The sequence below is a fragment of the Hevea brasiliensis genome, chromosome 3, assembly GCF_030052815.1.
Source record: "Hevea brasiliensis isolate MT/VB/25A 57/8 chromosome 3, ASM3005281v1, whole genome shotgun sequence".
Classification (NCBI taxonomy): domain Eukaryota; kingdom Viridiplantae; phylum Streptophyta; class Magnoliopsida; order Malpighiales; family Euphorbiaceae; genus Hevea; species Hevea brasiliensis.
The window spans coordinates 3,100,754-3,172,842 of record NC_079495.1 but is presented as its reverse complement, the minus strand read 5'-3'; the positions used below and the strand labels follow the sequence as shown (position 1 = coordinate 3,172,842).

Here is a 72,089-nt window from a genome sequence, read left to right as displayed (position 1 = left end):
AGATGATTTGTTAGACAAAATTCAATCAAAGTTCAGTTTATCCTTTCAGCCTCGAACTTCTTCGGATTGGTTGTGGAGCACCCATTTTCAGCTTTTTGGGCTTGACAGGTTTGTCACTCAAAGTTTGAAGAATTGCGTGACCAATTCGATTCGGGTGTCAAAGGAACAATAGGCCCGGTGCTAACTCGGTAGTGCGGACTCATTTGCGGACTTTTTGCGATTTTAGTCTTTTTGCCAGTGGGTTTACCAGTTTCCTCTTTCTGTTTGCGTCTTTGTTCTTGTTGAGCTGTTTTGCCCTTTCCTTTTGCAGGAGCAGCAGGAGCAGGTGTCTCAGGTTCTGCCTCAGACTCTGAGTCACTCATGTCTTTCCCACTACCATCTTTGCTGCCTCCATTACCATTCTTATCATCAGATTCATCTTCATCTTTTTCTGCTTCAGCTTCTTCCTCTTCTTCCTTTTCTTCCTCTTTCTCTTCTTCTTCTTCAGTTTCTTTCTCTTCCTCTTCTTCTGTTTCTTCTTCCTCTTCCTCTTCTGTTTCTTCTTCTTCTTCTGTTTCTTTCTCTTTCTCCTTTTCTTTCACTTTCTCGGCTAGAGGAACAGAACCAGTAGCAACCTTACTGGTTTCTCCAGCCTCAGTGGTTGAGATACCCAAATGGACTTTGATTTTAAACAACTCTTCAACAATCTTGTACATCAACATCAAAGATCCATCAACTTTAGAGTCTAGAGCATTCATAAGAATAGTTTGAAAACTTCTAAATTTTTGTAGCTCTCCAAGTTCCATCTCAACAAATTCTCTCAAATTGTTTACTTCCTCCAAAATACCTTCAACATTGAAAGTACCACTTGCACTATCTTTGGAGCTAGCACCTTGCTCAAATCTAAGCTTTCTACCATCATCATCTTTTTGCAAGCTAGTGATTGGGATCATATTGGTCCTAAGTTTCTCAGTTTCCAAAGGTATCCCAAAGTCTCTAAATAGACCATTTAGAAGATGAGCATAGGGTAGCTTATAGGGTGGCTTCCATTTCATGATTTGTTTGACATAAAATAGGCAAGATTAAACTCAATTTGGTTCACTATATGCCAAATTATGCAGAGGTCAAGGGTACTCAAATAGTTGGGATTCTAGGTTCTAGGATTCAACACATAAATGATAAAACTATGAAGAATTTTAATGTGTTGATGAGCATGGGTAATGCTAGTTTTATCCTTCACTTCTCCTTTAAACACTTCACCCTCAAAATCCCTTTTGTTAAATCCACCAACAGCAAAAACATCTTTGTGGGAGCAGATTTTGTTCCCACTGTTTGGAATTCCTAGGGCTTTAGCTAATCTAGCTACTGTCACTTCATAAATTGTCCCTTTCATTTTTACCTTAAAAGACTCATCTTTGTCAGAATCATCAACCCTCAAATTTTTATAGAATTCTTGCACTAAGTCCACATACACTCCTTGATGTCGAACACGATTTATCCCATTTTTGATACTCAAACAAAGATTGCAAAGGAACGGAAACTTCAACAAAAGCAGGCCAGTGAATGTACCTTAGCTCATGAATAGCCCTTTCCATATGCACAACTGGAGCTTTTGAAATCTTTTTCTTTTTGGTTCCCTTTTCTTGGACTGGCTCGCTTGTTCTTTTCTTGGTTGTTTCTTTTGGTTTACCAATTATCAGAGGAGCATCCTTTTGTGGAGGTGGTGACGCAGGGATACTTGCGTCAGTTGAGTTTGATGATGAGTATGTGGTGATTTTGGCTTTCCCTTTTCCTTTGTCTCGTGCCATAACCAATCTTAGAAATAAATTAGGCGAAATGACAGAGAGAACTGAGATTATAAATTCAGTGATGTGAGCAGCCAATATATATATATTTATATATATAATCAATTTAAGCATATCAACATCCATTTTTCACAACAGAGCGCAATAATAAAAAAAAATTAGAACAGACAGCAAGAAAAAAATATTCGAGTTCCTACGAATCCATGGCAGTCGATTTATTATTATATACCACATTTTACGAAATGTTAATGCCCAAAAAAATTAACAACGAGCGCTAAAACAGAACAAGCAGTAGAGCAAATCAAGTAGAAAAAATTATCGACATATTACGAAAACATAACAAAGCGGGCATAGAAGAATATGAAACACGATTCCATTAAAGGTTTAGACTTTATACGAAATATCTTGAAAGCGAGTGTGCGAATCGACAAAGAAAAATAACCAACAGCAAATGATTTCTTTCGGCAGATTCAGTGAAATAAAGGAAACGAAAAATTTCGGGGATTTTCTTTCTGCAAACAATCGATTTAATCGATTCACTATCAAAGGGTTTCGGAAGTATTTGAGAACGATGAAGGGAGGCAGCGGCTTGGAATGGTGCGGCCGAAATGGGTTTGCAAGTGGAGAGAAATGCACGTTCGGGTTACGAGATCTGAAGCAGCGGAAGAGGAGTTTTGAATTTTAAAAGCGAAAAGACACAAGCTGTAGGTTTTGCGGGGAATAGGTAGCGTGTAGCGGAGGAGGCGAGAAGAGGCGATGGTTCAGAAGAAAAAATTAAATCCCACGCAAATCAAAGTGTTAAAAAGTCCATTTTGCCCTTAAATACATAATGATGCAATACTTTAAGTAGAGGGGTATTTAAGTCATATGGGCTTTAAGCATGCAGAATAGGCGCTTAGAAAAAAAAAAATAATTTTAGAGTTTTAGAGCAATCAGACCTGACTTCCAGTTTGCCAACGAAAAAGTAGGAGCAGTGGTAAAGCGTTTAGCAAACAAGAAAATTAGCAAACGGATTAGTATGCCACTGAGAGCAAATTCTGCAGATTACTGTTCATATCTGATATAATCCAGAATTTTTCAAATTGCACCAAAAATATCAGAATGCATTTTCAACACTGCAAATCAACATATATCACTTCATTTTCATATGGAAACATGAGAATACATCAAAACTTAATCAAAAGCATCAATCATACCAAGTTCTCTTCTTATTTTGCAAAAAATTTCCTCACTAAGTGGCTTTGTGAAAATGTCAGCAAGCTGTTTTTCAGAAGGGACAAATTCGATTTGAATATCACCATTTTGAACATGATCCCTAATAAAATGATGTCTAATTTCAATATGCTTGCTTCTAGAGTGTTGAACAGGATTTTTTGATAGGTTTATAGCACTAGTATTGTCACATCTTATGGGAATGTGATCAAATTTGATTTCAAAGTCTTCAAATTTGTTGTTTCATCCACAAAATCATGCAACACAACTTCCAGTGCAATATATTCAACCTGTGATGAAAGTGCAACAGAGGTTTGCTTTTTACTGTGCCATGAAACTAATGCATGACCTAGAAATTGACAAGTTCCAGAAGTGCTTTTTCTGTCTAATCTACTACCAGCAAAATCTGAATCACTATAACCAATAAGATCAAATGATTCACATTTTGGATACCACAAGCCAATATTGTGAGTGCCAATGAGGTATTTAAAAATTCTCTTAACTGCTACAAGATGAGATTCTTTTGGACATGACTGAAATCTTGCACATAAACATACACTAAAATGAATATCTGGTCTAGATGCTGTTAAGTAGAGTAAAGAACCAATCAAACCTCTATAAAATTTGTTATCTACCTCTTTACCTTTTTCATCTTTCTCCAATTTAATTGTTGAGCTCATGGGAGTTCCAATACTCTTCATATCCTCCATTTTGAACTTCTTTAACATATCCTTTATGTACTTGGACTGATTTATAAAAATTCCATCTTTCATTTGCTTAATTTGCAATCCAAGGAAGAAAGTAAGTTCACCCATCATACTCATTTCAAATTCACTTTTCATCATGTTGGAAAATTTCTTACAAAGAGAATGGTTAGTAGCACCAAAAATAATATCATCTACATAAATTTGCACAATAAGCATGTCTTTTCCAATTTTCTTAATGAAAAGAGTAGTATCCACTTTTCCTCTTTTAAAATCATTTTGAAGCAAGAATTTACTAAGTCTCTCATACCATGCTCTAGGAGCTTGCTTTAAACCATAGAGAGCTTTAGTAAGCTTGTAAACATGATTTGGAAAGTGAGGGTCTTCAAAACCAGGAGGTTGAGCTACATAAACTTCTTCATCAATGTATCCATTTAAAAATGCACTTTTAACATCCATTTGATAAAGCATGAAATTCTTAAAACATACAAATGCACACAACATTCTAATAGCTTCAATTCTAGCAACCGGAGCAAAGGTTTCATCAAAATCAATACCTTCCTCTTGGTTGTATCCTTGAGCTACTAGTCTAGCTTTATTTCTAACTACATGTCCTTTTTCATCCATCTTATTCCTAAATACCCATTTAGTTCCAATAACAGTGTGCTTTTTAGGTTTAGGAACAAGTTTCCAAACTTTGTTTCTTTCAAACTGATTTAATTCCTCTTGCATAGCAAAAAGCCAATTTTCATCATTTTGAGCATCATCATATGTTTTGGGTTCAAATTGAGAAACAAAAGCAACATTACCAAAATATCTTCTAAGTTGAGCTCTTGTCATCATTCTTTGTGATGGACTATCAAGAATGTCATCTTTGGAATGATTTCTATGGTACCTCCATTCTTGTGGAATATCTTGATGTTGAGGTTCCTCAATTTGTAGTTCTTCCACATTTGGTTGGGAGTCTTCTTGAATTTCAATATTTGTGGAGCAAGGGAGTTCTTCTTCTTTATCATTTTGATCATCCTCCACTTGTTCTTTTGATTCAAGCTCATCATTGTTCGAACTCTTTGAGTTTAGAATCTGCTCAATTTCATCATCACAAGAATCTTTCCTTTGCAAGGAAGTGTTAGCATCATCAAAAAGTATATGCATTGATTCTTCCATGGTCAATGTTTTTCTATTGAAGATCCTATATGCTTTGCTATTTGTTGAATACCCTAGAAATATTCCTTCACAAGATTTAGCATCAAATTTCTTGAGATTGCTGTCTTTGTTATTCAAAATGTAACATTTGCAACCAAAGACATGAAAATATGCAATATTGGGTTTTCTTCCTTTTCAAAGTTCATAAGGAGTTTTCTTTAAAATAGCTCTAATGGAAACTCTGTTTAAAATGTAGCATCTTTGTATTCTGACGCCCAAAAATATTTTGGTAAACTATTTTCATTGACATTGTTCTTGCCATTTCTTGCAAAGATCTATTTTTCCTTTCAACAACTCCATTTTGTTGTGGAGTTCTAGGAGCTGAAAATGTATGATAAATACCATTTTGAGAGCAGAAATTTTCAAACAAATTATTTTCAAATTCTTTTCCATGATCACTCCTCAAAGATGTAATGCAATACCCTTTTTCATTTTGAGTTCTTTTGCAAAAAGCTTCAAATATATCAAAGGTTTCATCTTTATGAGCAAGAAAGAAAGTCCATGTGAATCTTGAAAAATCATCAACAATTACAAATGCATATGCCTTGCCTCCTAGACTTCTAGGTGTGATTGGACCAAAAAGATCAAGATGCAACAATTCCAATGGTCTAGACGTAGTTACAACATTTTTTGATTTAAAAGATGATTTTGTATGCTTACCAAGTGCACAAGCTTTGCATTGAAATTCTTTTTCAAATCTTAGCTTTGGAAGTCCTCTAACAAGGTTCTTTCTAGAAAGTTTAGCAAGTGTACTCATGCTAGCATGTCCTAATTTTCTATGCCATAACCATGCACTATCATCTGAAGTCATAAAACATGTTTCACAATTTTCTTCAAGACTTGTTAAATCAAGTAGGTAAATATTATCTATTCTAGCACCAGCAAACATAACATTATTTCCATGAATTTCACAATGTGTAGAAGTAAAAATCACTTTAAAACCATTATCACACAATTGACTAACACTTAAAAGATTATACTTTAATCCTTGAACTAATGCAACATTCTCAATGCAAGGATTTTTACCAATAGTTCCACATCCAACAATTTTAGCTTTGCTTTTATCACCAAATTTCACATAACCTTCTTCTTTCAAAGTAAGAGAGGAAAACTTGCCTTTATTTCCTGTCATGTGCCTAGAGCAGCCACTATCAATGTACCAATGTTCTGTTTCCAGATACTCCTTAGCGGACACTGAAATCAGTTAACTGTTCTTAGGTACCCAAGCAACTTTGGGTCCTTGAATGTTAGTAACATTAGGTAAAGTTCCTTTAGGCATCCATACTTTCTTTGCCTTAAAGGTTCCTTTCCTAATAGGACAAGCATTAATCATATGACCATTGTGATTGCAATAAAAGCATGTAATACTTGGTTGAGAAAAGGATGTAGCTTTAACAAAAAATTGTTTGTATTTTCCATACTTCATAAATCCATCATATCCAATTCCAGATTTTTCATTTGTAAATCTTTGATTCCCAAGAAGTATATCAAGTGTTTCTTTTCCTTTTGTAAATTTAGATAAATCTCTTGTCAAAGATTCAACTTTTTCCTCAAGAATTCTGTTTTTCTCAAGAAGTTGTTCACATACTTCTTTTGATCTTTGAAGCTCATCATTAACTTCCTTAAATAATTTCATTTGAGATTTATAAAATTCATTTTCCTTTGAAACCAAACTCAATGAAATATTTTCTGATCTTAAAGCACAATTTTCATGAACTAAAATTTTGCATTTCTTTTTAAAAGTTCTATATTTATCATATGTCTTCACAAATGCAAGTTCTAATTCATCAACATTAGAAAGTTCAAGATTTACCTCATTTTCACTATCTTCGATGTGTGAGCTTTCACCTTTTTCTTCAATTGCCATCATACAAGTGTTTGCAGCCTCTTTGTCACTTGTTTCATCATTTGATGAAGAATCACTGTCACTCAAGTTCTTTGCCATTGCCTTTTTGCTTTTGTCCTTTCTAAACTTGTTTTCTTCTTCAATGTAGGACATTTTGGCTTAATGTGGCCTGGTTTGTTACACTCATAACAAACTATTTCACTTGAATGATTTGGAGTCTTTGGAGCATATTTCTTTGTGAACTTCTTGTATTTGCTTCCACCTTTTCTAAATGCTCTTTTGAATCTTTTGACTATCATAGCCATATCTTCATCATCATCACTTGAAGCACTTGAATCATCACTTGAACCAGCTTTAAGAGCAACATTTTTCTTTTTCTCATCTACTTTTTCGGATATGAAAGCTATGCCTTTCTTTTTCTTTTGATCACCTTCATTCTCATCTTTCTTATAAATCATCTCATGTGCAATGAGAGAACCAATCAGCTCATCATAGGTGTATTTTCTGAAATCCTTGGTGTCTTGAATAACAGTAGTTTTTGCTTCCCACGTCTTTGGAAGAGACCTCAGAATTTTCTTTACAAGTTCTTGTTCTTCAAATCTCTTTCCAAGAGCTTTAAGTAGATTTACAAGGTCTGTAAATCTGGTACTCATCTCAGCAATAGTTTCACCAGGTTTCATCTCAAATAATTCATAATCACGGATGAGGAGGTTTGCCTTTGACTCTTTTACCACATCAGTTCCTTCATATGTGACTTCTAGTTTGTCCCATATCTCTTTTGCAGTTTGACATCCTGAAACATGATTATACTCATTAATATCAAGAGCACAATGAAGAATGTTAATAGCCTTGGCATTTGTAGAAATTTTCTTCCAATCATTATCATCAAATTCAACTTCTGCTTTAGGAATTTGTACAGTTCCTTCACTGGTTTTATAAGGAATATAAGGACCATCTTTAACTATTCTCCAAGCATCAATGTCAGCAGTTGTATAAAGTTTCTCATTCTAGTTTTCCAAAAGGAGTAATTTGTGCCATTAAAAGTGGTGGTCTAGTGATGGAATAACCTTGACTAAGAGGCGGTATACAGTGAATTTCTAGATGAACTAGCCATGTGTGTGGATCACTCTAAGGGGTTTAATCCTTAAGCAAGAGAGACAGGCTCTGATACCAAATTGATGTCCCAAAATATGTCCAAGAGGGGGGTGAATTGGACTTTAAAAACAATTTTCGATTCTTGCTTAAAACCTTTGAAAATTGCAGCTAGGTTCAACTAAATTAACTAATGTGAAAAATTAACAATATAGCTCTATTGACAAGTTGACTCAAGGTTAAGCTGTATGCAATCAGTATACTGATATAACAGACTATATAAGCATTCAGTAAATATATCGATGTCTGAATACGTTTTTAACACAAAGAATCGAAGCGATATACGGAAATCCTATCGGACGGCTGAGATAACTAGCAGAATATATCAGATATCAACAAGTTAGCGATGGCGATTTAGCGATGAAACTATTTTTCTCGATCGAAGAAGATCAACAGCATATGATATCAATTTTCATATCAGCAAAAATATATCAATCATAAAGCTAAATTGCAAAAATGTAAAGAGCAAGGGTTGAGAAAATGAACACTGGAATTTTTATAGTGGTTCGGCTTTAACTAGCCTACATCCACTCTCTCAAAGATCCCACTTTGAGTCTTCACTCCACTATTCTTCTCTTTTCAAGGCAAGAGACAAAGCCCTTTACAAATCTTCTCAACAAAGCTTTTACAAGTAGCTTCACACTTCTACCAAGTGTTATCCCAAACACTTATCACAACCAAGCTTCAATAGGTGCTTGAATGACCTCTCACAAATGATAATATTGTGTTTAAAAAACTCACTCTCACTCAATTACAACAGAATCTATAAAGAAGAGTTGAGTAAATAAGCCAATGATGAGCAATAAATCACTTTGAGCACTTTGAATGAAAGCTTTAAAGATTTTGAACAGTAGAGGGACTTTCATTAAGTGCAAAATGGCCAAAGGAAGGTGTATTTATAGCTTTGGAACGTTTTTTACCGTTGCAGAACTCATTTGAAGCGTTCTGAATCAATTTCAAGAAAATAGCCGTTATTTTGTCGTTTTTTGCGATGTTGTGCAGAGTTGAAACAGTTAGCGTACTTGAGAAAATAGCAAACCAGTTAGCGTACTAAAATAAGTAGCAAACCAGTTAGCATACCAAGAAAACTTTTCTGCATAACTTTCAAAACTATAAAACTTCACACCAAATCATAGTCAAACACTTTTTAGGCCAATAATAATGATGTTTCAAAGAAAAAATCATTTGAGGGATTGAAAATAAGGATCATTGACTTTTACTCCTCAATTCTTTTCACAAGTAATCCTAAGAAGTAAAACTAATTCTAATACTATATGTACCTTCAATTCTGATTTCCAATACAGCCTTGGAAGGTAACCTTTTCTTCTTTTATCTCTTTTGCTTCGTCTTGTGTTATCCTTAGAATGTCATCCTTTCTTCATAAGCACGAATCCATCATGAAATCCTTTTGTCCTTTTTCTTTGAGATACACAACACTTAAAACAATGTTAGTTTGATTCTAGTTGAGTTTTGGTATCATCAAAATCTATGCTCCTTTGAGCTTGTGGGGTCAACAGGAATCTTTTCACCTTCATAGTCTCTGTAGATACTGCTGTAGGGGCATATCTGCTCAATTCGTAAATTGCAGAGCATATTCATCTACTGGACACGCCATTCTGTCTTAAGGCCTCAAAGGCCCACCGCTTCGATCTCTGAATCTTTCGCACAAACCGATTGATAAAAGTTCATAAAGCCAGGCCCATGTCAAGCCCTCCATCCGGGGTAACACGTAGTCATTCATCCATTGTCTAGGCATAAGCCCCATGACATGCTGCATACACTCTATCAGTCTTCTATCAGTCAACTGTAATTCTGTTCCTGCCTGTCTGCAGGAATCCAAAAACCGATATGCATTGTCTGACACATCATAAGTACCAGGCACCAACTTCTTGAAATTTATGATCTGTTTGTAAGATTCCTCTCTGGGTGCGGTGGACTGCTGCTGCTGTGGAGGGTGGACCATATACTGCGCCATCATATCAATGGTCCTCTGCAACCCAGCTAGAGTAACTGCCATGGGGTCCATGGGACCCTGTGCCATAAAGGACTGATCCTGTACTGGGGGTGGCTGCTCCTCTACTTGAGCAGCTCTAGGCCTCCTACCCCGCCTCCTCGGGGCAGGCGCCTCATCCTGTGCCGACACCTCGTCGGGCACATCCCAGTTACAGTGCAATGGCGGCTCTCACCTTCTACGCATTTTCCTGAAATTCAGCAGCATTAGCCCACAAAAATTCAAAACTGCTCATTACACAGCTCTATAGACTCATATTTATACATAACATATGGACCAGAAACTAGAAGCAAAGATGACAATACAAGACGAATGTGGACCCTATATTTCCGCATGTGACTCCTAGTAGACTCTTCCCAACACTTTAGACAACATTCCCTAAGAATCTGGAGCCTAAGCTCTGATACCACATTTGTCACGACCCAACCTATGGGCCGGACCGGCACTAGGTCCTGGGCCAGCCTAAAGCTCCCGAGGCCCGTAGTAAGCCTAACTGTTCATTAACCCAACTCTAAGGCCCATTTGGGCCCAAATTCAAGAAAACAAACGGACAGAGTCCGGCCATAAAATGGACTTTCCAACGGGGAGTTTTCGACTCACCCGACCTGTAAACACAATAAATACTCAATTGGGGAGCTCAGCTCACCCTCCACATACTCACCAACATAAAAATAAATGGGAGCTCAGCTCCCTCATCCAATCCATCAAACATGCATAGAATATTAAGTTTATAGGTCCAAAATAATAATTTAGGTTACAGACCCAAATCAAATAAATATTTCTAACACATGCGGAAATTCTAAGATTTAACCAGTTATACAAACATTAGTAATCGACTTGCGAGGGAGAAAGCAGGTTAACCTCAAAAATATCCTCCTGTGGCCTGTAAAAATTTTTGAACAGGAGTGAGCATTCGACTCAGAGAGTAAAATATCAATTTTAACCATAATCTCTATAACTATCTGAAACTAATGCACCATGTAGAGTGAAATGCAACATACACAACATTTTCACATCATAACATCAAAAAGGTAATTTGGAGCACTCACGCACCCTGTAACATCAATCATAATATATGGGAGCTGATCCCCTATACAACTCTCTTAAATCCAACCTGGTGCCAGCGAAGAACTCAGCTCAGACTTTCACTTAATAACCAAATCGAGGGTCCCAGCGAAGAACTCAAGCCGTGACTACCCCTCGAAGGATCGGGTCCCAGCGAAGAACTCAAGCCGTGACTACCCGTCCTATCCATAGTCCACACCACATCACACGCACGCCAACGCACGCACACTGCTCCAAATTACCGCAACAACATTCATGGCACTTTATGATTATCAATGCAACATAAATCGTGCCTAGAGTTTAACTACATAAATATATGCATATAAGTGATGCATGGGCATGCTGAACATATAATAATATCGAAATTACAATTAAAATTAATATTTTACTCACAGACTTGACGACAATCACTGTGGCGGCTGAGCGGAGGAAGAAGGCTGTCCCGGCTCACCTGACAATTTTATTACAATCATTTAATAAATTTGACTCAATACAAACAAAGAAAAAAACCAATACGTCCTAAGTCGTGCCGAAAATCCGGCAGAGTCTCCCCTATACCTAGGACCTACCCAACCTGCAAAAGGGCTCAAAACACACTTCTATATTCACAATCCATATGTCTACAACTCAATCACATCACACAGCCCCTCCTGGGCCCACCAATTCAATCATCCATCAGAACATGTAAAATTTCAATTTAGTCCCTATAATTGACTATTTTTGCAAAATCTGCCCAAATAAGCTCTAAAAATTCTAAAACTTTGCCCCGCGGTCCTTAGCAATATTATTAAGCTATTGCAAAAAGAATCATAATTTTCTAAGCTACCACGAATATTTTATGGATTTTTAATTCTATTTAAGCATTAGAAAATTACGAAAAAGCAAGGTTCGAGTTTACCTTTGCCAATTCCGACTTCGGGAACGCGCTCGGGACGTCTGACAATGGGGGGCTAGCCAAAACCTCGGTCCAATTCGGAGACTTTTCCGTTAGCAGTGCTGGCGGAATTTCGCAACCGGTCAATCGCCAATTTCCACGAATCGAGGATACCTACACGAAGCCCATAACACGGGGGTTAGTACATAAATTTTTCAGAATTTTCTAAACTCATTAAAGGCTCGAAAAAACACTGCGAAGTTCCGTGGGACCCACCGAAAAACGGTGTCGGAAAAATTTGAAATTTATGTCGCCGCGAAGCTCTCGACGAGTGGAGCGTGCTGGTACCATTGGTTTTCTGGTGGGATTCACGATTTTCGAGAAATCTAGCCCAAAAATCGAAATGGGCTAAAAACTTCCCGAGCAAAAATTGGACAAACCGCTAGATGGATTTCGGCGTTCTTGGTGTCTATGGAAAGCTCTCGCCGAGTAGATGATTTTAGACACAAGACCCGGTCCAATTGGTGGCCGGATCGACCGGATTTTGGCCAGAGAAGTCCAACAGTCGCGCGCGCGTTGCGCGTCTGTTCTAAGGCCGTTTTCCGGCTTTCCAGGAGGCGGCCGGCCGTGGGGAAGGGCCGAGGTGGGGCGCCGGCGAGGTGGGGACGCAGGGGAGGCGGCGGCGAGGCAAGGGGAGGAGGGAGGAGAGAGAAAAGAGAGAGAGAAGAGGAGAAGGTCGGCGCGAGAGGAGAAGAAAAAGAGAAGAAGCCAGGTCCGATTCGACCGGTCCGATCCGATCGGTTCGATTCGGCGGTTTGATTCGAATATAAAATTTTGAATTTTTACTGCCTCGGGCAAAACGAGGTCCAAAATTTCAAAAATTTGAAAACTTCGAGAAAAATACGTAGACTCCAAATATATTTTTAGTTTTGCCACGTGGTCTTTAAATAAATTTTTAAAATTCATCAAAGTTTATATTTTCGAAAAATCGAACCCGATTTTTAAAATCCGAAAAATCTCAAAAAAATTCCTAAAATTTAAATAAAATTAAAATACCAAAAATGCTCATAAAATTTAAAATTTTGGGGTGTTACATCCTTAGACAGTATTTTCTAGACATGCACTTCATACAATCCTAATAGAATCAAACCACTGGTAAGTACCGTCTTCCCATAACACTACTACGGTACTAAGGATTTATGCTATGAAGGCATAGATAGATAGGAGTAGCCACCCGGGTAATAACCGAGATATATTCAGTGTTTTTTCTGAGAGTCATAGATGGCAACTTACTCCTTTCAAAGTTTCCACAACCGTCATTACCATAGCCCAATGTCTAGGTTCGGGATAGTGGGTACGTAAGGGGAAGGTGTTAGGCACCTCTTACGCCTGGTCTAATCTTATTAATTCGAGTGTCAGTCCTCTACTGATGTTTCTAAAAGTCTTGTTTATTAATTTTTTATTAAACTTTATCCTAAAAAATACAATTCTAATCTTACACACGCAAGTAATTTATAAAAGGGTTATTGTTTACACACAATTTTCATGCACAAGTAATTCCTATATATGGGGTTGCTAATTATTTAAATGATATTTATCAAATTACTAAAATTAATTTATTATTGAGAATTTAATTTATAAACAAATTCAATTTCAAATAACCCTATGTTTCTATTTAACTTAATTAATTAATTTTCACCAAGTTACCCTAAGGATAATTGAACTAAGTTAATTATGTACATATGTAATTTATTCTGATATCACATAAGGCCCAAACAATCACAACCTAATAAAGATTTCTAACATTTAAATTTATTTTATAATTACCAAGTATTAAATTAAATTTATTTTACATGCCAATGTTAGTTTAATTCACAAACAAGATTAATTTTAATTTACAAAGTATTTATTTAAATTAATTACATGCAAAAGTCAATTAAATTAAAAACGAAGTTAATTTTAATTTACCAAATAAAAATTCTATTATTACTACAATTTCATGCTAATGGTTATTCGAAGAGTTTAGGGCTACTTACCTGTAGGTAAATACAGTTGCCATTGGGGCAAGCTACCCTTAAAAAAGAGTCTTCTCTTCTAGTATGGCAATGATATCCCTGACTTACTCCTGTTTAGCTCCACATAAGTTCCACGTAAATACCCTATTTGGTACTTATCTTAGGGCTATTTACCAATTTTGTTTGTAATAAAAAATAAAGAAACTAAAGAAAATAAAAGAAATAAAAAAATAAGAAAATATTAATAACAATTTACATTGGATTCTAACTCTAGTCTCATAAAGGGTTAAAATTCCTAATTAGTTACAACTACCTAATTGTCTAATTTTCTAATATAATTCAAACACTTCATAACACTTCTTGAATTAAAAGAACACAGAAAAATAGATCAAATATCAATTAAAACCCAAGAAAATACAAGAACATACATAAACATATAATTTCCAAATTCTGGCAGATTGACAGTAGCAAGAAATTTAATTTTTGAAAAATAGTTAGATAAGCCTAAAAATCATGAAAAAATTACAGAAGATAGCCAAAACATCATACAACACCATAAAATTTATAAACCAAACAAAACCCTAACCGAATGGTCTACACAAATCGTAACTTTTTTCAGTAATAGAATCGCACTACTTTTTTGTAAAATTCATAACTCACCAACCATAATAGATATGAATGCGAAACTAATTGGAAAAGATTTACAAGATTCTAAACTTAATTTTAGACATCGGATTTACATAAAAATATTAAGAAACAAGGGAGATATGGGCTCCATAACTCCGGTATCCTGCAAATCGAATTTTACAGGAATTTTAATTTCAAATAGCCATAACTTACAAAATATTAAAGCTTTTTTAGTGATTCTTAAGCTTAAAATTAATAGAATTTCGTTTAGAATGTGAATATAATTTTTACAAATTTTTTACATATTCAAAAAATAACAAAAAATAATAAAAATACGAGAGACAGAAAATTGAACATGTGCAGAGTTGTGTATCCTCTCAAATTAAACGATTACATGATCTATATGAACGTATAAAATAAATTAAAAATAAGGAACATAGAATTAAATATTATATGGCAAAAATCTTGAAAAAAAAATAAAAGAACTAACTTTTAAGAAATATCGTTAGAAAGAAAGAAGAACTAAAAGAATTTTGGCTATTCCTCTCTTTAATTTTTTTTTCCTTTTTTTTTCCTTTTTTTTTATCAGTAGGGTATTTATAGGGTTTTGGGAGAGAGGTGTGATAGGGTTTGGAGTTCTGGGGTGATAAAGTTCAGATAACTTAAACAACTAGGATTGCAGAATTTGGGTGAGACTGAGATATAGATGAGGTGTTTCAACCAATAGGAAGAGAGGGGAAGGGAAAGGCACCAATAGGGAGTAAGGAAGAGGTGTGGTAGGGTTTGAAGCCCTAGTGTGATAAGGTTTAGATAATTTAAACAAATGGGATTGACAAATTTGGGTGAAACTGGGATATGGGTGAGGTGTTCCAACCAATAGGAAGAGAAGGAAAGGGGGTGGCACCAATAAGGAGTGAGGAAGAGAGTGGAGCCAAATGGGGAGAGAGAATTTGTATAGGAGAGGGATAGAGAAAAAGATATTTTCTTATTTTAATTTTCAAAAAAATAAATTAAATGAATCTTATTTAAAATTCCTAACTAGGCTTTCTTAGGCTTGTGGTGCCTAATTAAACTCAATTAGGTCTATTTAAGAACTACCCATATTAAATTTAAACAAAATAAAACTTTATTTAAATTAAATTAATTTCCTAAAAAACATATTATTTTTTTTTCAAGAACATGCCACGGAATTAATAATTCAGTTCCATGCCTTCAATTATATCTTACAGTCATACAATTTTTCATCATCAGGTTTTCCACGGCCTCAATGCACATACTCATCACAAAATAAGGGTCTACAGTTTGCCCCCCACTTTAGCGAAACTTGAAATCAATGCAAAAGCATTGCTCAAGTTTCATCAAAGTGAAATTCAATCTTCTAATAATTATGAAACATTGGCTATAAGGATCGAGTACATCTTGCTCTGTCGACATACTCTATGTTATGAGACTAGCTACGGTCTCATAACCGTGATAGCTGTGTCACGTGAAAATTGAGTACATCTTGCTCTGTCGATACACTCTACGTTATGAGACTAGCTACGGTCTCATAATAGTGATAACCGTGTCATGTGAAAATCGAATGCATCTTGCTCTATCGATACACTATGCATCATGAGACTAGCCATGGTCTCATGATAATGGCAACTTTGTGATTTAAAATTTTGTGGATTCGTATTTAGGATCTTAATCTTAAACTGCCTATATATCCCCCTCGCTATCCTGAGGAAGAATCAGACCCACTCGCAATTCGACACTCAAAACTGTGGTGATGCATATTCTTCTATGCCTTACACACCTACAGGTGATATATTGATGCGTGTTCTTCTATGCCTGACACAATTATGCCATATGCCCTAAACAACGTTTAAGGACTTACCAAAAAATATTTGTTATGAAATTTTGTGGATTCGTATTTAGGACCGCAGTCGTAAACTACCTACGTATCCCCTTCGCTATCCTGAGGAAGAATCAGACCCCCTCGTAGTTCGACACTTGAAACTGTGGTGATGCATGTTCTTCTATGCCTTACACACTTATAGGTGATATGTTGATGCGTGTTCTTCTACGCCTTACACAACTATGCCATATGCCCTAAACAATGTCTAAGGACTTACAAAAAAATATCTGTCATGAAATGTTGTGGGATCGTATTTAGGACCACAGTCCTAAACTACCTACGTATCTCCTTCGCTATCCCGAAGAAGAATCAGACCCCCTCATAGTTTGACACTTAAAACAGTGGTGATGCATGTTCTTCTATGCCTTACACACCTACAGGTGACATGTTGATTCATGTTCTTCTATGCCTTACACAACTATGTCATTCGCCCTAAACAACGTCTAAGGACTTATCAAAAAAATATCTATTTCATGATTTAAAAAAATTGAGATGACTAGGTTGTCAAAACTCTTTTGTGATTTTTGTGCTTCTTGTATGCTACTTCCTATCATGGGCATGCTGATTTTACTAGAGATTCTAAAAAAAACTTAGTTCTCTGGGAGACATCTTTTTGTAAAATCTTTCTTATAACCTCAAAATTTTTGAGAAAAATTGTTCACCAAAAAAGACTTCCTTAAGGTCACAATACAATTCTTCTCTGATTTTTCTTTTTCCTCTCTTTCCCCATGCTTCATCATTCTAAAGCTACTTCAAAATCTTATTCTGCCTCGACTCATTTCTCTTCTATGAACTCTATTCTTTGTGTCTTAACTTTTGCCTGAAATGTCTTCTTGGGTTTTCATCTCAGCGGGCTTACTCTAACTTTTGCCTAAGCGGCCCTTACGGGTTCTCTACTTAGCGAGCTCTCTTTTTTTTTTTTGAAATTAGACAATTGTCAGGGCATTCATATCAAGCACCTATCTTTTCATACTCAGAAGACATAGATTAAATCAAAATAATACAGTTCAATTACTTAATCATTTGATGTATCCCTCAAGACAAAAACATTCACGATCATAATTAAATAAAATCTATTCCTGGTTAATGTAATAAAAACTTCTTTATTTATTCAGGTACACCATTACTCCCTCTTAAATTTAGTTTTACTAAATTTTCAACATTCCAAAATTAGAAACAAGCTTTATAACCTGCTGAATGGCCTTTTCAGGTTTTCCATCCAGATCTTCTCTCATATCTCCTTTTGCCTAGACCACCTTTTGCAGGTTTTCAACCTAGCATTTTTTTTTTTTTTACCCTTATTTTTTGCCTAAACCTCCTTTTATAGGTTTTCAGCCTAGCGGGCCTGTCTCACACAAAGTACCATTTGAGCTTGTCTAAATTGACTGGTTCTTGAAATTCATTCCCATCCAGGTCTGATATTTTTACAGTAGTAATATCTTTTTAACTATGTATGGACCATTTTAGCTTGGGTTAAACTTTCCTCTTAAATCAAAAGGGACGGGCCGAGCTTATTTCAAAACCATGTCTTCCTCTTTAATCTTTCTTGGCTTCACCTTCTTATTAAAGGCTCTAGCTATCTTCCTCTGATAAGCCTGCATATGATACAAGGCTCAAATCCTCTTTTCATCAATCAAAGCTAGTCCTTCATATCTCTTCTAGGCCCACTCATTTTCTAGGATCTTAGCTTCTAGCATCACTTTTAAGGATCTGACCTCTTGCTTAATCGATAGCATTGCTTTAGTCCCATAAGCTAAAGAGAATGGGGTTGCCCTTGTGAATGTCCTTGTAGTACTATGATAACCTTAAAGAACATAAGGGAGTTTTTCAGGCAAATCCTTATATGTTTCAAGCATTTTTTCGTAACTAGAACCTTTCCATTCATATGGAAACCACACATTCCTGCATGTACTTCTTTCATTATTTGCTCAACCTATTTTTCTATCACATAAGAGTTTGTCGAATTGCCCCCCAGCTAAAGTGAGTTGAGTGGCTAATCTATGAATTATTGCTCTATCTCTTTTATTGGCTTATTGCGAGTATTCTCTCACTTTCAGAGACCTCTTTATGTCTTCATATCATTTTTCTTCTCCCTCTAGTTCACATGTGCTACTATTAATTCTTCATAGCATGAAATTTTACTCCTCATTAGGATAACTAGCTAAGTCAACTTTTGATTACTCTTTTCCTATGGGGACACCAGCGTGGCTTGGGGAATCGGCCATTTGATTTTAAGCTCAAGGTATTTGCTTTTTGGTACTTTGTTAATAAGGCTATAAATTTATCTCTTTCTTCTTGGGTTAAATCTTCAGCTAACTTAATGCCTTTAGGATTATTTGGTGTATCCAAATTAATAGAGATCGATTTTGATGCATTAATAAAAACTGATTCTAAATGATTATGAATGCCATGCATACGCCTATTAGAATAAACATCAAACAAGTAAGTAAAAGGATTGGTCATGTTATTGATCCTTGCCTCACAATCTTTATCAAGTACATCAGAATTGGAAACATCAATATCACTACTGTGAGCATTACAAAAGATAAACTCAAACTTAGGAGTGTAACTTTTGGTTCTTGGCTTCCATGCAATCTTTAGATCAACGGTGCTGATTTTCTGCTCTAATTCTTTCACATGTGGTGACCCTTAATCATATGTCAAGGTAATTGCCCCCTCTTTCAAGAACTCAGGAGGCTTTGGCTCTTCTTCCTCTTTTGTTGGCTCATAGCACAAACTATGACTCATGATCTACCCCTTCATCTCAAGAAAAGTCATTAGACCATCTATACTTTCTCCTAGGCCTATGCTAAGAAAAAACTTCATCCCTTTCTTCATAGTAGCCACTTTTAGATCCATCTAGTTTTTATAGATCCCAACAACTTGAAAATCAGACACTAGTAGAGCTGAACCATCTAGTTGTAATGCAACTATCTCCTCATCAGAATCAGTCCAGACATCCAAAGGACCCTCATCATAGCTAGAATTATCACAAATGTCAACAACCACTATAGACTGAGGTTCATTGGGCTTTTGGATGGGTTGGATAGGCTTATTGGGCTTTTAGATGGGTTGGATAAAGTTAATAATTCTGTTAGGGTTATTTGGGGTGATGGAGATCATGTAGAGACCTGGTGTAGGTGAAAATTTTAGTTAGGCATAGGGCTAGTGTGGTTTATTTTTTTTTGGTTGATTTTTTTTTGGTCAATTATCCTTTTGGCATTAATTAAGTCTTAGATATCAAGCTTAAGTTGGAAGCATTGGTCTGTGTCATGACCATGGGTTTGGTAGAACTGGCAGTATTGGTTGATATCATAGCTAGGTGGAAGTGGATTTGATAGTGGTCTGGGTGCTAAGAATTATAAGAAGTCTTGAGCTTTGAGACGCTCCAAAACTTCGGATAAGGGTTGGCTGAATTGGAAAAATCTCTTAGGGGTAGGAGACATAATTTGAACCTCAATAACTTTAATGCCATTTAACTAGCCTACCTCGGGGTCTCTTTCTAAAGTTGACCACAATTTTCTCTTCTAGCTCAAACATCTTGGTGTTCAATATTTCATCAAGCATGGCCATAGTTTCTTTCATGTTAACTAGTGTAGATGAAATCTTTACTAGTCTCTTCCCTTCCCTAACCCAAGTGACCTTATTGGAAGTCTCTTTAGTGTGTTTTGAGGCTATGTTTGCTCAAAAAAATAGGATTTAAGGGTTAACCTAAGCATGCTATGTACATGAATGTAATGCATGAATGGACATTTTTTTTCTTTTTTTTCTTTTTTTTTGCCTTTACTTTTACAAAACCAAAACTGAACCACACCAATAGAACCAAAACCAGATCATATAAACTGAACTAAAATCGGACCAAAGATTGAATCAAAACCGAAAAAAAAATCTCAAGAACTAAATCTTCGCCCCCTTATACCTTCAACTCTCACGTGTAGAGTAGGAAAAAAAATTCTATCCTAGGCTACGGTACACTAGACGCACCAACAGGGGGTGGTCCAGAATGATCCTAGCCTCACAAACAAAGGATTTATATCCTTAAATTTAACCATAAGTAAGCATCCTCTTGCTTAACATGGGTTTTGAAATGGACTTAGGCTTATACACACATTGGGTTTATGCATAGGCCTGGGTTCATCTCAGCTACCACTAGAACTTATGGTTTAAACAGTAAGGTTATAAATCCAGCACAATAAAAATCTACAGGGTACCTACGGTTGAAATCTATGGCTCATGGGCTTCATTGGGTAGGAAAAGGTTCACCCATGCGAGAGCTTGTCCATTAAGCACAAAGGCCGGAGCTATGGCTCTTTTATATACTCGAAGGTACAGGCATAGGGTGTTAGCATTCACCAATTCATCATAGCTCAAGTGAAACTATGGTATCCTTGGCAAGTACTAGCGAGGCTAAAAAGGGTAAGAGAGATCCGTGTGATAGTGCAGTGCAATGCAAAAAGTTTAATAGAGAAATAATATTAGACTAATAGAAATATGTTGGAGTAACTATTCATTTAATCCCCAGTGGAGTCGCCAAACTGTAGGAGGGAGGCGTAAGGCGAAATATCATCTATTAGAATTATATAAAATGCACCAGGTAATGCCCAGGAAAGATGATGGAGTCACAATGGTCTCACTTAAGTACCACCTCCTTAGACAACATTTACTAGACATGTACTTCATACAATCCTAATAGAATCAAACCACTGGTAAGTACCGTCTTCCCATAACACTACCACGATACTAAGGATTTATGCCACGAAGGCATAGATAGACAGGAGTCGCCACCCGGGTAATAATCGGGACATATTCAGTGTTTTTTCCGAGAGTCATGGATGGCAACTTACTCCTTTCAAAGTTTCCACAACCGTCATTACCATAGCTCAATGTCTAGGTTCGGGATAGTAGGTACGTAAGGGGAAGGTGTTAGGCACCTCTTACGCCTGGTCTAACCTCGTTAATTTGAGTGCCAGTCCTCTACTAATGTTTCTAAAAGTCTTATTTATTATTCATTTATTAAACTTTATCCTAAAAAATGCAATTATAATCCTACATACGCAAATAATTCACAAAAGGGTTGTTGTTTACACGCAATTTTCATGCACAAGTAATTCCTATCTATGGGGTTGCTAATTATTTAAATGATATTTACCAAATGACTAAAATTAATTTATTATTGAGAATTTAATTTATAAATAAATTCATTTTTAAATAACCCTATGTTTCTATTTAACCTAATTAATTAATTTTTACCAAGTTACCCTAAGGATAATTAAACTAAGTTAATTATGTACATGTGTAATTTATTCTACTATCACATAAGGCCCAAACAATCACAACCTAATAAAGATTTCTAACATGCAAATTTATTTTACAATTACCAAGTATTAAATTAAATTTATTTTACATGTCAATGTTAGTTTAATTCACAAATAAAATTAATTTTAATTTACAAAGTATTTATTTAAATTAATTACATGCAAAAGTCAATTAAATTAAAAACAAAGTTAATTTTAATTTACTAAATAAAAATTTTATTATTACTATAATTTCATGCCAATAGTTATTCGAGGAGTTTAGGGCTACTTACCTGTAAATAAATACAGTTGCCATTGGGGCAAGCTACCCTTAAAAAAGAGTATTCTCTTCTAGTATGGTAATGATATCCCTGGTTTACTCCCGTTTAACTCCACATAAGCTCCACGCAAATGTACTCTTTGGTACTTACCTTAGGGCTACTTATCAATTTTATTTGTAATAAAAAATAAAGAAACTAAAGAAAATAAAAGAAATAAAGAAAATATTAATAACAATTTACATTTGATTCTAACTCTAGTCTCCTATTTGTTTGTAACAAAAAATAAAGAAACTAAAAAAAATAAAAGAAATAAAGAAAACAAGAAAATATTAATAACAATTTACATTGAATTCTAATTCTAGTCTCCTAAAGGGTTAAAATTCCTAATTAATTACAAATACTTAAATAGTCTAAGTCTTCTAACATGATCTAAACACTTCATAACACTTTTTTAATTAAAAGAACACAGAAAAATAGATCCAATATCAATTAAAACACAAGAAAATACAAGAATATGCATAAACATATAATTTCCAAATTCTGATAAATTGACAGTAGCAAGAAATTTGATTTTTAAAAAATAGTTAGAGAATCCTAAAAATCGTGAAAAAATTACAGAAGATAGCCAAAACATCATACAATATCATAAAATTTATAAGACAAACAAAACCCTAGCCGAATGGTCTACACAAATTGTAACTTTTTCCAGTAACAGAATCGCACTACTTTTTTGTAAAATTCATAACTCACCAACCATAACAGATATGAATGCGAAACTAATTGGAAAAGATTCACAAGATTCCAAACTTAATTTTAGACACTGGATTTACATAAAAATATTAAGAAACAAGGGAGATATGGGCTCTATAGGTCGGATATCCTGCAAATCGAATTTTACAGGAACCCTAATTTCAAACAGTCATAACTTATAAAATATTAAAGCTTTTTTAGTGATTCTTAAGCCTAAAATTAATAGAATTTCGTGTAGAATATGAATATAATTTTTAAAATTTTTTTACAGATTTAAAAAATAACAAAAAATAATAAAAATACGAGAGACAGAAAACCGAACATATGCAGAGTTATGTATTCCCTCAAATTAAATATGATTATATGATCTATATGAACGTATAAAATAAATTAAAAACAAGTAATATAGAATTAAACATTACATGGCATAGATCTTAAAAAAAAAATAAAAGAACTAATCTTTAATAAATATCGTTAGAAAGAAAAAAGAACTAAAAGAATTTTGGCTATTCCTCTCTTTAATTTTTTTTTCCTTTTATTTATTTATTTATTTATTTTTGTCTTCTCCTCCACCTCATTTCCTTTTTTTTTTTATCAGTGGGATATTTATAGGGTTTTAGGAGAGAGGTGCGATAGGGTTTGGAGTCTTAGAATGATAAAATTCAGATAACTTAAACAACTAGAATTGCAGAATTTGAATGAGATTGAGATATGGATGAGGTGTTTCAAACAATAGAAAAGAGAGGGAAAGGAAAATACACCAATAGAGAGTGCGTAAGAGGTCTAATAGGGTTTGAAGTCCTAATGTGATAAGATTCAGATAACTTAAACAACTCGAATTGAAGAATTTGGGTGAAACTAAGATATGAGTGAGACATTCCAACCTATAGGAAGAGAATGAAAGGGGATGGCACCAATAGGGAGTGAGGAAGAAAGTGGAGCCAAAGGGGGAGAGAGAGTATAGAGGAGTGGGATAGAGAAAAAGATATTTTCTTATTTTAATTTAAAAAAAAAATTAAATAAATCCTATTTAAAATTTATAATTAGGCTTTCTTAGGCTCATAGCGCCCAATTAAACTCAATTAAGTTCATTTAAAAACTACCCATTTTAAATTTAAACAAAATAAAATTTTATTTAAATTAAATTCATTTCCTAAAAAACATATTATTATTTTTTTTTTCAAGATCATGACACGAAATTAATAATTCAATTTCATACATTCAATTATATCTTACAGTCATATAATTTTTCATTATCGGATTTTCCACCGCCTCAATGCACATACTCATCACAAAATAAGGGTATATACATATATATATATATACACACACCCGCACACACAATAAATTAAAATAAGCAACTGAATTCGATTATAATCACTGCAACAAGGTAATCACCAAAAATGGCGGTGTACATAACTCCTGGTGAAGGAATTCTTTTTTACTTACAATGGCAATACAACGGTGTTTCACCTGCAAAATAGATTTGAGCAAGCCTTCTCTTTTGGCAGATTATGTTTAACTTGTATGCATCAAAGGGCAAAAAAAATCGATCCGATCAGCAAATCAATACTTTCCATAACTTGCACAATCAGCTCTTGCGAAACACGTGCAGGAAGCTGATTCTCATTAAGCTAATTCCAGTAACAAATTACATACAAAAATTATGAGAGAACTTTATACAACTTTTCCACCACAGTAAACCATATTTGTTGGCGGCACAGAAAGGGTAATGCAGCTATGGGTGCAGTTCCTTAGGTTGAGCTAAAAATTAGAATTCTCAATTGGCAACGAGAACAGACATGTACAACAAGGATTCTGCAATGAAAAAAAAAAAGCATTGGAAATTTTGAGCAAAGCACGCCAATGTAGAAATCAAGCCAAGCAGAAGTAGATATTTGACTCATGAAAGCAACATGCATGAAGATGTAATTTAAGGAACAGATGCTGTACATGGGTATGCTTTGGGGACTCCATTAATTGCCAAGACTTTTCAGCATAATTCAAACTTCACAATTAAGAATGTGAGCTATCAAAAATTTTAAACTGCTATTCATCTTTCCAACAATTTGATGGTATCTCTGCCATCAAATAACTGTATCAGGCAGCAACAACTCTTGGTAAACCAAAGATGAAGAAAATAGAAACGCGCACCTGAGAGTATCTAATATCACTCCTGCCATTGTCAAATGTCAAAAGAATGTGTATTTTGTGTACAAAAGAAGACTTCGCTGGTGTTCAACCTTATTCAATTAAGTAATGGCATTTCTGCATGACCAGTTGGGGGCGTGGGGGGTTTAATCAATAGTCTCAAAGATTCCATGATAGTGGTAAAGGAAGGCCGTTTCCAAGGCTCACTGCAACAAAGACATATTAGCAAAAATGTGGTGAGGCTAAGTTAGTGCGTGTAATAATTTGCTACATGAATTAAAAAAAAAAAAAAAAAAAAAAAAAAAAAAAAAAAAAGATGACTTTAAACTAACTTTGCCCAGCAAGCCTCAATTATGTTGGCAACTTGATGATTTAAATCCCGAGGAATTTCAAGCCTCTTGCCCTTAAATCCAACAGCTGCTACAACCTAAATTGAAAATAAGCAGATATAAGTTGATAAATTATAATAATATTCAACAATGAAATTATAAGAGACAAGAAATATTCTCTCATTGAAGTAATAACACATAAGGACAGCCATATATATATATATATATATATATATATATATATATATATATATATATATATAAAGCTGTTTTGCAACTGCTTAGCAAAATGGAACTTATATGAGCACCAGCAAGTGCACAGGTGTTGCTACAACTTCTAGACTTTCACCTTGCAAATATGAACATAAGCCTCGGATGGCAAAACTTACCCTATTTTAGCTACTAGCCCATTTGCTAAAAGCTGCCAAAACGCTAGAAATTGAAACCATTTATATCGAACATGAAACCCCAATTGAAACCAAAGAACAAAGACCAATGGATACCAATTTTTCAATAGGATATTTAGATGTAACTCTTTGCATCAAACAGTAATTCTTTATATCAATCCTCCTCAAGAAGGCGAAAGCTTTAGTGTGCAAGTCCAGTAAATTAAAGTCACTTCAAATGGAAGACAGCTTGCATTGTTTCAACCTACTTACTTATAGGGCAGCACTACTCTCTTGCAACAATTTCCTAAATATCAGTTTGTAATAACTTCCCCCCACCCTTTTGCATGAGCTAAAAGTGTCCAATAGAGAAAAAAATATATTTGCCAAATTGTGTTCCCTAATTCAAATGCAATAATACAATTTCAGAAAAACAAACCTGTGCAGGATTTAAATTGCTCCATGGTTGTTGCAGTGTTGCAAGCTCCCACAATATGACACCAAAACTGTATATGTCTGACTTCTCATTCGATGGTTCATCACGGAGAACTTCTGGAGCCATCCACTCAGGCTAATAAAGTGGAAGAGATATTATTAAGCTTGTATTCCAATAAACAGTGCCCGCCACCTTAAAATAAAGACCTAGTCAGGTTGCCAATTTTAACAGCACTTACAGTCCCTGCTGCTGACTTTGATGAAAGAAATGTGTTTGCTTTCAGACGAGAAAGCCCAAAATCACAAACCTGAATAAAGCAGAAAATGTGAGCAAAAGGACAATATGTGCATTGCCAGATAAGGAAAGGGGAGTGAAGGCAACAGAGAGAGAGAGAGAGAGAGAGAGAGAGAGAGAGAGAGAGACAGAGACAGAGACAGAGATTGGAAGCCATATATACAAAAGGCATCAGGTCGGATATATTTAGGCACTTAACTATACCCACTTGGATTATACAAAGTTTAGATATTCATTAACAGGTTTGGAACAAGCATGGATTTAGTACATCAGGTAGCTGCTACCTGGACATTCCAAAAATTTGAATACATAAATTACTAGTAAATACATCATTACATATTTTTATAGCATTACAAATCAACTTTTGGAGTATTACATTAGATGAAAGAGGAATTTAAATACTTGTATAGAATTATGAAGTCCTATAAAAATATATAATTACTAACTAAAAGCTTAGAAAATTTTAATACGTTTAGATAGTGTTAATAGGATTCAGGACAGGTACAAGTAACAAGGAAAAATCTCAGTAGGATTTGAGGTAGGTTAGGCTAACTAAACCACATTCAAGAATGGGTAAAGCAAATTTTATGGGTAATATATCCCATTGCCATTCCTAGCCGCATACAAACGCTTGCACAGTGCTGGTGTTCCAAATGAGATGCTAATAAAATTTTTCTCCAAATAAAATTTGTTAAGAAATGCACACAAGTTAACAACAATCAGTCTGTAATCTGTTTGGTATTATTTTAAGAGTTACTGTTAAGAAATGGTTTCTTAAATATATTAGTTAGAGAGTATAAAAATTGATTAAAAGAAAATAAATTTGACATGTTCTAATCATAAGAATACTAAAATAACAAAACATCTTTTTTTAAAACTGCATTTTCAATAGCATCAAAATGATACACTAGAAGCTATCAAATTCAGTTTTTTTCTCTCAAACAAATAGTTCCAACTTAGCAGCTTAGCAAGGCTTCACGTACAACAAATGAACAGAAAGGAATGCTGAAAACTCATATTCCTAGTTCACCTATCAATCAAGTGGAAATCAGTAACCTATTTGGCAAATATAAGGAGTTATTAATCCTACCTTCACTGTATATTTTTTGTCAACCAATAGATTTGGAGATTTTAAATCTCTATGAACTATGGGAGGATTGCGTTTGTGGAGATAATTCATACCCTTTGCCTGAGAAAAGCAATATCAACTGAATTAGCTGACATAACTCGTGATTTTAGCGCATAGCAAGTTGAAAACAAAAGAAAAGGAAAACTTTTTTCTTTTAAAAAAATGAAATTTCCATATGCATACCACATCATAGGCCATACTCAACCGGCGCCTTTCATCCAATAGCTCTCTTGCACCAGACTTATGCAAGAGCCTATACAAGCTACCTCTACAGTGAAAACCCAAGAATTCAGTTTTTTTTTAACTTCTTAAAGAAATAAATATATGCACATAAGAATATACAGAAATATTTCAAAAATTATAAGCAAATATTTCCCACACATTCCACATTATAAAAGAAATAAAGGAAGCAGGGGTATTTCCACGGGGACAATGAAGAACCTTGATAAATATTCTGTTACTATGGATAAGTTTGGGGGCTGAGTAACCGCACCCATGAAAAGAACTATGTTTGGATGTCGTAGGCGTTTCATTATTGCAACCTAACAAACAAAGGACAAGAAACTAAACAATCAAATCAAAACCAAGAAGAGAAATCTCAAAATTCTGGCCAACACATACCTCCCTCAAAAATTCCTTGAAGCGTTCAGCATCAAAATCTTGCTCCATAAGAATTTTCACAGCAACCTCCTGTAAATAACCCAAACATTTTTTAAAAATTTATAACCTATATAAGGAGACAGAAGAAAGAGGAGGACAAAAGATATTAACACCAAATCTACTATTTAAACATATAAATTCTGAAGTTAAAATTACTATCAACTAAACACAAAAAAAAAAAATAAATTCAGAACAGAGTTCAAGAAAATTGACATAAGGGAAAAGCAGAACCAAAGAACCATACATTGAACTTAAAGTTGAAACAAAAATACACATACAGACATTCACACGCATGCATATTTTTACATACAACAGCATTAGCATATATTGGTAATAATATAGAAGGAAAGATTTTTGCCACAAACTTGAAGTAGAACCAAAAAGTGAAAAAAGAGGTGCCTTCTTGCAAAAATAACAATTACATACACGCATGATTAATTAGATATCAGAGGTACATCACTTTTGATGTGAACAATTGGAATTCAGGGTCTCCATTATCGTCTGAACAAGTAGCATAATCACATATCACATCACTATAGTAAATATGGTGGAAGTAAAATGCAGGATAATAATACATGTAGTATTTGAACTTTCTGACCAGTATCATTAAGGCATTAATATTCATTTGGACATGAATTTGACCAAAATTAAAACCACTCCAATTAAGATTCTCATACCAAAGTTACAAAAGCTTAAATTTCCATATTACTTCAGAAGCCATTCAATGGTCAAGTAAATTAACTGCTTAAATAAGTTTCACTTCCACATTCGTGCAGATGATCATAAAAATAATATAATCACACAGAGTTCAGTATGCCAGAATAAGAAATTAGAAAGCTTTAACCTTTCTGCGCCATTGTATATGGACACAGATGGATGCACAATTATAAAGCTTACCGAGCCATGCCAATCAGCACGGTGAACAGTTCCAAAAGAACCTGAAAATAGACAATACATCTTTCAGTACAGTAATTCAGCCTCCAACAAAATATTAGGGTCAATTGATGTACCTGCTCCAATTCTCTCTTTCAGAATGAGATCACTCCATGGAATGTTGAAATCCTCCACATCAAGTGAAAGCTCATAACTAGTTTTACTAGAAAACAGTTGACTACCTTCAGAAAACCTTGAATTTTTACTAGTATCCACTCTCTGAGCAGACAATGATAAAATTGGTTGCACGTCTCTATGCCCCATAGTTGGGATATGCTTTAAATAGATGGGATCTTTCATCATGTTTGTTGACTGCTTAATATTCTGGTAAGGATTATATGATCCAAAATTTTGAGCATTTTCATCTTGAGCACTTGTTCGATCAACTTTCCTTGGCAGAGGTAATTGAGAAATTTCACTACTATTGATTGGGATTTGCACAAGGTTATCTTTATCTGCATTTGTCCTCTCAATTTGCTTAGGATACATAGAGAATCCAGGAGCTTCTTCATCAAGAACAGTAGCTGCAACAACAGTAGTCAACAGCACATGAAGAAAACTATAAACCAGATTGATATCAAAACACACGTCTAATAAACCAGACAAATACATCCAACAAGGAATCAAACATTAATGAAGCAAGAAAAAAATAATTAAATTGCATTTCTCAGCTTGGAGTTTTTTCTATCAACTTCAACACAACATTAATGCATCAATTGATCACAACATTTTTTTTTTTTTAATTAGTAGCAGCCACTTCTCATCCCAATTTTACACAGACAGAAGGATGTGAACTTCAAAATAAGCAGGTTTCACTAGTCCATACGAAAGTATAAAGCAGTGTATCACTATTTTTTTATTAGTAGCAGCCTCAACTTCTCATCCCAATTTTACACAGAGAGAAATGTAAACTACAAAATAAGCAGACTTAACCATTTTCCAAAGGTTAGTAAAGTCCGTAATGAAAGTATCAGAGAAAAGGTAGGAGTGGTGCTAATTGAAGATAAGTTGAGAGAAGGGAGATTGAGGTGGTTTGGTCATGTGAAGCGTAGACATACGGAGGCTCCAGTTAGACAAGTAGAGCACATTAGGTTAGAGGATAGAAAGAAAAAAAGGGGTAGACCTAAGTTGACTTGGAGGAGAGTAGTACAACACGACTTAGAAGCATTACACATTTCTGAGGATTTAACCCAAAATCGTTTAGAGTGGAAAAAGCAAATCCATATAGCCGACCCCAAATTTTTGGGATAAAGGCTTAGTTGAGTTGAGTTGAGTTGAGTTGAGTTGAGTTAACCTTTTTCCAAAGGATTTCAATAATTAGATCTGTATATTGCAGATGTAGCCATGGAGGCAGAAATTTAGAAAAGTTTAGTTCATTTTCAATTCTTTTCCCTTGAAAGTGAACTAGAAAAATATCACATCAGATATCATAGAGAGGCTCTGCAGCCAAAGAGATAAAAAAACACAGAACAGTGCATAATCATTCTAAGTATAGATAACACATTCTCTAAGCATCATGATTACATGATAACCATCCAACTTTCATTCAACGTGGAATCAACAAAACTTCTGTTCAACAGCTAAAATGTCAGTACCACCATATATAGAGTACTATATGTAACAACATAAAAACACACACAAATAAATATAAGCAGCAACTAAATTGTACTCTGCAACCAAGTCTACAACGAGCTTAGGGGAGACATCAGTTTATATATATATATATATATATATATATATATATATATGTATGTATGTATGTAAATTTACATGTAACTTCAATAGTATATGTATCATAAAAAATACCCCATTAAGAATGCTAGCTTGATGTGTTCTACTACATATTTGTTTAGTAAATTCATAAATTCTGTCCTCCTCTGATTTACAAAATAACTTGGGATAACCGAAAAAGCAAAGAATGGCTAATGATTTTGAAATTGAGGAAAAATATGGGATGTTATATCTTGATATAACTTGGCATTTATCAGACTCCAAACAGAGAATTGTTGTACAAATAATCATTTCATGCAATAAATTCAAATTTTGCCATAAAGGCATATAATATAACCAATTGCTAATATGAATGACATAGTCAACACTATAAGATAAGCTGCTCATTGAGAGAGAGAGAGAGAGAGAGAGAGAGAGAGAGAGAGAGAGAGAGAGACTGCATCCAAAAGGTAAAATGATAGTATCCACTCTCCAGAGACAAGTCACAGCAATAGGGATTTGCATACTTCTATACGACGGGTTTTTTCTTTTTCTTTTTTTTTTTTTACCATTACCTGCCAAAGCATCATCAAATACAATATCAAGTGATTGGCAATCCGAGAAGTACTGTTGGGCCAAAGACCTGAAATCAATGGTGGGTTCAGCTGATTTCATTCGGGGAAAGCGCAATGGTGAAGAAATTGAGATGGAAGAAGGACCATTAAGCAATGAATCAGGCTCACATAAACAACCTGACTTCCCCACCAAGTCAATTAGATACTCCCTGAAATGGAGAAAATGTATATTAATTGATGTTGCTTAGACATTGATGCAGTAAAAATAAAAAATGCAGTCTAGACTACAAATATTTCTATACCATCACAAAACACTAGAAAATATTACTCAACTAATGTGGTTCAGAGGAAAACGAATAAAGGATAGGAAACAAAGCTACAGCAGAAGATATCCCCAGGAGCCCAGCAATATATTAACTTAGAGAACTTGCATTCAGCTTTTCACAATGTGCAAAACAACCATCAAGTTTTTAATTTGGTGTATTTACCTAGAAAATATACTTCAAATGATTTTCTCTCAGGTTCTATGCATTATAACTTCATAAGAGTTTTGGAACATATTCAGCCCAAATGCCCACTACAACATAATGCTCCATGACTCAAACATGCCAGTGATATTAAATTCAAGAGATGTAGCAAGTAATTATTCTCTCAAGAAAACAAAGAAAAAAAAATTGTAACATATAGAGGATGTCAAAACTTTTGACCAAGCCTAGTTCACACATAATGAATGCACATCAGGTAATGGTCATATTCTAGGTATACATTATGAAAAGACCATGACAACCAACAAGACTACCTGTCAAGCCCAAATCGCACAAGACATGAGGAAGCATCATCTTTTTTACAGTATTTGCAGCCTCTTGCAATTCGACATGGCAAATCAATTGTGTCAGCAAGCACCTACACAGGTTTCATGTAAATGGACATCAATCCCTTTCTCCTTCCAAAGAGAAGTTACAAACCACAACAATTGGAAGATCAAGAATATTTAGAGACAGCTTTTGTTATACTTAAAGATGACTTATAAAATATTGTAATTCCTTAAAAGTTGCATGTAAAGACTATTTAGTATTGAGACCTTACCTTGAATAATAATGCTCGATGTCTGCATAGACCCACAGATAGGCTGCCTATAGGAGCCACAATGGATCCCAAGCAATTTTTTAGATCATCACTGCATTTCCTCCATCTGGAGATGAAATCATCTTCTGCCACATTGGTTGAACCCCTTACGATAACAATAAAAACTTCATTAACAATGTATTATAAAGAGCCAATTAGAATTTTGCTTAAATAAGAAGTAGAACACACCCCATGCGATTGCAGACAAGCTTTGCCAACTGTTCAACTACCTCTTTTGTAGTTATACAGCTGCAAGAAATGCTGTGGACCCTATTTTGGAGCTCCTTCAGGCTTGGATCACTTCGTCGATCAATTAAAACCACTTCCAACGAAGAACCAGCACTAGGATCAACAGACTTTAATGACTCAATAGAGGGAATACGACCATTTTCTAGCAAATTAGTGCACACAGTCCACACATATGGATCCAGTCCACGAATTTGGTAAAATCCATCAGGAATTTTGTCAAAGTATGATAAGCAACCATTCACCTGATGCACAACAAAATTAATGAGGTGCATTTGCAACCACAAAAACCAATATGCAATGAGAAAACAAATCAGCAATGAAGATGAATGACTATATTAAAATTAGAAATAGAAAGAAAAAAAATAGAGAGAGCGAAAGGACTAGGAATATCTGAGCTTTCCATTTTCTAAGTTCAACAGACTGACACATACGGTATTAATAAAGTAGGAAAATTGCAACATTTGCACACTTTATTAAGCTATTTAAAGCTGGATGACACTTTGACAGCCATTAACTGGAACTTCCAGGTCATAAGTGGTGCACCGTTGGAACGAGTTGTCATTGTCAAAGCAACAGAAATTTAAAGAGAACAAAAAACAAAAAAACCCTGGATATAAGTCAAATTAGCAACCTCCATTTGAAGAGCCTATTTGATATTGAGGTTAAAGCTTGAAGCTGCCTTTATGGAGGGGAGACACAAAAAAAAAAACCTCTGATGCTATTGGGAAAAGTAATTTAAGACAATTGTTTTGTTATTTTGAAATTCTTATTATTAAAATATTTCAAATATAAACTAAAATAAAAATTTTAATGGTCTCTAATAAACATATTTAAGATAATCTCAACTGCAACTCAAACAGCAACGCCAATCAAACCCAAGTCCATGGAAATTGGATCATATACCCCACCCCAACCCCCCCCCCCCCCCCCCCACCCCCAAAAAAAAAAAAGATACTGGCATGATAAGAGCCAATGCCAATATGATAATAATATGATGGAGGAACTTCCTTCTCTCCTCCACATTGATGGTAACAAGTGGAGAATAAGAGAGACATTAAGGATGGACCTGATCCATCAAAGTAAGCCATCATTTCCAAGGATGGATAACACTAGTCTATTAAAGTAAGAATTCTAGGTATGGAGTAGAAAAAAAAGAGGAGGTGTGAAGGAAGAGTGATGTTTTCATGTTTACATGAGCAACAGTTTATGCCTTGAGATTTTCAACCAAAAAAAAAAAATGTTCAACAAAGGTCCTAAGCGTCTTTCAAAGACAATAATTACAAAGCAACAAAATAATAATAATAATAATAATAATAATAATATAAACATCAAGTGGCAGTATTGCCAAAGTGAGATTTTGTTAGTACCATAACATGATTTTTTTGCACTTGAATATTGAAAAAGTTTCCCTCTTATTAAATCAAAATTAACTTTTATATTTTGGAAGTTTTATCTTTGATTACTGCTAATAATATTTCCTTCTATGAGTGCCTTTCCAAAATTGAATAAGCATTTCTAGTCGAATTTCATGTAAGGATTTTGTTATGAACCAGATTCTCCATCACAGAAAGATTAGAAATTAGAGAGGAAATAGAGAGAGAAAGGGAAGAAGGACTAGAAGAAGAGAGAAAAGAAAAGAAAGCATAGAATTTAGGATAGAAGAATGAGAATTTCATTGATAATATTCTGGACTAGAGAAAATTGCTGTTATTTATACAGCTTTAGATCTCTCTAATAACTGTTCCCACTACTCTCTAACTAATTACTAGCTGACTCTACTAACTTCCATACTATTCCTTTATTACAATTTCAACCGCAGAGACTCCCTATTTATTTTCAACACCCCTTATTCTTCTTAGTCATAACATTCCCCACTTCTTCAAATCATTCTAGACCTCAAGAATGAACAAGGGAAACTGCAATATACACTGAAACTGTTGCCTCCATACCTAGAAAATTAACAACAATATTCAGCATCAAGAAATGTCAATGTATTCCAACATTTTGGGTTTCATATTGAGTGGCTTCAGGAAAGACTTCTGTTGAAGCAGCATAATGTAGACTCCACTCAAATATACCAAGACCAGAATGCCAATCAGTTTCCTTCGTCATAGTTGCTTTTCTTTCTCTGCCTTCTCCATCTTTCAAATACATCTTCTTCAAGAATTAAAGGTACAACTTTCTTCAGAATTAATTTCTTCTTCAGCCTTCTAGACATCTCCCTTTTATCCTCTATGGAAATTAGGAACTCACAAGAATAGAACTCACAATCATGGTCCTTTTGAATTAGTGAGCTCAATCCATCCCCATGGCTCCAAGAAATTTCAGATTTGCAAACTGTGGGTTGTGCAGCTTGAATCTCCAATATTGCTATTTTTTTATCTTCGATTTCTAACTGAGGCTAAATCACCCTTTGTATCATTGAGGAAAGGACTTTCACTTCATATTCAACTCCTATTTTCCCTACTGCATAATCTGGTTGGCCCCCATCACCTTTTTCAGCTTTTTTCTTCTTAAAATCCTCACGAACACTAAAAGTGTCAGCAACAAAATCCTGCTCCATCTCAGTGCCCTTGTCATTCTTATTGGGAACTTCACTAGAGGCATCTTGGTCGTCATTTGGCTCTTGATCCTTTGGATGAGAATTAAAGAAGTCTCCGGGAGTGGGCAACAGTCCTCTCTTATCAGAAACCTTGTTCTCAGATCTGGCCAATTCATCCTCATTGTTGCGGACATCTTTGCCTTATCTTTCATCATAATATTCATAAAGGCTCGCACTTCCTCTCCAAATACCTTATCATCTATGATAGATTGCCTTATGTTCTCTGTTAATCCATTCATCTCTTCCCTGAGTTCCTTGGCATTCTTCTGCACATTTTCTTGGAGAATCTTTATCCATTCTTCTAGCTCTGCTGCCCTAACCATTGGCTAACTACCACTGACCTAGCCAGAATTCCGACTCCCAAGAACTGAAAATTGATTCAGTCCCACTCGTCACAAGCTCTACCAATATTACTATTAACTGAGTGTGAAGTGGGAACCCTAAAATCACAGTTATAGCTGAGGAAAAGAAGAGAAATAGAAAACAGAGGAGAAGAGAAAATGTTCTTAACAGTTACATCAAGAAAGGAAGAAACAGAGCGCGAGAAAAGAATTTAGGAACTTTCTTGATATTTCTAGAACTTGGAAAGGATTATGGTTCCAGAGAAAGAAGGAATTAGGGAAAAAAGTGGAGACAGAACCAGAAAGTAACATAAGAAGAAAGAATTTGATTCAATAATTCAAGAAAGAAAAAGGAAGAAGATGAAACAGGTCTTGTCAAGAAGGCAAGAAGAAAATAAAGGGAATGAAGGGAAGAAATCTCAGGAAAAGAGGAAGAAGAAATTGAGGGAGAAAAGGAAGAAAGGGAAGAAATTTTAGGGAAGAGGAAAAGAAGGAATAGAGGGAAAGAAGAGAGTAGAACAGAGGAAAACCTGGAAGTCTGGAATTTTGAAAGACTACCATGAATCTGCTCAGGGTTGCGACTCCAGCAGAAAGGGTTGGAAGCAAACCCATCTCAGAACATGTAACCAAATTCTCCATCACAAAGAGATTAGAAACTAGAGAGGAAATAGAGAGAGAAAGGGAAGAAGGAATAGAAGAAGAGACAAAAGAAGAGAGTAGAATTTTAGGAAAGAAGAATGAGAATTTCAATTGATAATATTCTGGAGTAGTTTCTCTAATTACAATAGCTGTTATTTATACACCTTTAGATCTCTCTAGTAACTGTTCCCATCACTCCCTAACTAATTCCTAGCTAACTCTACTTTCATACAATTCCTTTATTACAATTTCAACCCCAAAGACCCTCTATTTATTTTCAACAACTCTTATTTTCCTTAGTCATAACAGATTTTTTTAACCATTTTTTGTAATTTCATGTGTTCCTTAAAACTATTATACTTTTGTATACAAGAAGATCACTAAGGTTTAGTTGTTGTTGTTGTTGTTGTTGTTGTTGTGTCTATATATATATATAACAATTAAAAGAATAGTAAACAAATCTGAATTTTTTCATTGTGTTTTCTCTCTCTATGCCTCCCTCCCTTAAAAATGCCTATGATAAATTTTTTATCCATAAAATTCATTCCATGTTAGCAATGTGGCATGTGGCCCTCCAGATTGTCGCAAGGGTTTTGTGGTCGCCAGACGGTTCTCAACGAAGTGGGAAAAATGAGGAGTCGCCACTTTAATTTTGAGACAAATTAAAGAAAACCATTTGTAAAGATTAAAAACCACTTCGAAAACAGAGATTCTAGGTTCGGGGTCTGTATACGGGTGGGGAAGGTGTTGGGCACCCCATCTCGTCCCTCAACGAGGGTAAGCAGATTTAATGTTGTGCTCTTTATAAATTGAAACTGATAATCTGAGAGTTAGAATGATGATGTTAATCCTTTGTACTGATAAAATGAATGTTTGATACTTCACTATTACGGGTTGCCCAAGAGCACGAGTACATGAGATGACCCTTCAGTGAATAGGTGTTGTGTAATAGGTATTTTGGAGATTAATATGAATACTAAAGTTGTGATATTCTCAGGGGAAATTTTTGTCCCATAAATATGAGTGCCTTGAGGAGGACTATCCATCGGGCCTCAACCTAATATTCGAGATACTTTGGGAAGAACTCTCCACCGATCCCTTGGTGTATTAAGAATTTAATTTGAGAGCTCGGGTAAGAAGTCTCCCCCAATCTCTTAGTAGAATTTAAGCTAAGAGAATTCGGGTAAGAACTCTCTCCGATCTCTTAATGTATTCTGTTAAAATTTAAGCGGAGGATTTTGGGTAACAACTCTCCCCCGATCTCTATATATTTTGTTAAGATTTTGGCTGAGAATTCGGGTAAGAAATCTCCCCCGATCTCTTAATATATTGCGTTAAAAATTAGGCTGAGTTCGAGTAAGAACTCTCCCCCGATCTCTTAATATATTGCGTTAAAATTTTGGCTAAGAATTCGGATAAGAACTCTCCCCCGATCTCTTAATATATTGCGTTAAAAATTAGGCTAAGTTCGGATAAGAACTCTCCCCCGATCTCTTAATATATTTATAAGAATGGCGTTTTATAAGAACTTCGAACTAGGGATTCGGCTAAAGGGTCTTTCTTGATCCCTTTTATATGGGAACGAAATATCGAAGACACAAGAAACCCCTGTGAAAAGCTTTTCCTGGCCTACGGGATTTTATAACTAGATGGTGTACATTAGACAGAACTCCTTGCCGATCTTCCGCATAATTGTTTTATCCGAACTTCGTCTTGATTTCCGATCTCTTGTCTTATCATCTGAGCATATTCTAGGTCCCGATCTCATAGCTGATTTTCCATTTCGGCCCCTCTAGCCTAGTGTGATCTTTCTATGACCATCGGAGTTACGTTCACTTTCCTATTTATTTGTTAAGGTACTCCTGCCTATACTCTTTAGAGTATTTACGAGTCGCCAATGACTCAAACATCTACTCTCGAAACGGGGTGACGGTAAATGGAATTTACGAATGAATAAAAAAGAAGACAAAAGAAATAACTACGGGCTAAGATAACCTATTCTGAGATTTAGTGTAACTGGATATGTAAAAAAAAACTTGAAAAAACAAACCAAAGATATTCAACAAAATAACAATTTAGACGCTTACCTATGGAAAGTTGGGGAGACAGGCGAGCTGACTCCGATATCCACAAATCTTAGAGAGCTGAAGGCAGACAGCCGAAGAACTTGAGCTTACCCGAGGTAATGGGGATAAAACGGAATGAAGTTAAGCTCAGAGGGCAATGCACAGATACTAAAGTGATGGGAATGAGGCGGAGTGAAGATGGGTTCACAGGGTAGTACACATATATTGAAAATGAAAATCACAAGATTTGGAGCTCTTTGAAATGAAATACTTCAGAAAACTGATTTCTAAAGTTTCTCAACACTTTGAGAGCTTCGAATGACAAGCAAAAAGACTAAATCAAAGTCCAGAGTCTTTCCGCGATAATCACCACCTCTCTTCCTTTCTACGGTATTGCATACAGATATTTATAGGGAATGGGTGCTCAAAGTGAAGGGTCAGGATTACATCAAGAGGAGACGGAAGGTCTAGATTCAAAAGGACATAATCTGATGTCTGGGAATTAAAGAGAATCAAAATTGAGGGTTAGGATTTCATTTAGAATTTCTGTCCTTTCATCTCTTAATCCAACGGTCAAGGGTCTCGCCTTACAAAGTGGATCCAAAGGCTGGGAACAAAAGGCACCAAATTTGTCATCTGCTTTTAATCCGAGGGCTCCAAATCCATCCTTACAATTATAATCAACGATGTAGATCGACATGTACAGGGATGCTTTAACCATTTGGCGTCTGACAGCTAAGAGGGGGTCCTTGCAAATGAGATGTGTGGTTAGGATCAAATCATGCCTGCAATGCTTTAACTAACCCGGATCTAACGGTGAAGGGAGTTAGTTGAAGGTCCCGACCGGAAGTTATTCAACCTCTCTGAGTTCTCCGATCTCTGTAGGTAGTCCCTTGTTTCTTCCGATCTTATTGTGACTTACTCATCTTAAAATTATTATTCCGATCTTTATCTTCTTTTGCATCCAGTTCCTTTTACTTCCTGATCTCTCTATTTTCCAACTTCCTACTCCATCTGACCTGTATCGGTCAAAGCAATAAATTCTTCGATTAGCGATGAACCCGCTTCGAGTTCCGCAATAAATGTCAGGGCCCTACATATAGGCAGTAATAGGAAGTCACCTTCACACTTCACTTTTCCTTCTCCAGTTTATTTCCAATGCACTACTTCCCCGATTCTAGCTTTTCCGACGGTAATTCTAATTATGATGGCCATTTTGATCTTTTTCCGACTGTTTCCTTTGCTCCTCGCCTGAAAATTTATAACCCCGGCGATCGGAGAGCCATGAGAACATCATCTAATGACAACGAGAGAACTGGACTAATTTACCAATGAAGGTCGAAAGTGACGGCCATGTCGATTTCGAATTGGTCTACTGGTACGATCGGTAGACCGATCTCAGACAAGAGGACTGCTAATTTCAATCTTGATGTCGGTGACCGCCTCTTTAAGTTCATTTAGCTCCCAACTATATCGGGCGTCCCGACTGCAGCTCGGTTCTGGTCAATGACATTGGCGATGACTCTACTCAATATCATGAGAGTCATAGTCACCCTATATGAGCTGCACATTATATCCAATATTTGTGACTGGCTTTCTGATCAAATATATTTTTTGATTCAGCCACAAGACTAGGCTTTGACATAGGCCCATCGTGCGACATTTTGAGTTTGAAAGTAGTCTGAGTTTGGTAGAATGTAGTGTACGGATACTTGTAATTGTTGATCATGAAAGATCGCCCAAATGACGTAATCTGATCTTTTGGAATAAAATGATATTTTATTTGAAAATTTATTTTGTTTTATTATTGCATTATTTTTCGATCCCTTTTAATTGTGTCTGATCTAATCCCACCAAATGAACTCATAAACCGATCTCTTTTATTCGATCTCTTTTCCGCGCTTCTGGAATTTTCTCGGGGCACTGGTCAGATCTCGCCTATCGATGTAGCATTTAATGCACTAGCGGGTATAAATAGATAGGGGGTAGCCATTCGCAAATCATGCCACTTTCAGTTTCTCTTATCGACATCAAATTTTCTCTCGTTTTTCAAGTTTTTACGGCACCAACACTCCGGTAAGAGCTTTAATCTTTTTCCAACCAATTTTCCTTTTTATTTCGTGAAAATGAGTGGTACCAAGGGTCAAAAAGCTGCGAGCCCGCTTTCCGTCCATTTTTCGTAAACGTCGGAAGAAGGCGACACGATTAGACCAAGAGGGCTATCCAGCACAGCCATCATTCCAGTTACTGGTCCAGCTACCAGACCGAAGCGAGGAACGTCTTCGAGAAAGGAGAACCTGCCACTTGATAAACTGCCGTCAATCCTTAGAGAGATTGATCTCCAATCTATAAGTCAAGAATACAATCTGCTGATCGACTCTTTTGAACTGATAAAATGCCATGGCGATCTTCGGGCCGATCACTTCTTTGAAGAAGGCGATCTTATCATAGTGTACGAGGAGCAGCTGAAGTCCGGGATCCGTTTTCCCTTTGATGGATTTTACAAGGCCGTCCTGAAATTCCACCATGTCTCGATAGCTCAAGTGCATCCAAACTTCTGGCCAATTTTAGTAGCCTTCAAAGGTCTCTGCCAAGCCAAGAGACTGGAGCCCACGGTTAGGGTCTTTGCCGAGCTGCATAGGCTTGCCCGAAGAAAGGATGACGAATTTTGATTTTTTCAGGCAAAGCCGAACTGCGGGCTTTTCACCGATCTCTCTTCTTTACTGAAGAACTGGAAGGATCGATTTTTCATCCTTAGGAGCAAGGATCGAAACGGCTTTGAGTGGATCCCACGTAATTGGAATTATTTGGTCCTCCAAGTTCCTAAGAAGCTTACTTTAAATAAAGACGAAGACGCCATGGTGAAAGAATTAAAAGCTCAGGCGGCCACTCATAAATATTCGTGCTTAGATGCGGTCATGGCCGAATTGAAATGATGGATGATGCGGCTAATCTCCCTTGAAGATTACGAGCTTCAACTTTCTAACCTCGGTCCTGCGACCGGTATAATCCAGATCTCTAGTCTCTCAATCTTAGCGAACTCACTGACTTCTTCTTTGTGCAGGTATGGCGGGTGGTGACGCTTTCAAAGAGAGCAGCAAGCGAAAGAGGGAGGTCTCCCGAAAGGTACAAGCGATGAAAGAGGCTAGTGCCGCCGCTGCTCAGACACCTCGACGAGACTTGGTAGAAGTACCGAGCTCCCCTCCTCGACCTCAGGAGCAGCCGGTCTAGGAAGCAGAGTTCGTCGTCTCTCCACCTCAGCAGATTGAATATCCACCTCCTCCGATCTCTTCTAATGTAGAAGGGGAGTCTTCTGGTCCTACTGTTAGAACGCTCTGCCAAGGAGCTCAACTCCTTATCCAATTGCTGGAACGAAACCGCTCAACCCAAGAGAATCCTGGTCTAGCCAAGGTCATGGGCGCCTCCATCTGTTTCCAAGAAGATCAGAACCGGTTGGCTGAAGAGAGTATTGATGATATTTTAACTCAAACAATGAGTTTGGGCTTGGAGGCTATTGCAAACCAGAACGTGATCAGAGAAAAAGCCAACATCTTAAAGAAGGAAGTTCTTAAGGCGGTCCAGGATGCGTCGACTGCAAAGGCTCAGCTCTCCACTGCCAATGATTACATTGTCAAACTGGAAGATCGGATGAAGTATTGCGAAGAGAGAATAACTGAAGTGGGGCGAAAACTTGAAGTCACCCGGGCTGGTCGATCTGCCAATCTCGCTGGTTTTTCCAAGGAACTTCGAGCAAAGGAGGAGGAGCTCCAGGCAAAGGAGGAAGAGAGCATTACAAAAGAGGCTAGGACATATGTGAACGCCCATAGCGACCTCTTGTCCAAACTAAAGAAGCGTTATCCTGAGGAAGACTTTACCTGGATGGATAAGCTCATCTCGGCGGCCGAAGAGGACAGCGATGAGGAGCACGAGGGTGAGGAGAGAGAGAGGAATGTAACTGGGGAGCAAGGTGGAGAAGACCCCCCTGCTAATTGACTTGTATATTTTTATTTTGAAATGAATTGAAATATTTTATGTTCAATTTCTTGATAATATCGGAAAGCATCCAAACCAAATTGTCTGAGTACTTACTTGATTGAATGCAGTTGAACATTAAACTTGAGAGCGACTATTAATCATAATATATCAAATTACTCCAAGAGATCGGAAAAACATTACACGTAAACATGAAATCAGACGGAGCCATGACCAAATATCGAATGGATCTTTAGAACATTAGAATTGCAAAGATTTGAAAATGACTTGAACTTTTTAAGGTCGGAATCATTATTTAGAGACCAGATAAAACCTTAACTTCATTTGAGGAATATCTAGGCAATTCAAGCAAGAAGTCTGATCACAACATTAGTCAAATGGAATTTTTTGGTATTTGTACATAGAGAGATCGGAGAACAACTGTGGGCAAGATTGGATGGTCCGGAGATCCAATATTGACTCGAACTCATCGGGTAAAGACCAAAGGATCGGAAAGCAATCTAACTTGAGCGTGAGATCGATTTGTTTCAGAGACGAGCCATTGGTAAGTTCGGAAAAGCTAACTGTGATCGGGACATCGGTCGAGAACGGATAATAAAGTTTCAATTTTAAAAGAACCTTGCCTTCGAAGGTCGGCCAAAATATGGTGTACATAGATTCGAATACAATTGACACAAATTTGCAAGGCTGTGTATATGATTCCAAAAAAAATTGAAGGCATTAGTTATAATTTAAATTTTAGCAAAGTTTTGGATTTTTTTCTTCTTTTTAGCTTTAAGCCTTAAAAATTACACCTATTTTTAATTTCCCCCAAGCAAAACCAAATGCTAAATGTTTGAGATGTTTATCATGAAATTTCAGTTCTATATCCCATTTGGGCTGTGATGGGGAGATTAATCTTCTTTTATTTAGTTCATCCAATTGCCAAAAGATATGTATCATTAATAGGATAGTTCCATAAGGATTAATTAATTCTATTTATCTGGTGTAAAAAGGAACACAACAAAAGAAAATAATATTAGTGAATAGTGAGTCAATGCGTAGTTATTAAAGGCGCGCCTTAGGCTCAAGGCTCATTAGGCTCAAACCTTGGCGCCTTATGCGCCTTTGTTCCAGGCACAAGGTTCTAGAAAGGCATGCCTTCTAAATTTCTATTTTTAGCTAGCACTTTCTGTTAGGGTTCAACCCTAATTCATCCTCTGAATGCAAGATTGAAAACAGATTTAGAGAATAGAAATAGATGAGAAGAGAATTTAGATTTAGAAGAGAAAAGAAAAGAGTAGAATCAGAGAGAGAAAGTTTGTTATTGATTCATTAATGGAATGAATGAATACAGATGAGGATCTTTCCTTTTATAGAGCAGATACACAACCATCGTGACAGATTCGATTTTCCTTAATCGTGACTGTGTTCGATTAATCGTGACTGATTCAGTTCTTCCTTAATCGTGACGGTCAGTTCTCAACATTTCCCTCCAAAATATTATATAATAGATTATTATACCAAACATTATTATTTCTCTTCTTCCTTCTATAATATGTAACAATACCCCCCCCCCCCCCCAAGACAATCTTCTTGTCCCCAAGAAGATTTGAAGTCAGAAAATTGGCTCTGGATAAAAGACTGATCTTCCCATGTAGCTTCCTCCTCGTGCAAATGAAGCCATTTAATGAGGCCTTGAAGGACTGTTCTGTTGCCTAGTTCTGATTCTTGTCTTCAACACCCTCTCAGGAGCTACCACAATCATGTCATCCTGAAAAGTGGGAAGATCTTGGACTACAACATTACCTTCACCTACTTTTCTCTTTAAGAGTGACACGTGAAAAACAGGATGAATGGATGCTGTGGGAGGTAACTTCAATTTATAAGCAACAGAACCCACTTTAGCCTCTACCTGGAATGGACCATAGAACCTTGCTGCTAGCTTGAAATTCTTTCTTAGAGCCACTGATGTTTGTCTGTAGGGCTGCAACTTAAGGTAAACCCAGTCCCCCACTTCAAAAGTCCTCTCAAACCTCTTTTTATCTGCATACTGTTTCATCCGATTCTGAGCCATTAATAGATTGTCCCTAATTAGCTGAGACATGTTCTGCCTATCCTTCACAAAGTCAACAACAGCACCTACAACAGTATTATCCAAAGGCAGAAATGTCAAGGGAGGTGGCTTATAACCATAGAGAGCCTCAAATGGAGTCATTTTCAAGGAAGAATGATGGCTAGTATTATACCACCACTCGGCCAATGGTAACCACTTGGCCCAAGAATGTGGTTGTTGATAACAATTACACCTCAAGTACCCTTCCAGACTTTGGTTTAGCCTTTCAGATTGACCATCTGATTGGGGATGGTATGCTGAAGCATAAGCCAATTTGGTTCCCAACAACCTAAATAGTTCTTTCCAAAAAGAACTAGTAAAAATCTTATCTCTATCAGAGATAATAGTAATAGGACAACCATGTAATTTGAAGACAAAATCCAAGAATAATTTGGCAACATTAGAGGAAGAAAAGCGATGCTGAAGTGGCAAAAAGTGAGCATACTTAGTAAATTTGCAAATAACCACAAGAATGGTGTCTTTGCCTTTGGACTTTGGCAACTGCTCCACAAAGTCCATAGTGATGTGCTGCCAAGCTTGATGAGGAACAGGCAAGGGCTGTAACAGCCCAGGGGTGGCACAAGTCTCAACCTTACACCTGGCACAAACATCACAACTTCTTACCCACTCAACTACTGCCTTAAGCATCCCAGGCCAAAAGAAATGCATGCTAAGTCTCACTGCAGTAGCATTAATTCCTGAGTGTCCTCCTAAGTGTGAGTTGTGATAGAGAGCTAATAAATGCTCCCTCAAATGTCCTGTTCTGCCCACATAAAGTCTGTCTTTGTAAAACAACAATCCATCTTTCAAAGAGTACCCAGGATGTGCATTTGCATCAATAGAAAGGTGAGAAATTAAGTCATTAGCTTGCTTATCAGTAGCATAGCTATGAATTAATTGTGACATCCAAGTAGGTTGCAGAGAAGAAGAATGCAAGGCCAGTAAAGTAGCTTCCAAAGGTGCAGGTCTCCTAGACAGGGCATCTGCCACCTTATTATCCACCCCTCTTCTGTATAGGATTCTGTATTGCAGACCCAGCAATTTAGAAACCCCTCGGTTGCAAGTTAGTATGCAACCTCTGCTCTAACAAATGTTTGATACTTTCATGATCAGTCTTTATGAAAAAGGGTCCCTGTTCCAAGTAATGTCTCCATTTTGACACAGCAAATGTTATAGCCAATAATTCCCTTTCATAAACTGATAAAGACCTTGTCCTAGGACCAAATGCCTTAGAAATGAAGGCAAGTGGATGCCCATCCTGCTGCAGCACAGCTCCCATACCCATACCACTAGCATCAATCTCCACTATGAAAGGTTTTGTAAAATTTGGCAAGGCTAACACAGGAGCTTGGGACATAGCAGCCCTAAGTTGCTCAAAGGCCTGTTGTGCTTTCTCATCCTATTGAAATGCATCTTTTTTGAGTAAATCAGTAAGGGGCTTGCTAATTATTCCATAATGAGGAACAAATTTCCTATAGTAGCCAGTTAATCCCAAGAAACTCTTGAGTTCTTTAACTGATTTGGGAGTAGGCCAAGATATCATGGCTTGTATCTTAGAAGGATCAGTTGCTACACCTTTGCCAGAAATAATGTGTCCCAAATAATCAATCTCATGCTGCCCAAAAGAACACTTGCTAAGCTTAGCATACAGCTGCTGTTGTTGTAGGATTTTAAACACTGCTTCTAGGTGCTGCAAATGCTCTTTCCATGAAGAACTATATATCAAAATGTCATCAAAGAATACCAAAACAAACTTCCTCAGCAAAGATTGAAAAATGTGGTTCATAAGAGCTTGAAATGTGGCTGGAGCATTTGTCAACCCAAAAGGCATGACAGTAAACTCATAGTGCCCATGATGTGTTCTAAAGGCTGTCTTATGAACATCTGAGGGATTCATTCTAATTTGATGGTATCCAGCTTTCAAATCAATCTTAGAAAAGATTGAAGCACCATGAAGCTCATCTAGAAGATCATCTATAATAGGAATTGAAAATTTATCTTTAATGGTGAGATCATTCAATCTTCTGTAATCAACACAAAACCTCCATGAGTCATCTTTTGTCTTGACAATCAACTCTGGAGAAGCATAAGGGCTGTTACTCGGCTATATGACTCTACTCCCTAACATTTCTTTCACCAATTTTTCTATTTCAGTCTTTTGGAAGTGTGGATACCTGTATGGCCTGATATTAACAGGCTGAGCAGATGGCAGTAAAGGAATTGAGTGATTATGGCTTCTAAAAGGTGGCAACACTTTAGGATCCTCAAATATACAATGGAATTTGTCCAATAATAGTTGCAAATCCATAGGATAAGTAGTAGAGGATAAATTAGTTGCCATGGCGATTTTCAACATTAGACCCTGCCTGGAGAAATTTGTAGACGTAATAATGGGGTTTGAAAGTCTCCTCCTTCTTATGAACTAGCTTACCACAGTTCATACAATTCAAAAGTGTTTCTTTGTGGAGTAGCATCTGTGATTCCTTGTAATGTAATCATTGTACCGACCACATGGAAACCGATGAGGAACTCTCAAAGTCAAATAAAATTGGATTAAAAGTTTTCACCAATCAACTCCAAGTATTATATCAAAGCTCCCCATATCCAGAACTCAAGTCAAAGCAGAAAGAATAATGATGCATTTTCCGATTAAAATTAGGATTGATACAAGTCTTTGGAAATTCTTACGCCATCATTCTTTCAAAAGCAGTCACATCTACTATGGGCACCTTCAAATCCCTTGCTACTTTAACATCTAAGAAGCAATGAGTGCTGCCAGAGTCAATTAAAATCAATAACTCCCTGTTCTTATGCTTCCCTAACACCCTTATAGTTTTTATCACCTGTCTACCCTCAATAGCATGTACAGAAAGGGTTATCTCATCTACTTCTCCATTTCCATTTCCTTCCATAACATCATGCCACACTTCTTCCCCATCTTCCATATCCTGCCCTTGCATTTGAAATGCAGATTCCTCATATTCACCAGTTGAATAGCCATCACCGATTTACATTTGCTTACATTGATGACCGTGAAAGTACTTATCTCCACATTTAAAGCGGGGCCTTGGTTGTCTAATGTTGTTGGAATTAGGTGCGATATTAGGATTTGGTCTAGTAGCGATTTGGTTGTGAAGCTTGGTGGTTGCAAATCTTGGTTTTTGGGTGGAGATGGGTTGTTTCAGTTATTATTTTGATCGAATTGGGTGGTTTGGGTGCATAAGGAAAATTTTGATAAGTTGGGGCAGATTTGTAAGGAAAAGATGATGATGATGGAACAAAGGAAGTTCTGCATGCTCGTAGGTTACAGTGAAAGAATTAGGTTTCTTACTACAATTAAGTAGCTGTTCTTGAAATTTTGCAATTTCAAAAGCATGGGCAAGGCTAGTAGGTCTCATCATTCTCACCATAGGTCTAATGTCATCTCTTAATCCTCCAATGAAACCAGAAAGGAAATAGGCTTCTCCCAAACTAGGCATCACCCTTTCCAACCTTATTCTAATATCCTCAAACTTATCCAAGTATTCTTCAATAGATCTCTCTTGTCTCATCTTCATAAATTCTTCTACAATATCCTCTAGCCCTTCCTCTCTAAATCTTCCACACAATTCCCTTTCAAAATCATCCCAAGCATGAGGTCCATCCCCCTTTATCCAATTGTGATACCAGGCATCAGCCCTATATATTAAAAACAGGCTAGCAATTCCTACCATTTGATCTTTAGGTACTCTATACACCTCAAAGTATTTGACACATTTCCTAACCCAAGCCCTAGGTTCCTTCCCATCAAATGTCACTAATTTGACTTGAGGCAAGATCTTTGACATACCTTCATTGTCTGCTGTAGATCCAGCATTATTATCTTCTTTCTGTTGCTGATTCCCATTCTCGTTTGGTTTGGGCAGAATTCCCTTCCTCCGAGAGCAACAACGATTCTGAGATCCAACTACTTCATTTTCTCGATTATTTCCCTTACTTTTATCCATCATAACAATCGCAAACAAGGATCGCATCTCCTCCAAGATCTTGTCCATTTTGCTTAATTTCTCCCCTCAATTCTTCCTTATCCTTCTTCGATACCTCTTGCATAACCCTAATCTGTTCCTCCAATTCAGCTATTTTAGTGAATTAGTTGAATCTGAGTAACTACTCGGATCTGGTCATCCTGCGACTGCCAGAATCACAATTGCAGATCTAATCCCGTCGTAACCTTGCTCTGATACCAAATTGTTAGGGTTCAACCCTAATTCATCCTCTGAATGCAAGATTGAAAACAGATTTAGAGAATAGAAATAGATGAGAAGAGAATTTAGATTTAGATGAGAAAAGAAAAGAGTAGAATCAGAGAGAGAAAGTCTGTTATTTATTCATTAATGGAATGAATGAATACAGATGAGGATCTTTCCTTTTATAGAGCAGATACACAATGATCGTGACGATTCGATTTTCCTTAATCGTGACGAGTTCGATTAATCGTGACTGTCAGTTCTTCCTTAACGTGACTGTTGATTCTCAACATTTCCCTCCAAAATATTCTCTACTAGATTATTCTGCCTAACATTATTATTTCTCTTCTTCCTTCTATAATATGTAACACTTTCATTGGAAAAAAGCACTACCACTTAAACTTGATATTTGTGATTTATAAAAATGACGCATTAGGAAGTTTTTGGAATTAGTATCACTGGAAATAATTAGTCATCAAAATCTCATCAAACCAACAAACCCAATTCAAAATATACGCCAAAGGAAAAAAAGAAGAGCATCACATTTATTTGACTTTTATGCATTTTTTAAATTTTTTACTTTTACGCCTCACCTTGCTCAAGTGCGTGCCTTGCGCAAGTGCGTGCCTTGCGCCTAGGCTCCAGGACTCCTTGGCACTTTAGTGCGTCTTGAGCCTTTAATAACTATGAGTCAATGGAAATACTTCCAAAAAATAAAAGCAACTTTGATTTAGTTCAAGAAGCATCAACTTTATCTATTAACAAGTTCAATAAATATGTTGCTCTCGCACTAACAAATCTCTCTCTAGCAAAAATTACCACTCTAAGGATTCATCCTATCAAAGGATATGGTTTTGCAAACACAGAACTTACAACAGCCAGCATCCATTAATATCTTTTGCTAAGGATCAACTACTAGAATTGTTTTTAGCACCAAACAGTATTTCCAGCTTTATTGAATTTGATAATTAGATACCATTTTTTTTTTCTTTTCTTGTTGTGCTTGCACTAGCAGGAATTGAACTCTCTAATTTCAACATCCCTTTATCAACTTCAGTGGTAAAACTACCATCATCCTTGACCCAACTCAAATTAACCACACTCAATATGCCTCTTACAGATTCTACTTTAGTAAACTCAACCTCCTTTGCATATGCATCATCTTCCATGCCAACTAGCAGAAACATTCAAAATCTGAGATCATTCTGCCGTAAATTCCAAACTCCAGGACCCAAGAATACTTCATATCCTAGGATGAAAATTTAGCATTTCAACAATCATGTTTATTAAACACCGTAATGACTGAAGATGCATCATATAGATTAGATTCTCAACAATAAAGAAATTAATCCATCTATAAACTAAGCATTTTCTTCTTATAAAAATAAAAGTCCAGGTCTATTTCACTATTGATTGGACAATATTAAATTACACTACCTCATTAACCAATCAGCATAAATGATCTACATGTAAGTTGTCCAAGCAAACCTATCTGAAAATATCAACATTTCCATTGCACTCAAAGCTTTTTCCAATCAGATTTGCAACCTAAATCACAGAAGCATACATGCCAAGACAATATATTCCCATATCCCCACAAACACAAACCAAAACACAGGTATCGCACATGATAAATAAGCATAATAAATCCTACCCAAAACCGATGAGACAGGGCCTCAGGGGAGTTGGAGCTAGTCGACAGCACCGCGGATTCATCAGGCATCGGATCCAAAAAATTCGGATCATCGGCACAAGTCGCCTCTGACGACAACCTCAAGGCCAACGCCAACTGCAACTGGTAACTCTCCTCCGTCTGCTGCGCCCAGCTCTTCCCAGATGATCCAGTACCCGTCCCCGTAATCACCGCCACATCCACCGCTCTCACTCTCATCAAATTCCCATCCTCATGCATGTTTCCATAAGCCTCAATCTCATTCCCGCCAGCCGTTGACAGTGTCGGCGCATAACACTCTCCAGACAACGAACTCTCACCGAAACTACTCCCGCTTGATTGCCTTTGCAATCCGATCGACGAGTACAAATTCAAATTACCAATCCTATTACTATTCGCTTGCTGATTTACTTTGTGATCACCGCTAGCGTCCCAATCCAAGCCTCTATCCGGCTTTAGTTTGTTGCCCTTGGAATCACTGGAAATAGACGGGTCGTAGTACGTTGGTGGTGGTGGCGGCGCCGGAGCCGGCGCTAGCTGCTCGTCGGGGTACTGGCTAAGAAGTGTATAATTTGATCTTCGACCGGGCATTTCCATGGAGATCTTTAGTTGAGAATTTCTGAGCTCAAAGAAGCGTCAAAACCCTAAATACAGCCATATTTTGGAGTATGGCAGAGGTGAGCTGAACTTGGTTTGTTAAATTTTCTTTTTCTTTTTTTCCTTTCTCTCTCTAGACCAGAATTTTGGGGTTTTTTTTTTTTTTTTTTGTCCCTTACGCCCCCCTCTCTCTCTCTCTCTCTCTCTCTAGAATTCCATTGTCGGAGAAAGAAGAAAAGCGGCGCGGACCGTGCGGTTTTTACTGGATGGCGCAATCGTAAAATTCCCAGAATTTTTTTATTATAAAAGGAGGAAAGGAAATAAATTATGGATTTCGGCCCGTGCCGGCAGCCGATATCTGTGCAGTTTTTAGTGTGAATTAAAAAATTAAATCAAATCGAGTTATTTTAATTTAATTTTTTAATTATATTAATTTAATTTAATTTAAAATTTTAAATTTATTTAATTTTTAATTAGATTTGATTTTTTATTTATTAAAATTAATTAAATTGAATAGTAAAATAGATTAAATAATTTTTCAGTTCAAGATGTATAAGTCTCAAAGTCTAAGATATATAACCCGATCCAAGATGTGTAACCCAATCTAAAAAAATAAAAATTATAATATTTTCAATTTAATGCAATGAAATTGAACTAAATCGATATTTTTCAATTTGATTCGGTTCGATTCTTCTTAAGTGATCAGTTCGATTCAATTTTTTTTAAGTGATTCGATTTTTTAATTTTTTATATTCGATTTAATTTAGAATCGAACCAACCGAATACTCTCCCCTAGCCGTTCACACGTAGGCGGCGAAGTACTGCTGATTGCGATTTTTTTCGCGTTTCGTAGACACCTTCTTGTATACTCTGTGGGCCGATACAAGAATAACTGGATTAGCACGTGAATCCACGAGCCATTCTCTTTTTTTTCGCATTTATTATCATTTCCGTATTCATTTTTCTTCTGGTTTTGTAAACTCTTCCTTCTGACAGAACGTCGGCGGAGGTTCAGTCCCATTAAATTAAAAAAATTAATTTAAAATATAATATTAAAGATATAAATTAATTACTTTAATCTCTTTACAAAATTTGATTAATTACAAAATAATTTATATATTTGACAAAATATTCTTAAATGTTATAAGTATTTATAAACGGATTATTGATCGATTAGATCTGAATCAAAAGTGACGAAAGAAAAGTTCTCTTCCACTTTTTGTTTCACGACAAATGGTAGTGAGAAGTGTTCCAATTGATTCCAATTGGTGAGACAAAGATGATCAGTGGTGGTGTTAGAATTGTTGTTAATGTGCTAGAATAAATAAGAAATCGGGTTGTAGTTTTGAAATATTAATTAAATTATAGAAGAATTCTCCAAAGTTTTCTTCGATTTTCTCTCCCTTAATAACTCGTTTTCTCTCCCTTTTTTTCCTCCTCCTTTCAATTCTTCTATTTTCTTCCCTCTTTTCTTTGTTTTCTACTCTTTCTTCTATTTTCATCCCCCATTTCCTTTGTTTTCTATTTGATTGTAGCATAGTCACAACTGGTGGTCCTGTATCCAATAGATGTTAGAATGGTCGAAAACTAGCTAGGTTCTCTCGTAGATCACGATTTGACCTGGTAATTTCTCCACGCTTCGTGGACAATCGAGGCTGCTACTGACCTCTGCAAGTTCATTCAAACGAGGGGAAGGGAAAGATGTTGAGTCATAGGTGATTCATTCTCGGTGATGACTACATTAGAGCTTAAAAAGCTCATGAATTACGAGTTAGATCGTTGTTGAATTTCTCATTGGAAAGAAGTTTGCCATCATTGTTTTTATGGCTTATGGTGATCGTCGATTCAAGCTCCAACCTTAACCATCATCAGCTAGGCTGGATAGCAGCGAATGGGAAGGAGATGATTGCTATAACAGGAAATGGGTAGCCAAAATGGGAAGGGGAAGTTTGGGAACTAACAATCATTAATTCAAAATACAACTATTAAATAAAAAGTTAATTTTAATCCCTTAAAATATTTACACATTCTAATAATTATTTTAATGCTAAGAATTAATTTATAAATAGTTATAATATTTAGTGAGGAGACCTTCAAGTTTCAGCACCCATATTGTTTTATAATTAATATATACAATTAAAAATTAAGATTTATTAATAATTAATTTTATAAAATTTCACCCTATTATTTAATAATTAATTTATAATTAATAGCTATTTTTTGAAATTAACTATTAATTACATTAAAAAATTTAAGATGTAATTTACAAAAATTTTAATTTGACACATAAGAGACTATTTTGTTAATAAATTAAAATCTAATGACTATTTTATATATATATATATATATATATATAATTTAAAACAATTAAAAATTAAGATGTATTAATAATTAGTTTTATAAAATTTCACACTATTATTTAATAATTAATTTATAATTAATAGGTATTTTGTGAAATTAACTATTAATTACATTAAAAAATTTAAGATGTAATTTACAAAAAATTTAATTTGATGCATAAGAGACTATTTTGTTATAAATTAAAATCTAAGGACTATTTTATATATATATATATATATATATATATATATATATATATATATATATATATATATATATATATATATATATATCAGGAAGGTATTTGCAATAAAATGTTACATGTCACTTTTTTTATGAGCTTGTCATGTGTTATATTCTATAAATTATACTTTTTTATACTCATTATTATTCAATTCTTTTTTATTATCTTTTAATTATCATTATTATTTATATTACTACCTTTATATTTATGATTTAAATTTTTTTTTTAATTTTGATTTTTAAAAATTAACACATTTTGTGATTAAATGCAATATTTAAAAATTATTATATTATTTTTTTATAAATTCATTTATAAAAAAACATTATTCACCACATATCACATTCTATAATAATAATAATAATAATAATAATTTAAAAATAATAATAATAATAATAATAATAATAATAATAATAATAAAACGTCTCTAATGGCCATTAATTTAAAAAAAATTGACTATTAATTTATGATATCACATTTTTAATATATATAACAGTTAAGTTTTCCCTTTATATTGCTGCATAAGCTTTCAAATCTATTAAATTAATGTCAAATAGCAATTTTAAATTGCATTTATAGATGTTAATTTTTCCTTTAAAGAAAAATTAAGATCTATGTTTATTTTAAAGGAAAATTAAAATCGTTTAGTGGAATATTTTTAAACATATTTATTGCAACTAAATTTATTATTTAATTGCTAATAATTTACCAACATATTTAATTTTAAAATTCAACGAATATTATCATAACTTTCAAGTGCCATGATTGAAAGTTTAATTTCCATATTTGCACCAAATTAGAACCAAGCATCAGATGATATTTGAATTTTCATGAGAAATTAATGATTATTTTTTTAAAACATGTCTAATTATTAAAGGTGATATATCCATTAATTTTTTTTTTTTACAAATGTCAACATTAATATTTTTTTCTATATTTTTTAAATTGTTGTAATATATAATTACTAAATGTAATTATCATCTATTATTATGTTTCTTAATTTTTAATTTGAAAACGTTAATGATAATAAAATCAAGATCCATGTTTATTTTGAAAGAAAATCAAACCCGTTTAGTATAATACTTTTAAACACATTGAGTATAATTATATTTAGTATTTATCCAAAATGTTTAATATTTCGTTAAATCATAAAAAAATTAAGAATTATTATTATTATTATTATTATTATTATTATTATTATTATTATTATTATTATTATTAAATAGCAACGTTAAATTTCTTTCGATTAAAGAATAACATTTTTGTTGGACCTAGGGGTGTTAATCTATATTTTGATAATAATAAATAATTAGCGTGCTACTAATTTATCTTGGAAGTGTTTATGTTAAGATTTTATGTTCTAAATTCAAAATTGTGAAATTGCTTCAAAATCAAGATTAAATGAGAGCAAAGAATTGAAGCAAAGATCACGAGACTCTACAATGTAATTTTTATTTTCTTTATACTTTGTGAATCTTAATTAATTAATTGTATTGGCTAAAGTTTATGTATTTCTAAAATTTCTTAGTGTCTTTATTTTTACCTATTTATTGACCAAGGAGGAGTGAAATAAAATTTTTATTATTGAGAAATGTAAAAATAGCTTTTGAAAATGTTTTTGATGGAAAATTTATTGAATTAGCTTTTCAACATTTCAAATAGATTGAAAATCGAGTTTTGGGACAAAAAGTCATACATGTTTAAAGTGTTTTTGCCTTTTAGTCCAAAGAGGACTTCGGTAGCCAAAGTCGGGGACTTTGACAGCTAAAGTCATGACTTTAAACTTAATATTTTGGCGCCCCAATTTTTGACAACCGAACTTAAATTTCTGCAACTCGAAATAATGGGATTTTAAGTGGTTGAATAGCTAAACTATAAATAGAGACCATTTATGACTGGAGAAAAGTTACAACAACTGATTATTTGAGAATTTTTTGAGTTTTAAAGTCTTTCCCAACTTTTTCACTATAGAACTTGAGCCATTTCAATTAATTTCTTGAGACCTTATTGTTAATCTGTATTTATTGTGTTCTAAGAGTGAGATTGATGTTGTTGAGTGTATTTGTTGTATTTTGAGTGTGCTAGACCATTAAGTTGCTGTTGTAAGTTAAGGAATTTGTAAAAGAGTACAGGTTTGCTCTTGTGGCTTATAAAGGGTTTATTATTCACCTAAAGAAGAAAGATTAATGGAGTTAACTCTCAAGGAAGGCCTTGAGAAGAGGACGTAAGCTTGGGATAACTAAACCTCTATAAATCTTTGTGTTCACCTTCTTTCCTTTTTCTCTTCCTTGTGTTCATTTTTCATTAATTTCTCTTAGCCGCCAAAAATTTTAATTATAACCCAATTGACCCCCTCCCCCTCTTGAGCTGTTACAAGGGGCAACAACCACTCAATAAAGATTTAACCATCTTGGAGCAAAGATCAATGACAATCCTTAATGCACAAGAAGGCCAATTGGTGATAAGACCTCCCTTCTTTGATGGTAATGACTTTCTTTATTGGAAAAATATGATGTTTTACTTCCTTAAATCGAAAGGAGTAGATTTGTGGGATGTTGTCAAGAATGAACCATTGACCCCAACCAAAGTGGTAGAAAGTGTATATGTAGCAAAACCAAAGGTTGAATGGAGTAAGTAAGAAAATAGAAGAATAGCTTTAAATGACAAAACAATTCATGTTTTATTTTGTGCTCTGAGTAGAAGTGAGTATAACAAAGTATGTATGAAGTCTACCACAAAGGAGATTGGGGATGCTTTGGTAATTACTCATAAAGGCACTAGTAAAGTAACCCTAATCTATCAATACGAGTTATTCAAGATGAATTCAGATGAAACTATAAGTCAAATGTATGATAGATTTGTGGAGATCATTGGAGGAATCAAATCCCTTAGGAAGACATTCACAAATGAGGAGTTAGTAAAGAAGATTCTAAGAAGTCTTCTTAAAGAGTGGCTACCAAAAATAACTTCGCTCAAGGATTCTAAAGACTTTAGCAAGGTACAACTTGATGAACTTTTGAGAAATCTCATTGAATATGAGATGACTCTTAAAAGAGAACAACTGGAATAACCAAGTAAAGCCAAGAAGAACATTGCCTTTAAGGTGTCTTCTGAAAACTCAAGTGATGAAAATGAAGAGTTTGATGAGGAAGAGTTGGCTTTAGTAACAAGAAGAATAAGGAAGATGCTCTTCCAAAATAAGAAGTTCATTCCAAAGAATTTCAAAAAGGACAAGGGCAAAAGTAGTAAGAAGGATCCCATTATATGTTATGAATGCAACAAGCAGGGTCATATTAGAATGAATTGTCCTAAGTTGAAGAAGCCCTCCAAGAAGTTCAAAAAGAAGGCTCTTAAGGCAACATGGGATGAATCAAGTGACTCCAAGGATGAGGAGATTGGTGATGAAGTTGCCAAAATGTGCTTCATGGTAATGGATGAAAACTCAAATGAGATAACTCTAAGTGGTGATGTTGTTAAATTTTCTTATGATGAACTTATTAATGCCTTCAAAGCCATGAATGATGAACTAGAGTTGAGTCATAAGAAAAATAAACTATAGGATTGAGTGCTTACCACTGTGCCAAAAGCTTAAACTGTTAGCAGAGGCACAACCCAATTTACTTATTGCATAACAGACACCATCACATTTCAAATGTAACTCGACCTACCTAGCCTCCGCCATGGCAGAGATGCTGGACACCCCCAACAATCCCTCCCTCAGCACACTGCTAGGATTCGAACACGCGACCTACTCTAATACCAATTGTAGGATCATGTGCTTACTACCGTGCTAAAAATTTAAGCTGCTAGCAGAGGCACAACCTATTTTACTTATTGTATAGCAGCCAGCCCCACATTTTGAATGTGACTCAGCCCACCTAGCCTTCACCACGATAGAGATGCTAGACACCCTCAAACTTTTGAAAAGTGAACTAGTTAGTTTAAGGAAGGAAAATGAGACCTCATCTAAGGATGCTAGACTTTTAGATAATGATATACAAAAATCCTTAAATGAGCTCTCTTTAGAAAATGAGAAGTTAAAAAATGAAATTATTGAGTTAAAGACTTCTCTTTCTAAATTGGTTAAATGGAAGAACAAACTTGATGTAATTTTGGACTCTCAAAGGTCTCCTAGCATCAAGTATGGACTTGGCGATAGTAAATTTGCTCAAGCACCTCCTTTCAAGACCATATTTATTAAAGCTACTAGTTCTAGTGAGCTTAGTCCCCAAGAGTCTAGCCCAAAGATGTCTAATCCTAAGAGACAAAAGCCAAAGATACCTAGTGGCAATGAACTTAGAAAGACTACATATCATTAACCTGCCCCTAGACAAAATGGTATTAGGGCATCTACATCTAGAAAATTTGCATTTAGGCCAAACTCCTATAGGGAACATGCTACTAGGCCTCACAATCATCATTACACTCACCATGCATCATGCTCACATGCATATGATGGACACCAAAAGATTGGTCACATGAGACCATATGCACACTCTTTTGCATATAAACCAAGAACAAGCAGGTTCAATAGTCATTATTACTATTGTAGCAAGTTTGGTCACACCAACTATAGTGTGCTATCAAGAAAGTCCATCTTGGATATGGTAGATTATTTGATTTTAATGATGAATGGAACTATTAACCCCCAAGGAGCCAAATACATTTAGGTACCTAAAGTTGTTTGAATTGTTTTGTGTAGGTGTGCTTGAAATCCTCAAAGCTTGAGAGCGAGTGGTACTTAAATAGTGGATGTTCAAGGCATGTGACCAGAAATGCCAACCTCTTTCCTTCTCTTGAAAAGAAGGATGGAGGTGGGCAAGTGACCTTTGGTGACAATGGCAAAGGTAAAATTGTGGGAATAGGTAAGATTAGTAAGGAAAACTCTCCTATCCTTGACAAAGTTCTTTTAGTGGATGGTTTGAAGTATAATTTGCTTAGTGTTAGTTAATTATGTGATAAGAGTTGTAGAGTTATATTTAAGTCAAAATCTTGCTTTGTTTCTAGTATGCGTGATAATAAAATGTTGTTTGTTAGTGAAAGAGATGAAAATATTTATGTTATTAATTTGCATGTTTTGTCTAACAAGGATGTCAAATGTTTTGTATCTATTAGTGATGACTCTTGGACTTGGCGTAAAAAACTTGCACATGCAAGCATGGATCTTCTTGTAAACTTAAACAAGGACGAGCTAGTTAATGGGCTTCCAAAGATCAAGTTTCGAAAGGACAATGTGTGTGATGCATGCTAAATGGGTAAGCAAGTCAAGAGTTGTAGATCCTTATTTTATGATTTATTATAAGTATGTGCATTGATAATCCAATGATAAAAAAATTGTATAACTGTAAGATGCAATTGGAGGCATAGAGTTGAATTATTAATTCCGTGGCATGATATTAAAAAAAAAATAATATATTTTTTTGAAAAATTAATTTAATTAAATTTAAATGAAATTTTATTTTGTTTAAATTTAATATGGGGAGTTCTTAAATGGACTTAATTAAGTTTAACTGGGCTCCATAGGCCTAAGAAAGTCTAGTTAGAAATTTTAAATAGGATCCATTTAATTTATTTTCTGAAAATTAAAATAAGAAAATATCTTTTCTCTCTTCCTCTCCCATACAAACTTTCTCTCCTACTTTGTCCCACTCTTTTCCTCACTCTTTATTGGTGCCTTCCCCTTTCCTTCTCTTCATGTTGGTTGAAACACCTCATCCATATCCTAGTCTCATCTAAATTTCCCAATCTCAGTCATTTAAGTTATCTAAATCTTATCACCCTAGGACTCCAAACCCTATCACACCTCTCTCCCAAAACTCTATCAATACCTTACTAAGGAAGAAAAAAAAAAAGAGAAAAAAATTTAGAAATATTCAGGGCTATTTACAGATATCTTAGAGCTATAAAAAATTTAGAGATATTAAGAACTCTTTTTAGTTCTTTCTTATTTCTTTTCTTTTCTTCAAGAAGATTTTCTTGCAAGATTTCTCAAAGATTGATTTTCATTATTTTCTTTTCAAGATTTATGCCACATAATATTTAATTCTATGTCTTTTAATTTATCTTATATGTTCATTTAGATCATGTAATCATGTTTAATTTGAGGGGATACACAATTCTGCACATATTTAGTTTTCTTTCTTTCATGTTTTTATTATTTTTTATTATTTTCTGAATCTGTGAAAATTTTAGTAAAATTATATTCGCATTCTTTACGAAATTTTATTATTTTTAAGCTCATGAATCACTGAAAAAGCTTTTGTATTTTATAAGTTATAGCTGTTTGAAGTTAGAGTTCATGCAAAATTTGATTTGCAGCATACTCAAATTGTGAAGCCCATATCTCCTTTGTTTCTTAATAATTTCATGCGAATCTAGTGTTTAAAATTAATTTTAGATATTGTAAATCTTTTTCAATTGATTTTGCATTCATATCTGTTATGGTTGATGAGTTATGAATTTTACAAAAAAGTAGTGTGATTCTGTCACTGGAAAAAGTTACGTTCTGTGTAGACCATTCGGCTAGGGTTTTGTTTGGTTTATAAATTTGATGATCTTGTATTATGTGTTGGTTGTCTTCTGTAATTTTTTTCATGATTTTAAGGCATGTCTAACTATTTTTAAAAAATCATATTTCTCGTTACCATCAATCTGCTAGAATTTTAAAATTGTATGTTTATGCATGTTCTTGTATTTTCTTAGGTTTCAATTGATATTTGATCTAATTTTCTGTGTTTCTTTAATTTAAGAGGTGTTATGAAGTGTTTGGATCATGTTAGAAGACTTAGACTATTAGTTAGTTATAATTGATTAGGAATTTTGACCCCTGTAGGAGACTAGAATTAGAATCCAATGTACATTGTTATTAGTATTTTCTTATTTTCTTTATTTTCTTATTTTCTTTAGTTTCTTTATTTTTTATTACAAACAAAATTAGTAAGTAGCCCTAAGGATGGTATTTTCGTGGAGCTTACATGGAGCTAAACGGGAGTAAGCTAGGGATATCATTGCCATACTAAAAGAGAAAACCCTTTTTTAAGGGTAGCTTGTCCCAATGGCAACTGCAATTATTAACAAGTAAGTAATCCTAAATTCCTTGAATAACCATTAGCATGAAATTGTATTAATAATAGGATTTTTATTTGGCAAATAAAAATTAACTTTGTTTTTAATTTAACTGACTTTTGCATGTAATTAATTTAAATAAATACTTTGTAAATTAAACTAATATTGGCATGTAAAATAAATTTAATTTAATACTTGGTAATTATAAAATAAATTTGCATGTTAGAAATCTTTATTAGGTTGTGATTGTTTTATTAGGTTGTGATTATTTAGGCCTTATGTGATATTTGAATAAATTACACATGTACATAATTAATTTAGTTTAATTATCTTAGGGTAACTTGGTGAAAAATTAATTAATTAGGTTAAATAAAAACTTAAGGTTATTTGAAATTGAATTTGTTTGTCAATTAAACTCTCAATAATAAATTAATTTTAGTCATCTGGTAAATATCATTTAAATAATTAGTAACCCCATAGATAGAAATTACTTGTGCATAAAAATTATTTGTAAACAATAACCCTTTTATGAATTACTTGCGTGTGTAGGATTAGAATTGCATTTTTAGGATAAAGTTTAATAAAGGAATAATAAACAAGACTTTTAGAAACATTAATAGAAGACTGGCACTCAAATTAATGAGATTAGACCAGGCGTAAGAGGTGCCTAACACCTTCTTCTTATGTACCCACTATCCCGAACCTAGACATTGGGCTATGGTAATAACGGTTGTAAAAACTCTTCAAGGAGTAAGTTGCCATCCATGACCCTCGGAAGAAACACTGAATATGTCCTAGTTATTACCCGGGTGGCGACTCCTGTCTATCTATGCCTTTGTGGTATAAATCCTTAGTACTGTGGTAGTATTATGGGAAGACAGTACTTACCGGTGATTTGATTCTATTAGGATTATATGAAGTGCATGTCTAGGAAATACTGTCTAAGGAGATGGTACTTAAGTGAAACTATTGTGACTCCATCATCTTTCCTAGGCATTACCTGGTGCATTTTATATAATTATAGTGGATGATATTTCGCCTCACGCTCCCGCTCTAAAAGAGTTTTTTTAAATCAATTCATAAAGTATCTACTTCTAGACCTCTTCAATTATTATGTATGGATTTATTTGGTCCTACTAGAGTAGCTAGCTTAAGTAGCACACATTATGCATTTGTGATTATTGATGACTACTCTAGGTATACTTGGGTTGTATTCCTTGCTCATAAGGATGAATGTTTTAATACTTTTGAAAGATTTTCAAAAAAGGTTCAAAATGAAAAAGGTTTTCAAATTTCGTCTGTTAAGAGTGATTATGGTAGAGAATTTAAAAATGAAAGATTTGAAAAATATTGTGACTTACTAGGGATCACTCATAATTTTTCTTCTTCTAGGACTACCCAACAAAATGGTGTTATTAAAAGAAAAAATCAAAATGTTTTAGACATGGGAGGACTATGTTAAATGAATATAACTTAACTACTTATTTTTGGATGAAAGCCATTAATACGGCTTGTTATATTTCAAATAGAGTTTTAATTAGACTTATTTTTAAAAAAAATTCCTTATAAGCTATGGAATGACAAAAAACCTAAAGTAGGTTATTTTAGAGTTTTCAGTTGTCAGTGCTTCATTTTGAATAGCAAAGATAATTTAAATAGGTTTGGCTCTAAAATCGAGGAAGGATCTTCTTGGGGTACTCCATATCTAGTAAAGTATATAGAGTCTTCAACAAGAAAACCTTAGTTATTGAGGAGTCAATGCATATTATATTTGATGAAGCTAATTCCTTTGATCCTAGAAAGGATGTTTCTTGTGATGAAAATGTTGTAGGTGACCTTGATGAGTTAGCCCTTGAAGATCCTCAATCTAGTGGAAATAAAGATCAACTCAAGGAAGATCCCTTGAAGGCTTTGGGAGATAATGAGGTTGAGCTCAAAGAGCAACAAGGTCAAATAGTTTTATATCAAGGAGTTCAATAAAACTTGTCTAAGGATTGGACCTTTAAGAAAGATCATCCCAAGGACCAAATCATTGGTGTAACATCAAAAGGGGTAACAACTAGATCTTCTTTTAGAAATATTTGTAATAATCTTGCATTCATATCACAAATAAAGCCTAAGTCCCTAGATGAGGCCATTAATGATGAAGGTTGGGTACTTGTTATGTACGAGAAACTCAACTAATTTGAAATGAATAAGATTTGGACCTTAGTTCCTAGGCCTAAGAACCATCCATCCATAGGCACCAAATGGGTATTTAGAAACAAGTTAGATGAAGATGGCAACACAATTAGGAATAAAGCTAAGTTAGTAGCTAAAGGCTATAATGAAGAAGAGGGCATTGATTATGATAAGACTTTTGCCCTGTAGCTAGATTAGAAGCTATTAAAATCTTACTTGCAATGCATCATAAATGAATTTTAAACTTTTCCAAATGGATGTTAAGAGTGCTTTTCAAAATGATTTTATTGATGAGGAGGTGTATTTAAGCAACTTTCCAATTTTGAAAATCATGAGTTTCCAAATCATGTTTTAAAATTAACTAAAGCCTTCTATGGTTTGAAATAAGCTCCTAGAATTTGGTACGAAAGACTTGGTAACCTTCTCTTGCAAAATGGATTTTCAAAAGAAAAAGTTGATCAACTCTTTTTGTCAAAAATCATGAAAATGACATCCATGTGATACAAATATATGTTAATGATATTATATGTCACGACTCGATCCCCTGGGTTAGACCGGTATCAGGACCTGGGCTGGCATAAAGCCCCCGAGACCCATTGTAAGCCTCATTATTCCCAAACCAATAACCAGGATCAAAATTAAGGCTCAACATGCGAACAAAATAAAAATAAAATATTATAAACTTATTTGGGCCAATTGAACCTAATACTTTTCAGAAATCAACTACAAAGGGAGTCTAGCTCAACCCTGATACATAGCTTGTACAAACCATTTAATATCATTAATTAATACAATATATTCATAAACCAACATCACAGCCGTGTTCTAGCAATTTAACAAATAATAAAAACTATTAAACTAAGAAACAACACAACCTGCAGAGGAAAATGCAGGTTACACTCGAAAAATAAACTCGCTCCTCTTACAACCTGGAAAAAATATGTGAACAGAAATAAGTTTTCAACTCAGAGAGTTTAGATATTGATTATAGATGTAATTTTTATAACTATCTAAAACTAGTGCAATCCTACCGTGAAATGCACATCTATCACATATAATAATAATTCATTTAATATTTATACGAGAAGATAATTTGGAGCTACTTATGTACCCAATGTGTCACATCAATACATAAATATGGGAGTTAATTTTCTATACAGCTCTCTCAATCCAAATCCTGTCAGCGACCTTAACTTAAGCCGGACTTTTGCTTAAATCCAAATACGAGGGCCAGCAAGATCAACTCCAAGCCGTGCCTCACCCAAACTTTCCATATCCTTAAGGATCGGGTTCCAGTGAGACTAGCTTAAGCTGCGACTACCCGTCCAATCCATATCTATATATATCATATATAAATAACATACCCAGCTCTAAATTATCCTCAGGGCGGCAATCACAGAAAAATAACAATAATTAAATATGCAACAACCAATATGCCCCTAATATATTAACTCTTTATGTACATAATTAAATATTTATTAAATGCATGAGTATGTCAGATATATACTTAATATTGAAATTACAAAAATAATCAATATCTAATTCAGAGACTGGTCCACCCAATTGCAGCTAGTCTGGCTGGAAAGAAGAAAGGTTAGCTGGTACCTATCACCTATACAAATACAATTACCTCTATTAATTTACTAATAAAATTAACCAATCAATTTAGTTAAAAAAACAGGAATAATTCCTAAGGTCTTGCCGAAATTTCGGCATAGTCTCCTCTATAACTGAACCTAACCCCCTCTGCAAAAAAATACAACAACAATAACACATAGGGCCTCAGGCCCAAAACAACAATTATAATGCCTATTTGGAGCCTACAAGAAATCTAATTTAGATCCAATCTTCCAAACTCTAGCTCAGGTCTCTAACTCCTTTACAGTCCAAATAATTATTTTTAGCACTTTAAAAATTATACAAATATTCCTGGAGGTCCTCCACATTATTCTTATATTAATTAAAATTATTTTATTTAATTTTACTAAGTCAAAAATATTTTATAGATTTAAGTAGCTAACTAAATCAAAACACAAACTACACAACTTGAGTGAGGGACTACCTTTACAAATTCTGTTACCTGAAACGTGTCCGGAATATCTGAAAATGCTAGAATCGACTGTAATATTGACTATGTTATAAGACGGGCCACCGAGCATCCGAATCAGGCAGGAAACTCAGTCCTAGGCACCAGTGAGCTATCATCAATCTGAATGCATATCCAGGATGCCCATGAGCTGCTGGTTACGGATCCACTGATAGTTTATAAAAAATCTGCTTCGATCGCCTGATATCGGCCAATTTAGTTTAGGTCATCCGATGAGCATCTTCTCCATCCGGTCACTGATCAAGGCGTAATTGGTGTCAAGATGAAACTTAATGAGTGTAGATGATGATCCTCGGGTCCAATCATCCAAACTGACCGCCGGTTGATTGGGATTTGACCAAAAAGTCACGAAAATCTGAAACTTCTCTCCCCTTTTTGTCACTCATCTGGCCCCAAATGAAGTGAAATTGTTCCAACGCCACCAAAAACATCCCAATTGGACTTCAAATGAAGCTGGAATCACGCTTGGAATTTCCCTCCCCTACGCTCGTGTTGGAGGAGAAAGTCCCACCATTTGTGTCACTGCAAGTGCTGCTCCAGTCAACAAGTAGCTTGCCGACATCGCTTGGGTGGTGGGGCTCCTCGCCGACCATCGTCGGTGTCTAGAGGCTCGCCGACCATAAGAAGGGAGAGGGATAAGGAAGGTGACGAGAAAAAGAGAGAAGAGAGAGAGAGAGAGAGAGAGAGAGAGAGAGAGAGAGAGAGAGAGAGAGAGCTACTGTTTTTTTTTTTTCTAACTTTTCATTATGGCTTTGGTCCCCAAACTTTTCAAAGTTATTCAATTAAGCCCTTTCCACTTTTTAAGTTAGCCCATTTTGCTTAATGTCTTTAAATTTAGTTTTAATTAAAACAACCATAATACTAATGATAATTACATTTAGATTAAATTTAAATAAAACATAATTAATAATAGTATTAATAGTATCAAAATATTTCCACCAAAACTTATAACAAAAATATATTAAAATATAATTATACTTTAATAAATAAATGCCATAAATAAATATTTAATATAATTCAAAAAATATGTTATAAAATTGTAAACTAGTAAAATAATATTAAAATTCATTTATATATATATATATATAACCAGGATATTACATTATATTTGGTGTTACTAATACTATGAATAGTGAGTTTGAGATGAGTATGATAGGAGAATTCAAGTTCTTCCTTATGCTTCAAATTAAACAAACTAAGGATGGTATCTTCATAAACCAAGCCAAGTACACCAAAGAGTTAATTAAGAGGGTTGCGATGGAGAATAGCAAGCAAAGTAGAAATCTAATAAGCACAAAAACCAAGCTTGATAAGGATGAAAAAGGAAAGCTGATTGATAAAAAGCTCTATAGAGGTATGATCGGTAGCCTTTTGTGCCTCATAGCTAGAAGATCAAACATTATATTTTCCATTTTTTTATGTGCACGTTTTCAATTATATCCTAAAGAGCCTCATTTGCATGTTGTTAAATGCATTCTTAAGTATTTAAGTGGCACATTGCATTTAGGTTTATAGTATCCTAGAAATGCATCTTTTGATTTGTGTTCCTACTCGGATGCCGACTTTCCCCGTAGCATCCTTGATAAGAATAGTACCTCATGTACTTGTCAACTCCTAGGACATTCTTTAGTTTCTTAGTATAGTAAGAAACAAAACTCAATTGTATTTTCTACCACCAAAGTTGAATATGTGGTTGCAGGTTTTTATTATAGACAAGTCCTTTGGATTAAACAACAATTAAGAGACTTCAAGGTGTCTCTTGATCACATTCTTATTAAATGTGATAATACAAGTACAATCAAAAGAATCCCATAAAACATTCTAGAACAAATCATATAGACATTAGACATTATTTTATATGTGATCATATGTTAAATGGTGATATTGTTCTTAAGTTTGTTGATACACACAATCAACTTGCTAATATCTTTACAAAACCCTTGTGTGAAGATAGATTTAATTTCATCAAAAGTGAATTGGGTATGCTTGATGGCCATGATGCTTGAACTTGTCACGTTTTATTGGTTATATGTATTCTTTGAGTGTATGCTCTTTTGAATAATCCTGATTGATTGTTTTATTTAATTTTTTTTAAATTTTTTTAAAGTTTGTTTTAATTTTATTTTTATTTTTATGTGTAAGGTTTTTTTAATCATTCAAAAAGAGAAGTTTTTTGAAGTTGGTTTGGCCTTGAAAATGTGTTTTTAAAATTTCTGACAGAACAAAGTTTAGTAGTCGAAAGTTTTAAAGATTTTCACTTTTTCAAATAGAAGCAACTGTGGCAGCCAAAACTTAGAGTTTCGGCAGCCAAAACTTTCATTTTTTTTTTTAAAAAAAAGGGGTCATTTTTACTCTTTCGAGCAGTAAGCAAAGCGGCAGTCAAAACTTTTTCAAATTATTTTTTAAAAATCAAGTTTCAAGCTACGACAACCAAATCCCAATGATTTTGCAGTTGAACTGGAGTTTTTAAAAGACCCTGAAACCCTTTTCTTTTGACATTTCACAGAATCCTCTATCTTTTTCTCTCACGCTGTAACATCCTCACTTTAACTAGTCCGTACGTTCTACTGTTCCGGTGATCAATATCGGTCTGGGCAACTAGAATATCTAGAATTATAATTAGACTAGAATGAGGAGTTATAAATAAATCAAATAATGATAAGAAAAATTAAGGAAAAATTTTAGAAATGAAATGCACTAAGGTTAAATGAGCCGTAGCCCCAGCAATGAGTGACCCTAACGGGAAGTGACGGTGAAGGCCGTTAGCAACCCTAGACCCAGGAAAAACTCCATGAAATAATTTTTGGAATTTCAGGGAAGGATTATTGGGGTTTCGATGACAATAAAATGCTAAGAAAACACAAGGAAAATTAAATCATTCGGTACACACAATTTTAGCTCGTTAAACCAAACGGAGGGCATTTTGGTCATGTTGTCTTCAAAAATGATTTTTTACCAACTTGTCCAATTAAGTAAATAAATTATATGACATAAAATATGAATAAATATTGCTAAAAATGAAATAAAAAATGAGTAGCAAAGAAAAGAAAAGTAAATAAAATAAATGGAAACAAAAGTCAAATAATGACCTCATAATGATGCAATTAAAATTACTAACCAATAAAAATAAGACAAACATATATAAAAAGATAAGAAGAAAATAAATAAAACAAAATTGAGTTTCATCTTCTTCCTTGGGTGTTTAGGCCGAACCACCATGGGTATAGAGAGCTCCTCAATTTCTTCTTCTCAAGCTTGATTCTCTCCAATTTCCATCATAATTTCCTACCTTCCAAACACAAAAATTTATTCTTGAACCTTGCTTAGCACTTTAGAAGCAAGAAGAAGAAGAGAAATTGAAGTTGTGGGAGCATGGGAATTTCCATAAGAGAGGTATATGCCATGAAACCTTAAAATTGTTATTTGAATCTTGCAAGTGAGTTGATAGAAGTTGAAATTTTATCTAAAAGGAAAGGAATCTATGCTTAAGGAGGAAGTGGAAATTTTGGTCCCTTAGAGAGGTTTAAAGTTTTGAAGAATTTGATTAAATTAAACTTGTATATTTATGTTACTTGAAGTGTATATATGAGTAGAATTGAAATTGAATGAACTTGCATGAGATTTATAATTTTAACAAATTAGGATTTAAGCAAAATTAGGGTTTTGCTCATACAATGGTGTATGAACATTTTAGTGGTCAATTAGTGACCATTTGGTAAGGTTTGAACATCCTATAAAGTGAATTGAGGCATTTGATAATGAAATGGTTAGGCTGCTTTGTGTTGTGAATTCTGGACTCTTGGAGTCTAGTGTGTTTGGACAGCCCTAACTAGACTAAGGTAACTTCAATTGGTGCAAGGCTAATTGGAAGTGAAAATTGACACATAATGTCACATTTTTAGTGGTGAAACCCTACCCAGAAAACCAACATAAGTTGACCTAAAAATTGCCTCAATTCGGGTAACACACAAGTTGTCCCTGAAAAATGACCAAATAAATAATGTTTGTTCAAATGGTCATAACTCAGTGTAGAAATGTCCAATTGACCTGAATTTTATATCAATAAAAATCTTAGATAATTTAGAACAACTTTCATGAAGAACACCAAATCAAATTTTGATCAGAACCCATCTGAATTGCTAACCAAAATCAGGGTATCAAAACTGACAGAACCATTTCTGTCCAGAAATTTTGGGTGGATACCAATCAGGCCAGTCCTAAAGAAATTAGCATAACTTGAGTTAGAAAACTTCAAATTAAGTGATTCAAAAAGGAAATTAAAGAAGAGATAATAAGGAACAACTTTTATGAAGGAAGTTTTGTCAAAATTTCATTGTAGCAAGGTCCAATGGAATAGTAAACATGGACCTCAAATTCTGAAAATTTGAAATAAAACCTAGAAGGTTAGGAATTGAGTTTGACAATCAATGCCAACAAAAATAAAATGCAAAATGTGGTATCTTGATGAACTTAGGCTCAACAAATCTATTATAGATTAAAAAGTCAGCCTTTGAGTGGAAATAGTCAAGTGAATAGTAACCTCTATACTAGAAATATAAGTAATTACATAATTTAATGCCCTAGTATGCCTAGAAAGATTGGGTTAGATAGGTTGGCATGCCAATAGGGTTCTGTTAGCAGTACTGCATATGACTTCATGCCATTATGTGCTTTATGGCCTTTCGTGCCATTCTATGATATAATAGCCTTTGGCTATTTTGATTGTATTTACCATACTTGGCCTTGTGCCTCATAATTATTACAGCTTATTAGATGCTCCGTTGCATATCGGGAGACACTTTGTGACCGATGGTGTGATAGCCCAAGGTACTTGGTACCCAGTACCAGTTTACTCGTTTATCCAGTCCGATCGACTAGTATAGGTTACTTGTGCAATTAAAATAAATCTTAATAAATTTTAATTAACCAGAAACTCAGTTTGCATAAAATATCAGCATATCTTTTGCATATCCATTTTATTTCAGCTATTTTATTTTATATTGGGACCACTAAGCAGTATTGCTTAGCGTGTCGCTTTTGCCATGCGTAGGTACTGGAGACACCGCTGGGAAGCCCAGCAAACCTCAGACCGAGTGATTAGTCAAATCTGTGCAGAGTCCAGAGTCACCTCTTATTTATAGTGCTCTTGGTAGGACATTAGAATTTTGGATTGTATTGTGTACTTTGCATTTTGTACTAGTTATTTGTCATTGGTTGTAATTACGAACTCATGTAATTATATAATGCTGTAAATATATGTAATTATATGCTACTGTAATTATTTGTAAATTTTGTTGATTAATAAAATTTGAGGAGTTATTCATGAAATTTATTTGAAATGTGAGATGAACAAATTTTGGAATTTGTGTTGAAATTTAGAGATTGAGTGATATATATATATTGGAGTTGTAGATTTGAAAACCATATTGGGAGTGTTTTTAACAGGTCCAGAAGAATTGTCTTTCCAATTTACTGCCAGTACTCTGCCGGATTTTCTATAAAATTTGCAGAAAATTTAAATTAATCAAAATTGTAAATAAATGATATAAATGGTAAGAATTTACACGTAGTGACTAATAAATAAATGAATTAGGAAAGGGTAAATTATAATGGAATAATATATGGTGCTCCGGCACACCTTGTGGCATATCTTACTCGGCTACACTGTGGACGGGTAAGGGGTGTCACACACGCGCTCGCTCCCTCTTTTCAAAACCCCTCTTACTCCTCTCTCAAAATTCTTGAATTTTCACCAAAACTCATCAAAACCATCTTTAATCCTCTCTTTCTCCTTAAAGAAAGGTTGGACTTCTCGAGGTTTTTACATTTGAGTTTTTGCGTTCTTAGACATCTTTTTTTTTTTTAATTTCTTGCTCTAAATCTTATATCAGTGCATAATGCATATGTTTACTTGTTACTTTTTGTGTTAATTAAAAGTTAATTCGAGTTGGTTTCTGGATTGCTCTTTTTAGGTATATCTCTTTCCATATAAGTCTCTTTTTTTTTTTTTTTTTGCTTCTCTCCCTAATTTCTCTTAACTTCTTCATTTTAAATCTTTTGCCTACTTTTGCTAAAGTTGTGATCTACTTTGTGTTAAATTGTTGTTAATGTTTGAGATTTTGAGTTAATTGACATTTTTTTTTGCTGTTATCAGTTTTTTTAATGAAAATGTTTCAACTGTGATGAGATTTGTTTCTAATCAACTCTTGCCTTAAGTTGTTATGTATGTTATAGTTTACTTTCTTGCTTTTCTTTGCATAAAGTCTGCTTTAAGTTATTGGCTAAATGACTTAAAACCTTGTTATTTACCGTTGTCATGTTGAGTTTTCCTTAGTTATGTATATTATCTAGAGAGAAATCTTAAACCTTGCTAAAGAACTTGCTATTTTTTTTTTTAAATCTCTTTTAAGTCATTCATATTTTACTTGACACGAGTTCTTATTTTGCTATTATATGATTCTGTTTTGAGCTTTTAATCAAAACTTCTTTGTAATTGTCTAAAATTTTCCCTTTTTCATGATAAAGTACAATCTTTTATAACTTGTTTTGCTTGTTATAATCCTCAATACTTTAACTTCTCAGCCACTTAAGTTTTGCTGCTACGTTTATGCTTAGTGCTGTTGTTCTGGTTTTACAATTACTCCAAATCTGCAACTATTAATAGCTGAACACGAGAACTTTCAGTTCCTTAAAACCGAACTAACTTAGTTGATTGATCTCTTGCCCCTTCCTCGGAGAAAGACGATCAAACGATTCCCAATCATGGTCCTTGCAGATCGAATCATCCATATAATATAACAAAAAACTCCAGATATTTGATATCTTTTTTTTTTGTAATGAGATCTCAATTCCAACGATGATTTCATTGGATATCTTACAACTAAAAATGCATCTTTTTTTTATCTAGTTCCTCCGCCTGCGAATTCCAGTTAGATTTAGGCATGATATACTTTTTAGTTATTGGGAGAACCCAAGTACTCTCTGTGACGCCCCTCACCCGTCTACAGTGTAGCCAAGCAAGAAGTGCCACATTCGGTGCTGGAGCACCCTATATTGTCTTATCATGTTCATTGTAAATTTTTAATATCATTTAAAAACAGGTATTTCATATGTGGAAAAATTTTTTTTATAACAATTTATTTTTGTGGATACCCAGGCAGAACCTCCTCTGTTTAATTGGCATCTGGCGGGTTCCACTGGTTACCTGTTAAAAATAATTTCATATC

General features: G+C 34.7%; 1 protein-coding gene across 1 annotated transcript; it reads right to left on the bottom strand.

Annotated features, from left to right (window-relative positions):
• Positions 1-24,069: 24,069 nt before the first annotated feature.
• On the bottom strand, positions 24,070-51,132 carry LOC110663707 (serine/threonine-protein kinase CTR1). Its single transcript, XM_058143612.1, has 16 exons — positions 50,315-51,132; positions 32,639-32,940; positions 32,411-32,555; positions 32,124-32,227; positions 31,325-31,533; positions 29,117-29,563; positions 29,004-29,044; positions 28,068-28,136; positions 27,888-27,988; positions 27,630-27,714; positions 27,408-27,506; positions 26,262-26,330; positions 26,027-26,158; positions 25,205-25,299; positions 24,876-25,078; positions 24,070-24,539 (listed from the first exon to the last, which is right to left on the bottom strand). The coding sequence occupies exons 1-15, from the start codon at positions 50,927-50,929 to the stop codon at positions 24,970-24,972; spliced, it is 2,622 nt and encodes an 873-aa protein (XP_057999595.1). The 5' UTR covers positions 50,930-51,132; the 3' UTR covers positions 24,070-24,539; positions 24,876-24,969.
• Between the last annotated feature and the right edge of the window lie 20,957 nt (positions 51,133-72,089).

Excerpts from the sequence above, each read along its gene's own strand:
- LOC110663707 (XM_058143612.1), bottom strand. The coding sequence starts at position 50,929 with ATGGAAATGCCCGGTCGAAGATCAAATTATACACTTCTTAGCCAGTAC. Across the intron at positions 31,534-32,123 it reads GTGCGATTTGGGCTTGACAG|GGAGTATCTAATTGACTTGG; the intron begins GTAGTCTTGTTG and ends TCTCCATTTCAG. Across the intron at positions 25,079-25,204 it reads ATTGAGGCTTGCTGGGCAAA|TGAGCCTTGGAAACGGCCTT; the intron begins GTTAGTTTAAAG and ends TCTTTGTTGCAG.